Source organism: Zingiber officinale, chromosome 6A, assembly GCF_018446385.1.
Source record: "Zingiber officinale cultivar Zhangliang chromosome 6A, Zo_v1.1, whole genome shotgun sequence".
Lineage (NCBI taxonomy): Eukaryota > Viridiplantae > Streptophyta > Magnoliopsida > Zingiberales > Zingiberaceae > Zingiber > Zingiber officinale.
In genome coordinates this window covers 70,443,283-70,515,371 of record NC_055997.1, presented here as the reverse complement: position 1 = coordinate 70,515,371, position 72,089 = coordinate 70,443,283, and the positions used below count along the sequence as shown (strand labels likewise).

Here is a 72,089-nt window from a genome sequence, read left to right as displayed (position 1 = left end):
AAGTATTATGGATCATTATATGAGTGTCATATACTTTCTCATGTGGCTATTAGTATGACTACTAGTCCTTGGACCTGAAGTCACCATGGATCCCTACATAAGGAGTTATGTACTTTGGTTTCATCAAACGTCACCCGTAACTGGGTGGACTATAAAGGCGATTACTGGGTATGTAACGAATTATGCAGAGGAATGTGAATGATGTAGATGGAATCTATCCCTCCTATATGACGGGAGCGACATCGATATTCTTGATAGAGTGAGACCACGAAGTGCATGACCATGCCCAAATGAGTCAATATGAGATATTGAGCTCATTTATTTTAGTGAGTCTACTTGGAGTTCAAGATTTAGATTGATCAGAGGATGACACGGTCTATGCCTCACATTGATCAATCTAGATGTCTAGGATAGAAGGACACTTGTCATATATTGTGAGGAGTCATAATTAGTAGTCACAAGGTGATGTTGGATCTCACATTGATCAATCTAGATGTCTAGGATTGAAGGACACTTGTCATATATTGTGAGGAGTCACAATTAGTAATCACAAGGTGATGTTGGATCTCAACATTCTTGTAACTTAGATAGCAATGATATATTGCTAGATGCCGCTGTTGGATCGAGACTACGCTAGAGGGGGGGTGAATAGCGCTCGCGGCTATTTCGTTCGATTCGTAAAACACTCGAGTAAAGACGTGGTAGAATAAAAACAAACAACACAAAGACACAGGTCAATTTTACTTCGTTCGGAGCCTATGGCGACTCCTACTCGAAGGCCCGCGATCCTTGATCGCTTCCAGTGGGCAACAACTATAAATTCGAAAGTATACAAAAGATGATTTACAAGTAATGCAGTAAGTAATCTTATACCGACAATGGAAAATACTAAATTGAAGCTTCGGGTTGTCGGTGTCGAGTTGCAGCACTTCGGGACGAGTTCGTTAGCAGCTAAATGCAGAGGGAAGACTTGAGTCTTGTTGTTATGAGCTACTGGTCGAACCCCCTTTATAAACAGTGTTCAAGGTGCCTTAAACAAGCTCCAAGGCGCCTTAAATGAGAGTTTTATCCCGATCTGCTCGCTGTGATAACCCTTTGACTGCCGCGACCTGAAGGCGCCTTCAACCTCTTCAAGGCGCCTCCAATCAGTCTAAGGTGCCTTCAACCCATCCAAGGCGCCTTAAGCCTGCTCCTTGCGCCAGCTCAGGATTTTGAACCCGAGGCGCCTCCAAGCCCCATGGAGGCGCCTCAGACACTGTTCATCCGAGGCAAATCTTCATTATTTTGTACCTGCAAGACATGTTAGTCCCAAACAACATCCTGCAACACAAAGTCAGCACAAAATAACAGTATGGATAATAAAGAATGTTTAAGACAGTCTCCGGACTGTTCGGGTCTGACTTCGGATTTCCTACCGGAAACCCTAGGTTGACCCGACGCCTACTGTTCCCTCTACGGGGAACGCGTTCTCACCTACTCCACTCAGGAGATTTACCTGCTGCCAGTGCAATCCTCCAGATTGACTGGACTTTTGCTCAGCACTTGACGCTTCCGGACTTTCTGCTGGATATCCGCTTCCCGGCCAGTCCAGTCTTTCACCTGGTTAGCGACACCAAGACTTTCCACCTAGGGTTCCCACCCCCTAAAACTTTTACCTGAAGTCATCGACCTGCCAAGACTTTCCGCATAGGGTTACCACCCCCTATGACCTAGGGTTACCACCCATTAGGGTTTATCCCTTTGCCTAACCGCAGCTAGGACTTACTTGAAATCCTCAAGTAGACTTGTTAGAATACAAAACATCTTAACTTTGAATTCTTTGCCATTATCAAAACACGAGTTCGATCGTCGGATGCTTCCTGCACCAACAATCTCCCCCTTTTTGATTATGGCAACTCAAATTCAAAGTTAAGTAAACAAACGAATAGATAACTATTTAACACAGGCAAATTTGCCAATTATAGGTGAACACATTAACCAAAGCAAATTTGCTAAACTATATGCTCCCCCTTAACTATTGCTCCCCCTTAACTGATGCTCCCCTTTTATTATTGAATTTTGCTACTCTCCCCCTTTTCCATATATCAAAAATAATAGACTTTTGAATAACTTAGATACTTAACATTCATTCCTTTTTTATAGTTAAGTGAAAAGATACATCTTTTTGATAGATTTTAAAGGCTAGGAGAAAAGTAATCTTTGAGGGTAATAAAAAGAACTCTGCAGGTATTTACAATGTTAGATTTCAAAGTTAGTTAGGTTCAGCAAGGATTTGATCATTAAGATTGTAACTTAGCTTAGATCTTTAGAAGTAGTAAACTTAAGTTGGTTTAGGTTATTCTTTAAAATTCAGTTGGTCCTTAAGTCCAAGCATGAGTTATAATCAGTAGATCAATTTACTAGGTATCAGAGCCCTAAAGATCAAAACATGCTTAAGCAGAAAAACTGAGTGTCCTTTTACCAACTATCTAACCTTTAGCTACTTGCTGACTGCCTATAGGGCAACAGCTTTCACATGGTTAGTCAAGTCAAGTTGATTTGGTCCAGTTAGATTTGACTAGAGCTGGAAGAATCAACTTGATTAATGTATATTGCGTATTTAACGCCCAGACTCATATTGATGCACAGATATAAGCATTCTTGAGTCCAGGCTGTACCCTATGCATCTCACGCCGTTCTATGTCTTTCAAACACAATCAAGGTAAACCTAGGTGTTTGTGAGATGCTCTAGCTTAATTCTAGGGGAACATGATTTCTAGGGGAAAACTTAAGCTAATTCCAGAATTTTGAAAAATCTAGGAAATTAGGAATTTTGAAAATTATATTTCCTAGAATTTAAAACAAGACAACAAAATGAGACACCTACTCTACCCAACACATTCCTATTTGCCTTCTAAGTGCACTGAACTCAAGTTCAGGTAAGGGTTTTGTAAAGATGTCAGCTAGGTTTGATTTGGACTCAACGTGGTTGAGTGCAATTTCACCTTTAGCTACATGATCCCTTACAAAGTGGTGTTTTATCTCTATGTGTTTAGTTCTGGAGTGGTGAATAGGATTCTTGGTGAGATTAATTGAGCTAATATTATCAATAAAGATTTGTGTATTTTTATACTCTAGTTGATAGTCCTTTAACGTATGCATCATCCACAACAGTTGAGATGCACATTCTCCTAGAGCTATGTATTCAGCTTCTGTGGTGGATAGAGCAACACAATGTTGCTTTCTGCTTGACCAACTTACTAGGCACTGACCTAGTATCTGGCAGCTACCACTTGTACTTTTTTTGTCTAACTTGCACCCGGCATAGTCTGAATCAGAATAGCCATAAAGGTCAAAGGTGCAAGTTCTTGGATACCGAAGACCTACATTTAGAGTTCTTTTAATATACCTAAGTATTCTTTTAACGTATGATAGGTGTGACTCTTTTGCACAGGATTGGTATCTTGCGCACATACCTACTGCAAACAATATGTCGGGTCGACTTGCAGTTAGGTAAAGTAAGCTACCTATGGCACTCCTATAGTATTTTGGGTCAACTGGTTTTCCTTCAGGGTCAGAGTCAATGTTTATGTTGGTTGCCATTGGAGTATTTATAATTTTTGAATTATCCATACAGAATTTTTTAATTAACTCCTTAGCATATTTAGTTTGATAAATGTAGATTCCATCTTTAGTTTGTTTAATTTGTAAGCCTAAGAAGAAATTAAGTTCTCCAACCATACTCATTTCAAATTCACTTTCCATTAATTTGACAAATTCTTTTAAGAATTTTGAATTAGTTGAGCCAAAGATTATGTCGTCAACATAGATTTGGGCTATAAAGATGTCTTTTCCATAGTTTTCACGAACAAAGTCAGATCGATTTATCCTTGGTTAAAGTCTTTGGATATTAAGTAATTAGATAATCTTTCATACCTTGCTCTAGGGGCTTGTTTTAGTCCATATAGTGCCTTTTTTAATCTAAATACGTGATTAGGGTAGTCTATGTCTTCAAACCCTGGAGGTTGGCTTACGTAGACCTCTTCCTTGATAAAACCATTTAAAAAGGCTGACTTAACGTCCATTTGGTACAATTTGAACCCTTTATTTGCTGCATAGGCTAATAACATCCTAATGGACTCGAGTCTAGCTACCGGAGCATAGGTTTCATCATAGTCTAAGCCTTCGACTTGACTAAACCCTTTGGCTACTAGCCTAGCTTTGTTTCTTATTATATCACCGTGATCATCCAACTTGTTCCTAAAAATCCATTTGGTGTCTATTATTGATTTATCTATGAGTTTAGGTACAAGGTCCCAGACTTTGTTTCTCTCAAATTGTGCTAATTCTTCCTGCATTGCAATGATCCAGTCTGGATCAGGCAGGGCTTCTTCTATAGTCTTAGGTTCAATTTTACAAATAAGGGCAATTTGATTAAGGTTTCTATAGGATGATCTAGTTCTGACTCCTAGGTTTGGGTCACCCAAAATTTGGTCAGGTGGGTGAGAGGTACTTACTCTAGTTGGTCTTATCTGTGGGTCAGAAACTGGTTCTTCTGACTCATTAAGATTAGGTTGGATTTCATCATCGTCTATAGCTCTTGGATTAATGTCAATATTTTCATTTATATAAGGTAAGCTGTTTTCTTCATCAAATATTACATTAGTTGTTTCTTCAACTTTCAAGGTATTTTGATTATATACTCTAAAGGCCCTACTGGTAGAGGAGTATCCTAAGAATATTCCTTGGTTAGACTTGGGTGTAAATTTTCCTAAGTAATCTTTAGTATTTAAAATGTGAACTTTACACCCAAATACTTTTAGATAGTTTAGATTGGGAATTTTATGATAGTAGAGTTCATATGGTGTTTTATTGTGAAATTTGTTAATTAAAATTCTGTTTTGAATATAATTTGCAGTATTTATTACTTCAGCCCAAAATTGATGATTTAAGTGATATTCATTTAACATAGTCCTAGCGGCTTCTTGTAATGTTCTATTTTTATGTTCTACTAGACCATTTTGTTGGGGGGTTCTAGGACATGAAAATTCATGTTGGTATCCATTTATTTTACAAAATTGGGTAAACCTATGATTTTCAAATTCCCCTCCGTGATCACTTCTTATTCTTTTAATTTTAGTATCTTTTTCATTTTCCGTTAAGTTGAAAAAATTACTAAATATTTCATAGGTTTCATCTTTTGTTTTTAGAAATTTTACCCAAGTGTACCTAGAGTAGTCATCAATTATTACTAAGCAATATTGGTTCTTGCTTAGTGATTTGGCTCCATGTGAATCAAATAGATCAAGGTGAAGGAGCTCAAGTATGGTGTTGGATTTTTCTAGGTTGGTTGACTTGTGGGTTGACTTGGTTTGTTTTCCTTTTTGACATGCATCACAGACTGAGTTTTCAATAAATTTTAATTTGGGCAAACCTCTAACTAGACCATTTTGACTCATTTTTGAAATTAGTCTAGTGTGAGTGTGACTCAGCCTTCTGTGCCACAGTTGGGTTTCCTCTTGTTGTGTCAGGAGACACTTTATTGAGGATATGGATAAGTCAATTGTGTAGATGTTATTTTTTCTAAGTCCTTTAAGTTTAAGTTCCGGGTTTTCAATATTTTTAACTAGACATCCAGATTTATTAAAATTGACTAGGTATCCGCTGTCACACAATTGACTTATACTTAGTAAATTAAAGTTAAAATTTTCAACCAATAAAACATTTCGAATAATGAAATCGGAACTAAGTTCAATATTACCTTTTCCGATTACTTTAAGTTTACCGTCGTTGCCGAATGCAACTGATCCTAGACTCTTGTACTTGAGTTTGGTAAACTTCAACTTATCTCCAGTCATATGTCTGGAGCATTCACTATTCAACATCCATTGATCCAATTCCTACACATGAAGTAGTTGAATTGGTTTCTTTTTAATGGATTTAAAGATAGCGTGATTGAAGTAGACTCCTAGGATTTTCTATTTTATTCTATTGTATTCAAGGTAATTTATCAAACACTTAAACCTATGGTTATTAACGTTTTGAAATTCAATTTTTTGAAATTTAAGTTTTTAAAACAATTTTGAAATTTAAGTTTTTAAAACAATTTTGAAATTTAAGTTTTTAAAATAATTTTGAAATTTAAGTTTTTAAAACAATTTTGAAATTTAAATTTTTTTTAAAAAATTAGAAATTTAAGTTTTTAAAACAATTTTGAAATTTAGTTTTTAAATGTTGAAATTTAGTTTTTTTTTAAAAAATAATTTTGAAATTTAAGTTTTTAAAACAATTTTGAAATTTAAGTTTTTAGAACAATTTTGAAATTTAAATTTTTAAAACAATTTTGAAATTTAAGTTTTTAAAACAATTTTGAATTTCAAACAATTTTGAAATTTAGTTTTTAAAATAATTTTAAAATTTAGTTTTTTTTAAAAATAATTTTGAAATTTAGTTTTTAGAATAATTTTGAAATTTAGTTTTTAAAATAATTTTGAAATTTAGTTTTTAAAATAATTTTGAAATTTAGTTTTTTAAAATAATTTTGAAATTTAGTTTTTTAAAATAATTTTGAAATTTAGTTTTTAAATTTTGAAATTTAGTTTTTAAAATATTTTTGAAATTTAATTAACTCAATTTTAATTTCTTAGTCATTTCACCCGATCTAGATTGTCAATCAGGAAATCCTATAATTGTTGTGAGATGAATTATTGTTGAATTTAAGGGTCTGGTTTAACTTTGTGTTAGATTCAGGTTTAGCTTTGGTTTCAACAAGTAAGCATTCTTTGGATAAACTTCTAGGCTATGGTGAGTCACACGGAGCTCATTAAAGTAACCATGCCTTCGAGGTTTTCGAAATAGTCCTACCCATTGAACTTAAGACTAATCCTTGGTCTAACTAGTTAGGATCCATTTAAGGGTAGCTTCGGTCAGTTCCACTTGGCCAAATGCACCAGGTTGAAGCCATATCTTCCTAGACATGCGATGCCCAAGTTTCCCTAATGTACTATCATCCAAAAATTTCACCGGTATTGTGGTTCAAGTTAAACTTAGCCCGTTTTTAAACTAGCCTTAATTACCTTGTCGGGTAATCTACCCTTGTTTTACCCATTTCGGGTAAATTAGGTTCAGTTACCCTGTCGGGTAGTTCAGTTGGAGGTGTCAGCTAGTTTGGATCCACCATCTATTTTTGAATTTTGAATTTATAATTTAATTTCGAATTTTTAATTTAATTTTGAATTTTGAATTTTTAATTTTTAATTTTTAATTTAATTTTGAATTTTTAATTTAATTTTGAATTTTTAATTTTGAATTTTGAATTTATAATTTAATTTCGATTTTTTTATTTTGATTTTGAATTTTGAATTTAGAATTTATAATTTAATTTCAAATATTTAATTTTGAATTTAGAATTTATAATTTAATTTCAAATTTTTAATTTTGATTTTTAATTTTGAATTTATAATTTATAATTTAATTTCAACTTTTTAATTTTGATTTTGAATTTTTAATTTTTAAGATCGTTTTCCTTTTAGCTTTCCCTGGATCATAGCCTCGATCTGGTCTATCGAGGTAGTGTATTTGATCCTTTGGAACCCAGTATTGGCCAAGTCCATCTTGATTGATCAATTTGGACTTGGGGACCCATGCTTGGACTTGGGGGCCCATGCTTGGACTTATTTACTACTTTGTTTGTTTATTAAGGATAAATAAGATCTATATTTCTTTTTTACTTTTATATCCCAACCCAGTTTTGTTGTAGACGGCTCTTTGTGTCCCAAGAATTAGGTCCAAGTTCTTGGATCCCAGAGAAAACCGTTCTAAAGTATTTTTTAAATCTTTTACCTGATTTTTCAAACTGGAATTTTCTTCCTCAAGTTTTTGAACTTGAGTAGAATTTCCAGTTTGAACTTGATCAGGTAAAGAATTAATGTTTGTCACTTCTTTAAGGACGACTACTTCCTTTAGAAGTGATTTAATCCTAAGATTTGACTTAGCTAGTTTGCAAAGTAAGTAATTAACTAAATTATTAAGCCTTGGAATACTTACAGTGGAGTCTGGCCCTTCTGAAACGGATGCGGATCCGTGGCTTTGCTCGGACTCGGCTTCTGACTCGCTCTCGCTCTCGATGATCTGATCCCGGGCCATCAGTGCGAGTAGACTTGTTTGATCAAGTTCATCGTCGTCGTCCTCCGAAGAAGATTCGTCCCAGGTTGCCTTCAGGGCCTTCTTTCTTCTTTGCTTTTTGGCCTCCTTTTGGTTGGGACAGTTGGCTTTGATATGCCCCTTCTGGTTACACCCGTAACAAGTGACTTCGAACTTTACCTTTGAGTTCGGTTGGGCCTCCCTGGACTGAACTGCCTTCTTCAGATCTTTCTTGTTGAAGCACTTCTTCTTCTTGTAGAGTTTCTTCACAAGATTCACGAGTTCGCTGGTCAGTTCATCCTATGAATCTTCTGAGTCGGGTTCGTCTTCTGATTTCGATTCAATTTTTCACCGTACTCTTGATTCCCGTGTTCAACTCGTACCTGCAACCAAAGCAATACTCTTCTCGGATGGCTGTGCATGAGTTTGTTCATGAAGTTCAAATTCAGAAAATAACTCGTCTAACTTTAAAGAAGATAAGTCTTTGGAGACCTTGTAGGCATCTACCATTGATGCCCACAATGTACTCCTTGGAAACGAATTTAATGCGTACCTTATGACGTCCCGGTTTTCGACTATCTGTCCAATTGCATGAAGAGAGTTAAGAATGTCCTAGATGCGTGCGTGAAGCTGGCTCGCCGTCTCACCTTCCTGCATTTTTAAATTATACAATTTATTAAATAATAAATCTCTTTTACTTACTTTTGTGTCCGTGGTGCCCTCGTGGAGTTCGATCAGCTTTTCCCAGAGTTCCTTAGCGGTTGAAAAGGGACCGACTCTGTTGAGCTCCTCCTTGGTAAGACCGCACTGGATGGTGCAGGTAGCTTTGGCGTCGGCTTCCACCTTTTTGATGAAGGCTGGCTCCCAGTTCTCACAGGATGTAGGCTTACCGTCCGTATCAGTTGGTAGTTGAAGTCCTGTCTTGACTATCATCCAGGTGTCGAACTGGATCTTCAGATATATCTCCATTCACCCCTTCCAATATCCGAAGTCTTCTCCGGAAAATGGTGGGAGACGAACAGTGCTATATCCTTCTTGTTGAGTCATTTTAGACCTAAATAAGCAAAAACAAAAAGATCTATTCCAAGACTGTGTCTTGGATTAGTAGTGCGGGAGGAAGTAGGAAAATAACGAGCTCAAGTGGTATTGACCAACTTTGAGCAACACTAAGAAAAAAAATTAGAACTTTAGCTAATTAGCTAATTTCTAATTAACTCCGAAACAAAATACCACGAAAAGAAAACTGTTTTGAATGGTGGTTGCACCAATTTAAAACAACCCCGCTCTGATACCAATTGTTGGATCAAGACTGCGCTAGAGGGGGGGGGGGGGGAAATAGCGCTCACGGCTATTTCGTTCGATTCGTAAAACACTCGAGTAAAGACGCAGCGGAATAAAAACAAACAACACAAAGACACAGGTCAATTTTACTTCGTTCGGAGCCTAAGGCGACTCCTACTCAAAGGCCCGTGATCCTTGATCGCTTCTGGTGGGCAACAACTATAAGTTCGAAAATATACAAAAGATGATTTACAAGTAATGCAGTAAGTAATCTTATACCGACAATGGAAAATACTAAATTGAAGCTTCGGGTTGTCGGTGTCGAGTTGCAGCACTTCGGGACGAGTTCGTTAGCAGCTAAATGCAGAGGGAAGACTTGAATCTTGTTGTTATGAGTTGATGGTCGAACCCCCTTTATAAACAGTGTTCAAGGCACCTTAAACAAGCTCCAAGGCGCCTTAAACGAGAGTTTTATCCCGATCTGCTCGCTGTGATAACCCTTTGACTGCCGCGACCTGAAGGCGCCTTCAACCTCTTCAAGGCGCCTTCAACCCATCCAAGGCGCCTTAAGCCTGCTCCTTGCGCCAGCTCAGGATTTTGAACCCGAGGCGCCTCTAAGCCCCATGGAGGCGCCTCGGACACTGTTCGTCCGAGGCAAATCTTCGTTATTTTGTACCTGCAAGACATGTTAGTCCCAAACAACATCCTGCAACACAAAGTTAGTACAAAATAACAGTATGGATAATAAAGAATGTTTAAGACAGTCTCCGGACTGTCCGGGTCTGACTTCGGATTTCCTACCGGAAACCCTAGGTCGACCCGACGCCTACTGTTCCCTCTACGGGGAACGCGTCCTCACCTACTCCACTCAGGAGATTTACCTGCTACCAGTGCAATCCTCCAGATCGACTGGAATTTTGCTCAGTACTGGACGCTTCCGGACTTTCTGCTGGACATCCGCTTCCCGGCCAGTCCAGTCTTTCACCTGGTTCGCGACACCAGGACTTTCCACCTAGGGTTCCCACCCCCTAGGACTTTTGCCTGAAGCCATCGACCTGCCAAGACTTTCTGCATAGGGTTACCACCCCCTATGACCTAGGGTTACCACCCCCTAGGATTTATCCCTTTGCCTAACCGCAGGTAGAACTTACCTGAAATCCTCAAGTAGACTTGTTAGAATACAAAACATCTTAACTTTGAATTCTTTGCCATTATCAAAACATGAGTTCTATCGTCGGATGCTTCCTGCACCAACAGCCGCTCATTGCTTATGTTTCTAAAGGAGTTTAGAAACATTGTCAACGTTACAAGAACCTATTGGGTCACACACAAAGAACAAGTGGATGGAGATTAGGTTCATATGATGAACCAATTGAATTAGGTTCATATGATGCACCAAAGATTGGATTAATTGAAATTAGACTTATTGAGTTAGACTCAATTAGATTCAATTATTGAATGAGTCTAATTTAAAGTTGATTCATTGGGTCAATTTATATTAATGAATTGAGATTCATTAAATTAAAATTGACTTAAATCAAATGTTGGATTTAACTCAACAAGGAAGAGAATTGGTCAATTTTGACTTGACCAAATGGAAGTTGAAACATCAAGTTTGACTTGATGTATTGCCACATCATGATGGTTGACTCATCCTACATGGCATGACTAACCTTGCCACATCATCTCCACATCATCAAGGGAGATCAAGAGGTTACAAGCCTCCTTTCTATTTAATGTAGCGGGCCACATTAAATGGGGAGTTACCCATGTGTGGTCGGCCACATAAAGAAAAGGAGTTTCATTTTTGTGGCATTGATTTGGTGGTGTTGAATGCTTCTTCCTCCTTAGCTCTCTTCCTCCTCCTTCCTCTCTTCTTGGCCATGAGTTTCAAGCAATGGAGAAAAAGGTGAATGAGTTTAATTCAAGAAGAAAGGTTAGTGAAAGTCACATAGAGATTTTAGAGGAGTGTATTCTCTTCTTTTTCCTTTCTTCTTCTTCAAATCCCATCCGAGAGCACCAAGAAGTGCTAGCACACTTGTGGTGTTCTCTTCTCCATCCTTGAGTGTTAGAGAACATTTATTGTTCGTGTGGATACGCATAGAGAGTTGTCTACCTTGACAACTTTGAGATCCGGCGGCACCTTGGATGAGCGGGATTTGCGTAGGGCGCGCATCAAGGGTAACCTTCTAAACATGTAGATCTAAGTGTACATCTAGTTAGTAAACTCGTACATGTAAATTTTGTTTTATACTCTTCGCACGGATCCGTTAGCTAGGGACTTTCGGGATTTCCGTGATGCGAAAAAGCGGTTTTCGCGGCCCGAAAAATCAAACACCCTCGATGTACCAATGGTTTTAGATACGACTGGGATATATGAGATGAAGGGACTGGACTATACGTTAATCATAATTGACTAGTTCTTGTGAGCACTATTCAATGATACCTAGAGAATCATGGGGTGATGCTGCTAGGTGCTCTTACTATGATTTGTTGGTACTAATCAGAATTACTTATGATATCCTATAATCAAGCAGTTAATCATAGGATGGGGATATTAACAGTATGCCCATATAAAGGACAAGTATAGTCCTAAATCATAAAAAATTCTGAACCCACGACTACTTGTATCCTTGAACTATTGAGGGTGACACAAGTATTGGTTTCCTTATTTCCCGTTGTGAAAGTCAAATTCAAGTAGTTGAATTTGGCAAATAAAGTTTGATATAATCAAATACTGAATTTACATCTAAAGTTTGATATGATCAAATATTATCATTAATAAAATTATGATGGACTCACATTATTATATTTTAGAAAAGTTTTAATATCTTGGGGGCTAATATGGCAGAAAGAAAATGACTAGGTTTAATTTGAGTGACGCTCATCTCTTCATATAGATGAAGAAACAGTCATATCTTCATATTCCTTGGAGAGGTGAAGAGACATATATCTCTTTATATTCCTTGGATAGATGAAAAGACACTCATCTCTTCATATACCTTGGAGAGGTGAAGAGACACATGTCATGTCTCTTCATTTTCCTTGGATAAATGAAGAGACACTCATCTCTTTATATTCCTTGGAGAGGTGAAGAGACATATGTCTCTTCATCTTCCTTAGATAGATGAAGAGATGTTCATCTCTTCATCTTCCTTGGAGAGTTGATGGGCTATATAAAGAGAGTAGTCATCCATGAATCAAGAGTGAGAAGTATTTTTTTTTGTCGTCCCTCTCAAGAAGATAGAGATCTTCTCATTTTTTCCATCAAGAGAAATTCATCTCTTTGTCAATTGTTTGTTACGATCGTCTCGACGATAAATGACAATTGATCTCTAATGCGATCAAGCATTGGAAAGGGGACTCTGATCGTGAACCAGATTAGATGGAGGAGGCACACATTCAAGACAAACAAAGAAGAGCTATTTTGCTAAATCCGAAATAGTTGGAGTCATCCCCAAACAAAGGTTGTTTGAAAGGTTTGTTTTCATTTATGTTTTGATTCATTTGTATAATGATGCATCTGTTAATAATTTTATTTAAATTTTACTTAAATAATCTAGTATGTTTAAATTAAATAGTTTTGCATGTCTAAATAAAGGAATTAAATTAATATTAGATGAATCATTCAAATGATAGTTTTATCTTTGTTATATTTTAAGAATCTTACTTGAATGGTTAGATTGTAATGCATATTTAAATTAAAGATCATACTCATGTTTGTTTTAGAAAATCCATATGAGCATTCCTTTGATTAAATTGATAAATCATAAAATAAATTTTAAACTTCTGCTGCTCATAGGTGTGTACAAACATAATACACTAATTTTGAATTTCGTTCCAACAATACATGCATGCTGGAGGAGGAGAGTATGCTGAACGAGTATGATTCCAAATCGCTGGAGGGGAGATTGCAGTCGTCCGAGAGAAGATCGTCAGTTGTCGTGGGATTGAGTGTGCAAGGTGAAGATCAGGTTGCGAACCCTAATTTCTTTTTAAATTTAGCAATAGACATTGTTTAGTCCGTTGCTATTAGTAACAGCTAATATATACTCTAATGTTATAATCAACTGATTTTTTAAATTTTATTATATAATTAGTGACAGAGTACTTACTCCATCACTAATAGCAATGGTGAATAAGTTATTCGTGACTAATAGCGATGGAATAAATAATCCATCGTTAAAACCGTCACTAATACATGATTTTCATGTAGTATCCTACATAGCTAGATCACTTCCTTTTATTCTCTCTCAAACCTTGGATGTTCATGTTAAAGTCTTGAGATTGAGTTCTTCCTTCTTAACCCCTAGCTTTACAATTGAATCTTTTATATCAAAGGAGACCAGACTAGTTATATGTTCACATATAGGATTTTTTTTTTAAAGCTAAGTCAAGTGGATTGTAAAAAATCTACTTGAGTTCAAAACTCTTAGAGCACTATGTATCCCGAGTATCCTATCCACTTAGTGACTTGATCTCTTGAATCACTCTTGGAGCGAGACAACCCAACACTTTGTACTACATACATTAGCCACATCCCAAGCTACTTGAATCAGATTTAATTTGACTCGGCTCCTCGATCCCACACGAGGGGAGAAGTGTTGATATTAGAATCGTATTCCTTCTCAGTACAACAGACTCAGCCTATATGGTGTCTCTAATTCCACAAACTCAACCAATATGGCCCAACTCTAGATCAGACTCGAGTATGGTCCACATACAACCCACGACCAACAACTCTAGGTTTAATGACCCCTTAGATTTTAGAATAATAATCTTTTATAATTATTAAAGTCAGTGGATGTTGAATTATAAAGTGATGTTTTATTTTTTGGTTCGTAATTTTTTAGTTAAGATTTAAATATTTTATTTTATAATTTGAAAGGTTAATCATTGTCCGAGTCTTTAATTAGGATAATCTTATCCGAGTCTTTAGGTGATTAGAATTTATCTTTGTGATCCTAATTTATAGGATCTGGTCTTACGTGATCCTATTTTATAGGATCTAGCGATAGTTTGTAAAGCCTATTTATAGGCTCCTTCGTTTCTGATTTTGAATGCAAGAGAGTTTTTATTATTCCATCGTCCAGTTTTTTATCTCTTAAAAAATTCTTCATATCAAGAGCTTCTTCACGGCAAGTCACTTCGATATTCTTGGAGTGACAGAAGTTTCGTCGATTCTGGTTTTCTCTACATGGTATCAGAGCTTTGGTTATTTTCGTGAAGAAGGTTATTGCTCTCTCGATATGGAAGGCACTGGTCATGTAGCGGGACTTGGTTTGGAATTGTTGAATCTGTTAATTAGAGCCCTAGAGCCAATCATTTGATGATTGTATGGACTCATGTATATCATATTCTTGTATATTAATAAAGGCATTTGTTTGGTTATTATACTTATTTATATTAGTGCCAAATAGACTAAGTATAATAGCGTCCTTGAGTAGAAGGTTCATACCTATATCAATCGATTAGTTGAATCGATAGTGAGATGATATAGGGAACACTACTCTAAATCATTCCTAGTCGAGTATTAGCATTCAGGGACAATGTTAATACAATAAGACTAGCATGTAGGTCAGCTCGATGACTTGATCTCACAAGTCATGGATATAGAGATATCAAGCTGACACATGGGTATGCATTAGAAAATGTATATTGAATGACCCGCCATGAGAAAGTATCATGGATCGTTATATGAGTGTCATATACTTTCTCATGTGGCTATTAGTATGACTATTAGTCTTTAGACCTGAAGTCACCATGGATCCCTACATAAGGAGTTATGTACTTTGGTTTCGTCACCCGTAACTGGGTGGACTATAAAGGCGATTACTGGGTATATAATGAATTATGTAGAGGGATGTGAGTGATGTAGATGGAATCTATCCCTCCCATATGACGGGAGCGACATCGGTATTCTTGATAGAGTGAGACCACTAAGTGCATGGCCATGCCCAAATGAGTCAACATTAGATGTTGAGCTCATTTGATCGAGTGAGTCTAACTTGGAGTTCAAGATTTAGATTGATTAGAGGATGACACGGTCTATGCCTCATATTGATCAATCTAGATGTCTAGGATAGAAGGACACTTGTCATTATTTTGTGAGTAGTCACAATTGGTAGTCACAAGGTGATGTCGGATCTCGACATTCTTGTAACTTGGGTAGTAATGATGTGTTGCTAGATACCGCACATTACTTATGCTCCTAAATGGGTTTAGGGCATTGCCGACATTACAAGAACCTATAGGGTCACACACTTAGGACAATTAGGTGGAGATTAGGTTCATATGATGAACCAAGAGGATTAGATTCATTTGATGAATCAAATTGGATTAAGAGTAATCCTAATTGGGCTAACTTGAGTTCGACTCAAGTTGATTCATGTGTTAAATGAGTCTAATTTAGATTTTGACTCATTGAATCAATTTAATTTAATGAATTAGATTCATTATATTAAGTTGGCTCGAATCAAATGGTTGGATTAGATCCACCATGGTAGAGATGGAGTCAAGTTTGACTTGACTTGAGAAGGAAGACCAAAGGTCAATTTTGACTTGACCTTTTTGCCACCTCATTGGTGAGTTGGCATTAGGTGGACCAATAATGATGTTCCACATCATCATGGGTGCCACTTCATGAAAGTAACAAAGCCACTCTCTTAATGGTTTCATATTAATTGCAATTAATGCAATTAATGTGATTTTATGGTTTCATATTAATTGCAATTAATGTAATTAATGTGAATTTTGAAATGTGGCCGGCCACTTGGTTTTTGGGTGGAAAAATTCATTTTTCATTTACTTGTGTGCATCTTCCTCCTTCTCCCTCTCAAGCTCTCCCTCTCCCTCTCCTCCCTTGGCCGAACCACATAGGTGCTAGCACACCTTGGTTTTTTTTGGTCATCTCCATCTAGTGTGTCCGTGTGGATACTTCTAGAGGACCGGCGCTTGACGGTCTTGAGATCCGGCATCATTTGGACGAGCGGGAACGCGAAGGGCATCGCATCAAGGGTAAACATTTTTTCCTCATAGATCTAAGTAGTAGATCAGTTTTTGAACTCGTACAAGAAATAGTTTTTCGAATTTTTTATACAAATCTTTGCACGGATCTACGGCTTTGGGTCCTTCGGGGTTTCCGCGACGTGAAAAAGCGATTTTCGCGGCTCGAACAACCCAACATTGGTATCAGAGCCACGTGCAAAGACTTGTACGAGTTAGTTTTTGGTTTTTGGAAAACAAAAAACTTCTGTGATTTTCTGTAAAAATTCAATTTTTATGTTTTTATGGGTAATTTTTCCTTATAGGCGAAGCACAAGTGTCTCGGCACTTGTAGGCTTCGGCTATCGGGAAGAATTTTCCCAAACGGCTTCGTTTCGACCCAAAATCTTTTGGGACAGCGGACTCGGGTGCCTTTAGATCGCAACGGAGCAACTCACGATGGTTAGATCGTGGGTAGGGGCGCTGCCCCTAACCCCGCAAGGGGATTTGCTCCGCGATCGCACCCGAAATCGCTAAAAACGAACCCGTCGGGAAGATTTTTCCGAAACGGTAATGTCTCGGCCCAAATCGTTTTGGGACAGCGGGTTTAGGCGCTGTTGGATCGCAAAGGAACCCTCGCGATGGTTAGATCGCGGGTAGGGGCGCTGCCCCTGGGCCCCGCAAGGGGATCCGTTCCGCGATTGCGCCCGAAACCGCTAAACGGGACCGCCGGGAAATTTTACTTGTAAAAATTGTAAAAATTAATTTTAAAATTATAGAAAATTATGAAAATATATAATTTTGAATTATATATATTAATTTGTGATAGTCATGGCCCAAAGCCCAATATGATTGGTTGTGTTGTAATTCATAATACGGCCTGCGTGCCGTGATGTGTTTTCGCGTGTTGTATTTATTTTATTATTCGCGACCTGCGCGTCGTGCCTCGTCTTTTATTCTTGTTGTAAATTAGATTTAGACTCGAATGTAACTCGAGTTTCAAATTGTAATGTACAAATTGGAGCGGTGGAGGGTCCACACGAGACGGAGTTCCGAGGCGGGCACGAGCAACACAAGGTGGTCAAAGGGAGGCGCTTGGAGAAGCTGTTGACCCTAGGTTGACCAATCGATCTTCTCATTGGCTTGAGAAGATCGTAGTAGGGTCATGACTAAATCACAAATAGATTAATTAATTAATTATTATGTATTTGATGCATGTTTAATAATTAATTAATTAATTAGTGCCTTAACGATTAGATTAGATCTAAGTCGTGCACATGATGCACCCTTGCGATTAGATTAGATCTAAGTCGTGCACAAGATGCATTCTTCTCGATTAGATTAGATCTCGATCGAACCAACTCTAAAATGCCTAACCGTGCCGTGATACCTATCACTACCTCGATCACATGTATTGTTGAATCTGCCAAAGCAGAGCAATACATATTATCTTGGTAGGGTACGGAGGGACAATCTTGGTCCCGCCTATCAACGCATGAGTGAATACAAACTCAATTAGATTGAGTATTCCTAGTTACTCGGTTGGATCGAGTCAACTATAGGCATTATTCCAACGGTTGGAAAAGATAGATCAAAATCACATCTATATTAACTCTCGGGCGTATTAGCCAAAGCTAACTCGAGTTTTAATATAAATGCGGATATTGATTTTATAAACAAAAGTTGCATAGAGATGTAATTGGTAATCGTTACCTACCGATCATACTAAGCCTTGGGCGTATTAGCCAAAGCTAACTCAAGGGTTAGTATGATGTGGATCTTGTCCCACAAGAATTATAGAATTTCGTGGGAGCATCATTTAATTAAAAGGCCTAATTAAATGATTTTTAACGAATATGATATTTATTTCGCAAAGTTTTGTTGTAGATAACCATGACGTCAATACGAACATTTTCTCTCTGCGATCCGCCTTAAGAAGGACAAGCTCAACGAGCAAATTTCCTGGACTACAGGAACACGAGAATAGTTCTCACCCAAGAACGTAAGCTGTCTGGAGCAGCCCATTCGGAGGCTCCTCCTGCCACTGCGACCGAGAAGCTTACAAGAAGCATCAAGATGACGCATTAGATGTGTCTTGTCTTATGCTCGCAACCATGAACTCTGAGCTTCAGAAGCAACATGAGTTGATGAGCGCTTACGATATGGTTGAACATCTTTGTCACCTATATCAAGGACAAGCAAGGCACTGGAAGAGGAACTCCAAAGAATACCTGGAAGATCTTAAGAAGAAGAGAAATAAGATTTCTACTTCAGGTATAAATGTTATAGAAGTCAACCTCTCTATTTCTTCATCGTGGGTATTAGATACCGGATGTGCTTCGCACATTTGTACTAATGTACAAGCGCTGAGGAATAGCAGGGCATTGACGAAGGGTGAGATAGACCTACGAGTAGGCAATGGAGCACGGGTTGCTGCTGTTGCTGTAGGAACTTATCAGCTATCTCTGCCCTCTGGGCTTGTACTAGATTTAGATGATTGTTGTTATGTGCCTGCTCTTACTAAGAACATAGTTTCAGTTTCTTGTTTAGACAAGAAAGGATACTCTTTTATAATAAAAGACAAATGTTGTTCTGTTTATTTGAAAGATATGTTCTATTGTAGTGCACCACTAATAAACGGACTCTATATTCTAGACCTTGAGAGCCCTATCTATAACATTAGTACCAAGAGGTTCAAGTCAAATGACATGAACCAAACATACCTCATCGTTGAGGTCATATAAATGACAAGCGCTTATCGACTCCATAAGGATGGTTTCTTGGACTCATTTGATTTAGAATCATATGAGATATGCGAGTCATGCCTTGAGGCAAGATGACCAAGACCCCTTTAGTGGGCATAGCGAGAGAGCAATCGATTTGTTAGGACTCATACATAGTGATGTATGTGGCCCTTTCAATGTTCTTGCTAGAGGCGGTTATAGATACTTCATCACATTTCTTGATGATTTTAGTAGATACGGTTATGTGTACTTGATGACATAAGTCTGAATCCTTTGAAAGTTCAAAGAATTCAAGAATGAAGTCCGAACCAACTTGGCAAGAGTATTAAGGTACTTGATCAGATCGAGGTGGTTAATACTTAAGCCATGAGTTTCGTGACTACTTAGGCGAGTGTGGGATTTTATCTCAACTCACTCCTCCCGGAACACCACGGTGGAATGGTGTATCCGAAAGGAGGAATCGTACCTTATTAGATATGGTACGATCTATGATGAGTCACACAGATCTTCCGACATATCTATGGGGATATGCTCTAGACACGGCAGCTTTCATACTCAACCGAGTTCCATCAAAGGTCGTGATAAAGACACCATATAGGATATGGACTGGGAGAGATGCCCAGGTGTCTTTCATGAGGATTTGGGGTTGTGAGGCTTACGTTCGACGTCAAGTCTCAGACAAGTTAGGACCCAAATCCGACAAGTGCTATTTCATCGGATATCCCAAGGAAACTAAGGGATATTACTTCTACATTCCCAGTCAGCACAAGGTAGTTGTGGCAAAGACTGGGGTCTTTCTAGAAAGGGATTTTGTTTCTAGAAAGACTAGTGGGAGCTGCGTTCGATCTTGAAGAAGTTCAAGATGCGAACAATAGCACTGATGCCTCGATGGAAATTGAACTGGAACCACAAAGTGTTGTGGATGATGTTGTTCCACAAGGAGTTGAGGAACAACAACCAGTTCAAGTAGACATACCTCTTCGCAGGTCTGATAGGGTACGTCGTCAGCCTGAGAGATACTCATTTCTCTTGTCTGGCCATGATGACATTGTGCTCATAGAGGATGAGCCTACCACCTATCAAGAAGCTGTGATGAGACCAGATTCTGAGAAATGGCTAGAAGTCATGAGATCCGAGATAGAATCCATGTACACCAACCAAGTATGGACTTTGGTTGATCCACCTGAAGGGGTAAAACCCATTGGATGCAAGTGGGTCTTTAAGAGAAAGACTGACATGGATGGACTTATCTATAAGGGTCGCTTGGTAGCTAAAGGTTTCAAGCAGATTCATGGTATTGACTATGAAGAAACCTTTTCTCCAGTGGCGATGTTTAAGTCCATTCGGATCATGCTTGCTATTGCAGCCTACCATGACTATGAGATATGGCAGATGGATGTCAAAACCGCGTTTCTGAATGGAAACCTACTCGAGGATGTGTACATGACACAACCTGAGGGTTTTGTAGATCCACAGCATACTAGTAGAGTATGCAAGCTGCATAGGTCCATTTATGGACTAAAGCAAGCTTCTCGAAGCTGGAATCTTCGATTCGATGATGCGATCAAACAGTTTGGTTTCATCAAGAATGAAGATGAGCCTTGTGTCTACAAGAAGGTTGTAGAAGACATAGTTGTCTTCCTCATACTGTATGTGGATGACATACTACTCATTGGGAAGGACATCCCTATGCTTCAGTCTGTCAAGACATGGCTAGGGAGTTGCTTCTCAATGAAGGACTTAGGTGAGGCATCTCGTATTCTTGGGATACAGATCTATAGAGATAGATCTAAGAGATTGCTTGGCCTAAGTCAGAGTACATATATTGACAAGGTACTCCTTCGGTTTGCCATGCAGAATTCCAAGAAGGGATTTCTGCCGATGTCACATGGCGTGAGTCTTTCGAAGACTCAAGGTCCCTCTTCTAGAGAGGAGAGAGACCGCATGGATCAGATCCCTTATGCCTCAGCCATAGGATCGATCATGTACGCCATGCTGTGTACTCGACCTGATGTCTCGTATGCTTTGAGCATGACGAGCAGATACCAGTCAGATCCAGGTGAAAGTCACTGGATAGCGGTCAAGAATATTCTTAAGTACTTACGAAGGACTAAAGAATATTTCTTGATATATGGAGGCAATGATGAGCTAACTGTAAAGGGTTACAGTGATGCCAGCTTTCAGACCGATCAGGATGATTACCGATCGCAGTCAGGGTTCGTATTTTGCATTAATGGTGGTGCTGTCAGCTGGAAGAGTTCGAAGCAGGATACAGTAGCTGATTCTACAACAGAAGCCGAGTATATTGCTGCATCAGAGGCAGCAAAGGAGGCTGTTTGGATCCGCAAGTTCATCACTGAACTTGGGGTGGTTCCTAGCATCGCTGACCCAGTTGAGCTCTATTGTGACAACAATGGAGCTATAGCACAGGCGAAGGAACCTCGCTCACACCAGCGGACCAAGCACATACTACGGCGCTTCCATCTCATTCGAGAGATTATCGATAGAGGAGATGTGAAGATTTGCAGAGTACCTACAGAGGCTAACATCGCAGATCCCTTGACCAAGGCTTTGGCACAAAGGAAGCATGATGGTCACACTAGGTCTTTAGGCCTTAGAGCCTATACTGATTAGCACTAGTGCTAGTGGGAGATTGTTAGTTAGAGCCCTAGAACCAATCATTTGATGATTGTATGGACTGATGTATATCATATTCTTGTATATTAATAAAGGCATTTGTTTGGTTATTATACTTATTTATATTAGTGCCAAATAGACTAAGTATAATAGCGTCCTTGAGTAGAAGGTTCATACCTATATCAATCGATTAGTTGAATCGATAGTGAGATGATATAGGGAACACTACTCTAAATCATTCCTAGTCGAGTATTAGCATTCAGGGACAATGTTAATACAATAAGACTAGCATGTAGGTCAGCTCGATGACTTGATCTCACAAGTCATGGATATAGAGATATCAAGCTGACACATGGGTATGCATTAGAAAATGTATATTGAATGACCCGCCATGAGAAAGTATCATGGATCGTTATATGAGTGTCATATACTTTCTCATGTGGCTATTAGTATGACTATTAGTCCTTAGACCTGAAGTCACCATGGATCCCTACATAAGGAGTTATGTACTTTGGTTTCGTCAAACGTCACCCGTAACTGGGTGGACTATAAAGGCGATTACTGGGTATATAATGAATTATGTAGAGGGATGTGAGTGATGTAGATGGAATCTATCCCTCCCATATGACGGGAGCGACATCGGTATTCTTGATAGAGTGAGACCACTAAGTGCATGGTCATGCCCAAATGAGTCAACATTAGATGTTGAGCTCATTTGATCGAGTGAGTCTACTTGGAGTTCAAGATTTAGATTGATTAGAGGATGACACGGTCTATGCCTCATATTGATCAATCTAGATGTCTAGGATAGAAGGACACTTGTCATTATTTTGTGAGTAGTCACAATTGGTAGTCACAAGGTGATGTCGGATCTCGACATTCTTGTAACTTGTGTAGTAATGATGTGTTGCTAGATACCGCTCATTACTTATGCTCCTAAATGGGTTTAGGGCATTGCCAACATTACAAGAACCTATAGGGTCACACACTTAGGACAATTAGGTGGAGATTAGGTTCATATGATGAACCAAGAGGATTAGATTCATTTGATGAATCAAATTGGATTAAGAGTAATCCTAATTGGGCTAACTTGAGTTCGACTCAAGTTGATTCATGTGTTAAATGAGTCTAATTTAGATTTTGACTCATTGAATCAATTTAATTTAATGAATTAGATTCATTATATTAAGTTGGCTCGAATCAAATGGTTGGATTAGATCCACCATGGTAGAGATGGAGTCAAGTTTGACTTGACTTGAGAAGGAAGACCAAAGGTCAATTTTGACTTGACCTTTTTGCCACCTCATTGGTGAGTTGGCATTAGGTGGACCAATAATGATGTTCCACATCATCATGGGTGCCACCTCATGGAAGTAACAAAGCCACTCTCTTAATGGTTTCATATTAATTGCAATTAATGCAATTAATGTGATTTTATGATTTCATATTAATTGCAATTAATGTAATTAATGTGAATTTTGAAATGTGGCCGGCCACTTGGTTTTTGGGTGGAAAAATTCATTTTTCATTTACTTGTGTGCATCTTCCTCCTTCTCCCTCTCAAGCTCTCCCTCTCCCTCTCCTCCCTTGGCCGAACCACATAGGTGATAGCACACCTTGGTTTTTTTTGGTCATCTCCATCTAGTGTGTCCGTGTGGATACTTCTAGAGGACCGGCGCTTGACGGTCTTGAGATCCGGCATCATTTGGACGAGCGGGAACGCGAAGGGCATCGCATCAAGGGTAAACATTTTTTCCTCATAGATCTAAGTAGTAGATCAGTTTTTGAACTCGTATAAGAAATAGTTTTTCGAATTTTTTATACGAATCTTTGCACGGATCTATGGCTTTGGGTCCTTCGGGGTTTCCGTGACGCGAAAAAGCGGTTTTCGCGGCTCGAAGAACCCAACAGAATCAGTCCATCTACCGGATCTGGAAGACGTGTATGGAGTCGTATCTAGTCGGTGAAGATTTGTGGGATGTCGTTTCCACTAATGGAGTTGTCGCTCCGGCAAATATCATCGAAAATGTAGAAGCGTTTAAGAAATGGAAGCAACAAAATGCTAGGGCAGAATTTGTTTTGAAGAGATCCATTTCTCATGGAATATTTGAGCATATAATCGGATGTGAGTCTGCTCGTGAAATTTGGCAAACTCTCGATCGATTGTTCAATAAAAAGAATGAGGCTCGATTGCAAATGCTCGAAAATGAGTTGGCAGTTACGAAGCAAGAAGGTATCTCTATTTCTGAATATTTTCTCAAAGTAAAAAATTTATGTTCAGAAATCTCTCTTATAAATCCTGAAGAACGAATCTCGGAAGCAAGAAAGAAGCGATATATTATTCGTGGTCTTCAACCTGAGTATACCCCGTTTATCACTTCAATTCAAGGATGGGCTCAACAACCATCACTAGAAGAACTTGAAAATCTTCTCTCATCGCAGGAATCATTGGCCAAGCAAATGGCTACAACGAGTATTAAGGAGGAGCCAAAGAGTGCCTTGTTTGTTAAAAAAGGCAATTTTTATAAAGGAAAGGGTAAGATAGAAGAAAGTACTCCAGATCATTCAAATGCACCTAAGAAGACGTTCAAATGTTATAGGTGCGGCAAACTCGGTCATATTAGAAAAAATTGTCGAGTTAAATTAAAGTCAGAAAATTATGCAAATTTAGCCGATGTGGACAAAAAGCTTGAAAAAGAAGATGATTAGAAGAATTGCTTTCTTACTGATATTGTTGATACTCAACGAGGAACATGCTTAGTAGCAAAAGAAACTTCTCACACAAAGCATCCAACCAATAATGAATGGATTGTAGATTCCGGTTGTGGTCATCATCTTACAGGAGACGAATCAACTTTTTCATGCTCTCAGGTACATGATAGCGGCAAGGGTATTATCACCGTTGATAATACAATTCATAAAATTCAAAAAGAAGGCACCGTTGTTATTGACAATAATCGTGGAGAATCAATAACACTAAATAGTGTATATCACGTGTCTGGGATACAAAAGAACCTTTTCTCTGTTGCAAATGCGGTGGATGCTGGAAATTTCGTGCTCTTTGGACCGCGAGATGTGAAGTTTCTTCGGAACGTCAAAGAAATTAAAGCCGACGTTGTTCATACTGGTACGCGTGTGAATGATTTATTTGTTCTATCTGCATCAAATTCATACATTGAAAAGATGAGTAGCAATGATAATTCCTCTTTGTGGCATGCAAGACTTGGTCATTTAAACATGACTAAGTTGAAGGTTATGATTCAAAGAAAATTAGTTGATGGTTTGCCCGATCTATCAAAAGTTGAGGATGGAAAAATTTGTGAAGGTTGTCAGTTTGGAAAGGCACATAGACTTCCTTTCAAAAGTTCAAATTCACGATGCACAACTCCTTTGGAACGAATACATAGTGATTTGATGGGTCCCACTCTAACTGCTTCTTATTCCGGATGTCACTATATGTTGCTGTTTGTGGATGATTATACGCGGTTCACATGGGTTTATTTTGTGAAACACAAATCAGAGGTATTTTCAAAATTTCTAAAATTCAAGGAAACTGTGGAAGGATAATTGTGTAGAAAAATCAAGATTTTATGGACAGATAACGGAGGGGAATTCTGTTCAAATGAATTTTTCTCATTTTGTCGAAATAATGGCATTAAAAGAGAATTATCTTGTCCGGAGACACCACAACAAAATGGCGTGGCTGAGCGAAAAATTAGACACCTTGTGGAGACCTGCAAGTGTTGGTTGCATGCGAAGAATTTATCCAAGGCATTATGGGCAGAAGGCATAAAATGTGCAGCTTATGTTATTAATCGGGTGCCACACAGATCAAGCAATAATAAGGCACCTTATGAATTGCTTTTCGATGCTAAACCAAACGTGAAGTATCTTCGAGTCTTTGGTTCAATCTGCTACGTTCATGTGTCTGATTCTCAAAGAAGTAAGTTGGATGCTAAAGCAATCAAATGCATTTTCGTCGGTTATGACGAACAAAGAAAGGGCTGGCGGTGTATGGATCCTACGACTAATAAATGTGTTGTTTCTCGCGATGTTATCTTTGATGAGATTTCTTCCCATGATTCTGCAGATATCAACAAGGAAGAAAATAATATGATAACTTTGCCATTATCTCATTTCTCAGAAGACATATCTAAAGAAAATCAAGGAGAAAAGGAGAGCTTGTGTCCAAACCAAGATGATGGCTCTCAGGAGGAAATAACCAACCAACACCCGAGACGAAATATTGTGCGACCATCTCGTTATAGAGATGATAATTTTGTTACAAATTTTTCTTGCTTATTTGCTAATCCTATTGATGATGATGAACCTTCCTCTTATGATGATGCTAAAGGAGTAAAAGAATGGGAAAATGCTATGAAAGAAGAAATGGATGCCTTGCAGAAAAATCAGACATCGGACTTGGTTCCTAAACCTCCTGAATTGCAACCAGTTTCGTGCAAATGGGTCTTTCGAATAAAGAGGAAGGCTGATGGGAGCATAGACCGATTCAAAGCAAGGCTAGTAGCTCGAGGTTTCTCTCAAAAGTACGGGGAAGATTATGAAGAAACATTTAGTCCCGTGGCAAAAATGACTTCGGTACATACTGTTCTAGCACTAGCGGCTAGCCTGGATTGGAAATTGTGGCAGTTGGACGTCAAAAATGTCTTCTTATATGGAGAGCTTGATAGACATATTTATATGGATCAACCGCTTGGATTTGTGTCCGAGTACCATCCGGATTTTGTGTGTAAATTAAAGAAGGCCCTCTACGGATTAAAGCAAGCTCCACGTGCGTGGTACAGAAAAATTGCAGAATATTTAAGATTCTGTGGCTACGCAACTTCTGAAGCAGATTCAAGTCTCTTTATCAAGAAACGTCAAGGACTCTTGGTGATCGTTCTGTTGTATGTGGACGACATAATTCTAACAGGCAGCAATTATGCAGAGGTCACTCGTCTTCAGGAAGAACTTTCGTTGCGATTTGATATGAAGAAACTTGGGGAGCTTAGTAATTTTCTTGGGTTGCAAATTGAAAATCTGGATAAAGGAATTTATGTGTCTCAGTTCAGTTATGCTAAACGACTCATTGAGAAATTTGGTTTGATTGATGGAAAGAAGCGATCTACACCACTTGATGTAAATACAAGACTTCATCGTGACGAAGGAACATGTTTGTCGGACCCTCGTCCCTTTCGTACACTTGTGGGAAGTCTTATTTATTTGACAATAACAAGGCCGGATATTGCCTTCTCTGTTGGCATGGTCAGTCGATACATGCAAGAGCCAAGGAAGCCACACTTCGAAGAGGCTAAAAAGATCTTAAAATATGTTAATTCTACTCTTAACTTGGGTCTACTCTATGAGAAGGGTGTAGAGTTTTCTTTACAAGGATTTGCAAATGCTGATTTTGGTGGAGACTTGGATGATCGGAGATCAACTTCTGGTTTTGTATTTCTGCGAGGAGCAACAAGTATATCATGGTGTAGCAAAAAGCAAAGTTCAGTATCTCTATCCACGACTGAAGCAGAGTACAAAGCATCTGCTCAGGCTGCTCAAGAGTGTATGTGGCTTCGTAGACTCTTTGAAGATCTGCACGTACCCATTGATCAACCCATTCCTATTCATGGAGATAATCTGAGTGCAATCAAACTTACGTCTAATCCTGTCTTCCACGCGAGGACAAAACATATTGAACTTGAGCATCATTTCATTCGTGAGAAAGTGCTCGACGGAATTATTGATATGGTCGCAGTTAAGAGTGAAGACCACATTGCTGACATTTTTACAAAAACACTTCCAAAGGGTGCATTCGAAGATCTGCGATCAAAGCTCGGATTAGTTCTGAGAACATCACTTTAAGGGGGAGTGTTGAATTATAAAGTGATGTTTTATTTTTTTGGTTCGTAATTTTTTAGTTAAGATTTAAATATTTTATTTTATAATTTGAAAGGTTAATCATTGTCCGAGTCTTTAATTAGGATAATCTTGTCCGAGTCTTTAGGTGATTAGAATTTATTTTTGTGATCCTAATTTATAGGATCTGGTCTTACGTGATCCTATTTTATAGGATCTAGCGATAGTTTGTAAAGCCTATTTATAGGCTCCTTCGTTTCTGATTTTGAATGCAAGAGAGTTTTTATTATTCCATCGTCCAGTTTTTTATCTCTTAAAAAATTCTTCTTATCAAGAGCTTCTTCACGGTAAGTCACTTCGATATTCTTGGAGTGACAGAAGTTTCGTCGATTCTGATTTTCTCTACAGTGGAATGAGCAAGAGGAACTTGGTAATCCTCTATTTTTTTCATTACTATTTTAATTTTATTTTTCAAAATCTCATGATAACTTAAATATCAAAGGGACTTCATCGGGATGACTCCCATTGCCCTGTGAAATGTTTAATCCATTTAAGTTGATATGGCCAAAATGTGAAAGGAAACTTCATCAGTAATTTTCAATGAGTGAGAGATTTCTGTCCAAGGGCAGAGCCACGCTCAAGCCTATTCGAGCGATAGCCCGAGGGCCCGATGGTGTTCAGAAAGGGAAAAACTAGGATTTGTCATTGGAAAAAGGAAAAAACATAAGCAAAAGAGGAAGTAGCACCGGGTGATGGCGTAGCTTGTAGCCCACAACCCGAGAAATATACTGTGAAATATATTTCTTTTATTTGTTACAATTCAAATTCAATAATAAAAATTATTCTAACGATGAGAAATTGAACCCGGAGGATCCTGTGGCTTCCATCCTCCTGGGCCACCATAGAACAAGCCAGAATCGACATTGTATATGGCATCATAGAAGGGTTTGCCAATATCAAGGAACGTTTCTGCATGCTGGACATATGGCGGGTATGGATTAAGCTCCCCATTCCAAACGGTGATGTTCTTAAAAGATGCTCCTCTAAGTTCTCCATTGCCCGTCGGAGGACTAGGCTGATCCGTAGGAGAGCTAGCTGTCGCACTCAGTTGAATCTGAGAAGAATCAGCCATGTTGTTGAAGATCTCCTTCGGCCAATAGCCAATCGGTTCTTGGTTATTGATCAGAATCCAATTAGACATTTTTGGATCCTAGAAAAAATAAGCAGATCTTTATTTTCAAACCGTCAAAATTTAAAAAAAAAAAAAAAACTGAGAGTTGAGCTTCTGTTACCCTAAATATACTGAGTACCATGTTGCTTAGGGTGTAAACTTGGCCTGGTGTCGTCCTTTCACTTAATTGGATGAAACCTGCACAATGGATGTTGAAGCAACCAGTCTTTTGATACCCATCTGTCTAAAAAGAAAATCAAGTTATGATCATGAACTATAGTTAATCGATGAAGACTAAAACATTCCAAAACTCACTGTCCAATAAGTGAAGAAGTGAGTCAAGTTGTCTCCCTCAGCTTCATGATGAACCTACACAAGAGATAGAAGAAGCAGTGATTAGTTGAATGCAACAACAAGCCATGAGCATTGACTATTTACGATTAATACTGACATGAAATCCAGCTTGTACGACGTTGCGGTATGCCAGAGGGCCTGTTTCTCCTTTATTGACAATGATTTGTGTTGCACTTGTTTGAGTATCCAATACACCGAAGAGTTGATAAACATCCAAAACAGCTGATATTCCATAGAACTTCACTGGCTCATTCAAATCCGAAAATGACACTCCAGCAGTCTGCAGATTCATATGTATAAATTCAGAATAGAATATTTAAACCCTTGCAAATGTATACTTGCATATATATACTTACATAAGCTTCAACAGTGACAGTATCCTCTTGCAGATCTATGCGTTTGGTTCGTTGGATTTGCTTTTCTCTGATCAAATCTTCTCTTGTAGTTCTTCTGATAAGGACAGTGCCCCGAGGACAACGTCTAGGCAGCTTTACGGTTTCCGAGGATGGATTCTTGTTCATGCTCTTTGGAAACGATATAGATTTAATCTGTGTGATTAAGTGTGCATAGTCAAATGCATATTATGAGCACTGATGAAGGTATAATATATAATTGAGATTGTTTTACTTACCTGAAGAGTGTGGTTCTTAAGCAAAGGATGATCGAAAGCTGGTTGTCTGTAAATATCCACACAGTCAAATGTGATCCCATGCTCATCCTGTATCATTAATTTTTAAAAATAATTAAAAAGTATTTATAGGAAAAATTAAAAATATTTAAATATGAGAAGATGGTGCGGCTTGCCTTGAAAGATTTGACATAAGGCTTGTTAAGGGATTTGAGCTGTGTCTGCAATTCTTTCTCTTCTGCTTCAGACAAATACCTTGCAGTATGATCTGCAGCTACTGAGTGATACAGAAGAGCACACAGAATGAATAAAACTAGAGCTTGTGATCCTTCCATGTGACTCATCTTCTCTTGAAGTAATCAAATCCACAGACGCTTATAAAGCGGAATAAAATCTCCTAAAAAGGAATGTTAGAGATGGTAACAACCATGAATGAGATTTTATTCATGATTAGCGGGTTTATGCGATGTGTAATTAGTTTTCAAGATATAATTGTAAGATATTTGTGAATAATTTGAGCCAATTTAATTGTCTGCTTAAAGAAATACCTGCAAAAAAGTAGAACAATGTTATTTTGAAGGCTATTGGAAAATTTTAATTAGCTGAAACAAGTACTGATTTGAGAATTTTGGAGAGACTTGTTGTTAAATATAATATGTATTTGAATTTTGGAGAGACTTGATGTTAAATATAATATGTTAAATGCATAAATAGTGGTGATTACTGGAATCTAAATAATTATCAATTACAAGAATTTATTTATTCTTGGTAATTTTTTTATTAAAAAAACTGTATTTATTTAACAAACTCTAATGATTACTAAATTGATGGACTTTTTTTTGCATATCATCTAAAAGAAATATTTTCAAAAATTAAGAATTCAAAGTGTAAAATCCTTTTATGTAAAGTTACGTTTTTAAACAAAGAAAATCATTATTAGCAGCTGCTTGTGTATATACGTATAGTTAAGTAATGAAAGAAATTATAATTACTTTTTTAATCAAATTTTTTATCATTTATTAAAAATGCATGAGTTGTAAATTTAAGAATATTCCCTCTATCCAATTAATTTTGCTTTAATTATTTCTAAATTTATTTTATCTTATAAAGATATGGATGGAAACATGATTATCTTTCTTAATCTTATTTTAATTTTTTATGTATACCTTTATTCAATCAAATTATTAATTTTTTTAAAAATGTACTTTGTTGACTCTAAACACCACCGCAACTCTTACGAATGATCATCTTCGATATGACCAAACGGATAGTCAAATCATTCTTTTGAAAAATGCCATCGGACCACACAAGGGTTATCTAAGCTAAAAAGGCTCAATCCACACCACAACTTTCTTTGAAATTCACTTACAGCCTTTGACACACCAAAAGAATCTCAAACTACATACTAAGTTTAGGATAGCAAGTGTGTGCAATATTTTCACAAGTAAGCAAGATTAAACCCTCAACAAAATAAACCCCTAAGGCCTACAACCTTTGGTGTACTAAAAGAATCTCAAAGCACTAGATTTGCAATTATAGAAGTGAGTACTTGCCCTTATTGTGGCAATACGCTCATCCTCAGCGCCCCCGTCAACCCGTCCCAAGGTCAACACGGAGGAGGTAAATCACGGGCGGCTACTAACCTTTGGAATAGTGACTAGCACATAAGGGAGACATTTACCTCGGTTTTATCGAGATTTGAACCCCAGATCTCATTGTGGCAACACCTCATGTGCTAGTCACTAGACCCATCCGAGGGGATGAGTACTTGCCCTTATGGTTCTAGAGAAAATATAGTAAATTATAGTTATTTTATTAACTACCAAAACATATAGAATTGAGAGACATATTATATGATAGGAAACAATAATGAAGTATACTTTTTTTTAGGAGCCAAGTTCGTTGTGGTAATCCTATGGCTTTATATCATATATCACGTTAACCTATGGCTTTATATCATATATCTCAGTCACATCTAAAAATTTTTTGGTACTTATATGACCTATAGGCTCATGATCTTGGGCAAGGTTCAAAATTTTTAAAGTATGTTAATTTTTATATTCAATTGGAATCATACTATTTTATTATCGTGTGATATTGATTTTCGATGGAGCATGTCGATAACGAATTGAAAAGGAAATGAAGCATTGGAAGGATATGTTATTTATGTAAAGCATGATTTTAAACATATCATTTTGAAAAATTATTAAAACTTGCTAGCACTTAGCATTGACAATATCTTCTTCCATTACTTAATCTTCTTAAGGCTTTAAACTTCAATTTTTCATCAACACCGTGCATCAAAGCGTCAATATAATACTGAAATAAGATATTCCCCCCATTCATCTCTCTTTCACCCCGTTCTTATTTCATATTGTGTGGAGGAGGGACTGCCAACATCACCCTTGGCTCCATCCTTGGGTACAAGATTTCAAATTAAGCTCTCGAGGTGATCACGATGTTTGCACTCTCATACTAATGGTCTTAGAATCGAAATGAAATTTGCTCTCTTAAACCCATGGTTTCGTGATCGAGGTTCTTTCCCCCTTACAAGAGCAACATGGCCTTAACACTCTTGGACTTAACCAAGTTTTAGGTCGAGTTTCTTTCCCCTTGATCGGGTCAAATTGTCTTTACGTCTCCCAGTTTTAGGCAAGTCAAGGATTAAGTAATCTTTCTCCCTTTTCATTAAGAGGTCGACTCAATTTTTTCTCTCTTGGACTTAGATAGATCTTTAGATCAGCAAGTCTCACGATTGAACTTATTTATCAATTGATTGAACTTCTTTGCCGATTATGGGGTTGACTAAACCATCCTCTCTAAAACTTAGACAGGTCTCAGGATTGAGCATTCTTTCCTCCTTTTCTTTAAAGGGTTGACTTAGCCATCCTCTCCCAGACTTCGGTGAGTTTTGGGATTGAACATTCTTTCCCCCATACATAAGGAGTCAACTCAACCTTCTTCACTCCCAAGCAATTGTGGGTTGTGCCATAGTCTCAAAATTGACTCGTTATTTCCTCTCCTAGACAGTCACCAACTACTCTAGTTCGGGATCTACATAATTATTCTCTCCCCAACTATGTCAATCTATCTAAGTTGTCAGATTGAGCATGATGTTCTACTATTATTTCTCCAACTCCATCGATCTATCTAGGTCAAAAGATTGAGTTTGGCATCTATCATTCTCTTCATGACTTCATCGGTTAATCTGAATCATAGGATCAAGTTTAGTCTTCTATTATTCTCTATCCAACTTTGCCCGCTAAGTATTGAATTTTAAAAATAAAATATATATTAATAATAAATAGACAAATTAAATCGTTGAACATTAGGTGAGAGAGCTAAATTAAAATTAGATTGGGCTCTGACTAACTCTAACGGGTAGGCAAATAGTTAAAGATCATATTTATTCAAACCGAGATTGATTCAGAATTGATTTGATTAAGCAATGGTTGAACCAAATTTAAATTTTAAATTGATTCGGCCAGGTTAAAATGAATTAGAGTATTTTTGAAAAAAAAAACATTCACTTTCTTCTCTTTTTCTCTCCTCTTTTCTCTTTATGCACTCAACAGCCTCATCGTACGCCATTGCCATGCCTCTGTCCATCCCTCCTCTCTTTTATTTTTCTCTTCTTCTTCGATCTCCCCCATTCCTCTTCTTTTCTTCTCTTTTTCTTCTCCAATGGCAACAAACTATTGCTTCCCCTTTCTTCTTCTCAAGAACAAGAGCCCTCTCTTTTTCTCCATTCTCCTCTCTAGCAAGCAACAACAACTATTGTCCACTCCCAACAACAAGAGAAGCAACCCTCTATGGTTCTTTCATTGTTTTTCCAACCAACCACATTCATCGATCGTCATCAGAGCCATTCAGGGTCAACACTAGAGCAAACCTAGGCCACTGTCTAAGAGGAAAATGTTCTCCTCCCTCTTCATAATTTTCAAAGCCACCTACTCCCCCAGGCAACTAATAACATGTTTACCTTGTTTCCCTCTTTTTAGTTAGCCAACATGAGCTTCTTGATAAAAGAGCAACAACAATTGTTTAGTCAATTGGAGGAAGTTGTAAGGTATATATTTATGTTAGTAGGTTAGGATTATATCGAGTTAGTTGTTGGGGGGGATTTGAGTGTGCATTTTATATGTATGTGATTTGATCTTAAACTCAATTAATAAAGTCTACAATATAATGCATAACATGAGTGAAATTGTGATTTGATCATAATGAATGGGTATCTCATTATGTATAATTATGTATGTATTGAAATATTCTCAAGTTGATAAGTTGATGAGATTATACATCATCAATTCTGTGAGATTAACACATGTTATACTCCTTAGTTTAACCAAGTAATTAATCCCCACTAGCTGAAAATATTGGGATATTGAGAATTAACATATGGATGCTAGTTAAGGATAATTAGTTCATTGGATGTGACTTACTATAAGATGGATGAATAATGTTAAGTTCTGTTTGCGATCCAAGTTGAACTTTAGTACAGCACAAGGGTAGCATGGAAAGTTCTATGCTTGTACCAAACTTTTGTACAAGGGAACTAGAGCGGTCTCCAGATATAGCAACCAACAGGTATACCCATCGGAGATCCTATATCTGATGGGTATGGAGACGGAGGATATAGAATCTAACTTGAACCTGAGCCATTGCCATCCCTAGCGCCTGGACTCAATTCAGGCACCCGGACCAAAGTTAATCTTATGTTAACTTGTTTGGTCCGGGTTCTTGCTTTGGCTCCACTCGCTTGGGTTCGGGTCTTCTGCTCCGGCTCCGGCTCCGGCTCTGCTTGCTTGGGTGATTTTGGCCATCCGGAATAGGGCTCACCCGAACCCAACTTCCATCCTTCTCGAGCATCCTTCTGCTCCAGCTTCTCGTCCCTCAGAATCGTCGTGTGCCTCCTTTTCGTCCGTCGGTGTACTCTTCGATAGCATTGTCCCTCGGACGCATCGAGCCTGTCGGCTCTCTCTCGTGTCATCCTTCTCAATAACTGAATCTTTTACGTGTCTCCTCAAGTAATCTTTCACTCCGGATTCTCATCACTCAAAAACACTGCATGCTCCCGTCTCGTCCGCTCGCGTACTCTTCCGTAACATCTCGTCCCTCGGATGCACCAAGTGTTGGAACCCCAAGGTTTGTTTGTTGTGATCAACAAGTTAAGTTAGGTCTTGTGTGTTTTTAACCTTGTGTCTAAGTGTGCAGGAGCATATGAGCACAGGTAGTTGAGCAGAAGATGCAGCTAGTGAGAAGGACGGCGCGCGGTGTGTCCGAGGGACAAGGCGCTGCGGAAGAGTACACTAGTGGACGAGAAGGAAGTGTGCGATGGTTCCGAGGGATGAGAAGCCGGAGCGGAAGACTGCTCCAGGAGCAAGCGATGCAACTAGTGAGAAGGTCGACACAGGGTGCGACCGAGGGACGAAGACTGCGGATGAGTACGTTGGCGGACGCATAAGAAGCATGTGGCGATTCCGAGGGACGAAAAGCTGTAGTGGAAGCCTGCTCAAGAAGACCGGAAGCTGGGTTTGGGTGAGCCCTATTCCGGATGGTAGAGATCACCCAAGTGAGCAGAAGACTCAGACTGAGGCAAACAGAGCCGGAGCAGAAGACTCGGGCTGAAAAAAGTCAACAGGGTTGACTTTCCCAGCCGGGGCTCCCGGAACAGTCCAGGGCGCCTAAAATTGTTCGGGGCGCCCGGACCAATTTGAGGCGCCCGGAACCCTTCCGAGCGTCCGTAGTTGACTTTTTGACCAGATCACGTCAATTGCGATCTGAACGTTGGGGGATAAAGTTTTATCCCCCCAGGGCGCCCGGAACCCCTTCGGAGCACCCCGACCAAAGCTATAAATACAGCCTTGGTCCAGAAGCTTTTAATGAACTCAGAAATTGTAATTCCAACACTTGTGCGCTTCTTTTAGAGTCTAGCTTCTTTCTTTTTGCGCTTTCATTGCTGTAAGAGGCTTCTCTGCCTGAAGGAGATATTCTAGTGCAACATCTTCCTTGGATTAACAACCTCCCCGGTTGTAACCAAGTAAATCTCTGTGTGCCTCATCTTTTCAGTTATAATTTATTGTTTTCTTAATTTATGCAAGTGTTAGTTTAAGAAAGTTCAAGAAAGGTTTTTCCTTTTTGTCTACAGGCTATTCAACCCCCCTTCTAGCTATCCACCATGATCCAACAAGTGGTATCAGAGACAAGGCGCTTCAGGGGGACTAACCACCAAATGAAGCAACGATATAATGGTCGGACCAAGCATCTACCCGCCGAAGTTCGAAGGGGAATTCGCTAGCTAGAAAAAGTGAATGCAGGTATTCTTTAAAACTAATTTTGATTTAATGTTAATCATGGAATTCGATTTTACAGCACCAGAAGGTAAGGAGAAATACCACTGTACGAAAAAGGAGCAGGCCGACTACGTGACAAATGACAAAGCTGAGTACCATCTACTAATCGTTCTTCCACCACAAGAAGTCAACCGGATTAGCAACTATGACTCCGCGAATGAGTTGGGGTTTAATTAAAGTACCATATTGGAAAGATTTGGTAAAGATAATGGGGTTAAAAGGATTTAGGATATCTCCATTGGTATGAGGCCATTTGGGTAAAGCTCAAGAGCAAAGTCATGAGGGTCTAGGCCTAAAGTGGACAATATCATGTCATTGTAGAGATATGTAGACATCCTTTGGACACAAAAATTGGTATCAGAGCTAAAGTTTACCTCTGTGTGTTTAGTTTTCAATTTAATTATTCACATGTCATACATATTTTAAGCAGGATAATAGTAGGATATGCTAACTCTATGGTTGCAGGCTCCAACTATTATGGCTTAATGTGATTGTGTGTGATTGGACCCTTGGACATGTCAAGGGCATTATATGTGTGTGCATGATTGTATTTATTAAATACAGCAGGAGTTGTATTAGCTCTAGGATTTTACTTTTTTGTTTGATCTAGACTTTGTGCGCATTCCCTTGTGGAATATAGGATCGATATATGTAAAATTCTATTTTTATCGCGGATCGTATCCTTGTGAGGCGTGGGACTATCGTAGGACCAGAGGCGCAGTAGATAAGGAAGTAAGATGGACCCTACGACACGAACCCTAGGGCTGGCAGCACATAGAGGACAGTAATGGAAGAAGACATAATAGTTGGAAAAATTAATTTCCATATGTATTGCTTTTATTTACTATGATGTATGTGTGCTTGTGATGTGTGCTTGCATAGTTTAAAATTCCTCACCTTAAATAACTAAGTGAGAGAGGGATTAGTAAATAAATTCCACGGACTCCATTATTGGTTTGTAAGTGATGCAACAAACTTGCGTGTTGGCTCTGAGTGCCTCCCTCCCCATCGGATGAGTTTGTTTGCAGATCACTAGATCAAACTTTCTTTATGGATGGTTATAGGAAATTATTTAGGAGCGTGTGATCTTCTCCATCTGAAGGGGCACAAACCTATTTAATGGACTAAGTATCAAGTAATGGTATACACTTAGGCACATTTAATAGTATCCTCCCCATCGGAGTCACTGCTATTATTTGTGCGACTGAAGGAAAAACCAACTATTAATTTTATTTATCATAAAGTTAGGATGACAAGAATAAAATTAATGGGTAAAACCTCCTCTTACAAATGTTTGATTTTGTATACGTCTACACTATCGTGGCATGCAAAATTCACGGTGTTTGAGGTGTTGGTGAATTTAAATGATATTATTTTAAGGAATCAATATTATTTTAAATTCTAAATTTTTTGACCAAATATTTGATCGAAGACAGACCAACTATTAATTTTATTTGTCATAAAAATAGGATGACGAGATAATAAAATTAATAGATAAAATCTCTTCTTTTTGAATTTGTATACGTCCACACTAACGTGCCATACAAAATTCACAAGGATTTTGAGGTGTTGGTCTTGACCAAATATTTTTGTAATTCTTAGGATTTCAAATGTTTTAATCCCCTATCTGTTATACTATAGAATAGACTTAGTAGGCTCAATTATAATGATTGAAAATAAAACTTGGACACTAAGGTGTACTGTCCTCTCAGAACTTAGAACAATAAATGTTTATTTTATTCATTAGTTGTTGAAACTTATTTAGTTGTGTTATCTACCTGTACCTGGTGTGTAGATACGGGAGCCACTGATCATGTCTGTAATTCATTGCAGTGGTTCCAAGAAACCCAACAACTATATAAATCACCATCTACATGGGCACTGCTGCAAAAGTAGCAGCTGTTGCAGTGGGAGATGTTTATCCTATGATAGGAATAAAACATGGATTTTAAGAACTTATCTTTACGTACCGAGTTTAGAAAGAACTTGATTTCAGTTTCTAAACTATTCAAAGAACTTGATATTCTGTCTATTTTGATAACAAAGTTATTATCAAGAAAAATAGGGAAGTTATTTGTTCTGGTACGTTGGTTGGAAATTTATATATTCTAAATCCACCCACGATGCAACAAATGGAAATTAATAACACATCTTCTAACTCTAATAAGAGAAAGCAACCTTCGGAAATGAACTAATCATATCTTTGGCATCTAAGGCTAGGACATATTAACTTGAGTAGGATTCAAAGGATAATAGCCGATGAACTTTTGGATTCATTAGTGGTGGAAAACTTTCCAACCTGCGAGTCTTACTTGGAAGGAAAAATGATCAAGAGGCCTTTTAAGTCTAAGGGGTGTATAAAGCCAAAGATGTGTTGGAATTGGTTCATTCTGATTTGTGTGGACCTATGACTATCCAGGCAAGAGGTGGTTTCGAATATTTCGTCTCTTTTATAGATGACTATTCGAGATACGGGTACATTTACTTGATGCACCGCAAGTCTAAGTGCTTTGATGAGTTCAAAGAGTACAAGGCTGATGTGGAGAAACGTCAAGGTAAAAGCATCAAGACACTACGGTGAGATTGTAGTGGCGAGTACCTCTTAGGAAAGTTTAGGAGTCACTTATCAAAAGTCGGGATTCAATCCCAACCGACTGCACCTAGTACACCCCAACAGAATGGTGTAACGAAACGAAGGAATATGACTCTTATGGAAATGATTAGATCGATAATGAGTTATTTAGAAATTCATTTTGAGGATATGCTCTGGAAATATTAGTGTATATTCTGAACTTGGTACCTTCTAGGTCAGTACCCTCTAACCCGATAGAATTGTGGAATAGGCGTAAGCCCATTCAGAAACATATTCGGATATGGGAGAGTCCAGCACATGTGCTGAAGGGAGACACTGATAAGTTGGAATCATAAACGGAAGTTCGTTTGAGATATCCTAAAGGAACAAAAGGTGGTTTATAGTTCTAAAAATCAGAAGGTCATTGTTGGTATCATTGCCCGATTTTTAGAAGAAAACTATGAACGACAAGACCATGAGTAAAATTGTTCTTAAGGAAATAATAAAGGACACGTCTAATCTAGTACCAACAGTACAAGATGAGATACCACAAGAAAATGATGCACAATTACAGACGGTGCCTCGTCGTAGTGGGAGGGTTGTTAGGCAGCCTGAAAGATTCATGTTTTGGGAGAGTCTTTGGACTTGATCCCTGATGAACATGAAGCTGATCCCCGGACATATGACGAAGCACTCGAAGATAAAGATGCAACATCTTGGCAAAGAGCAATGAATACAGAATTAGAATTTATGTATTATAATTAAATCTGGGATCTTGTAGAACCACCAAATGGTGTAAAAGCCATTGGGTGTAAATAGGTCTACAATAGGAAAAGAGGGACAGATGGGAATGTGGAATCTTTCAAAGCAAGACTTGTTGAAAAAGGAAATTGTTTTCACCGGTAGCCATGCTTAAGTCTATCCAGATTCTTTTATCTATTGTTGCTCATATAGGTTATGAGATTTGGCAAATGGATGTCAAGACAGTTTTCCTTAATGGAAGTCTAGAAAAAAATATTCATATAAAGTAACCAAAAGGGTTTATTGCAAAGGGCTAAAAGCATCTAGTATGTAATCTCAATTGGTCTATTTATGGACTGAAGCAAAGCTTTAAGGTCTTGGAACATCCGATTTGATAAAGAAATCCATTCAGATGAGTCTTGTATATACAAGAAGTGTGATAGAAACGTGGTGGTATTTCTTGTACTATATGTAGATGACATTTTTTGATAGTTGGAAATAATATCAAAGTGTTGTCGGAAGTAAGGGTATGGTTGCCCAAGCAATTCGATATGAAGGACTTGGGAGAATACGCACATATTCTCGGGATCAAAGTAATAAGGGATCACAAGGAAAGAATGTTGTGCTAAGCTTTATAAATCGATACAATCCTAGCTCGTTTTAGCATGCAAGATTCTAAGAAAGGTTTTCTACCTTTTCGGTGTGGAGTATCTTTATCTAAAGAGATGTCTATGATGACATCAAAAGAGATAGAAGAAATGAAGGCAGTTCCTTATGCTTCAGCTGTAGGAAGCCTATTGTATGCACAAGACCGGATATCTATTTTGCCGTGGGCATGGTTATCAGATATCAAAGTAACCCTAGACAGGGACATTGGACTGCTGTAAAGCATATATTGAAGTACCTGAGAAGGACAAAAGATTAGATGCTAAGTTTACCAGTCAAATGATTTACTCCCAGTGGGTTACACGGAACCGGATTTCCAATGAGATAGGGATAATAGTAAGTCAACATTGGGGTTTTGTGTTTACTTAAGGAGATAAAGTCATAACTATGGAGGAGTGTTAAGCATAGGTGCTTTTTCGGACTCCATTATGGAAGCTGAGAATATGGCAGCCTCTGAGGCAGCCATAGAAGCTATATGACTCAGGAACTTCATGATGGACTTAGATATGATTTCTGGTTTGTCCAAAAATTATTACAATTTATTGTGATAATAGTGGTGCAGTAGTAAACTCGAAGAAACCATAAGTACATAAGACAAGTAATGTAACGCTCGCCCCTCTGCTAAGGCGGGGTTACGGGAAAATATACATGCATATTAATATATTTCTAAAGCAGCGGAAGTATTTATTAATATGTTCTCTTAAGTTTTTAAATAATTTTTCTTTTTAACACCAATAACTAATTATCTAACCATTTATGATCATATAAGCATGTTAAGCATAATTTGAATTTTTTTTAAAAAAAAGTCATGATATCAATTCCCAACGTAAGCATGAATAAGTATTATGTAATCATGCAAAACATTAACATAAGATAGGCATAGTTCATATCAAGAATAAATTAACATAAGCAGATCTTTTTCCTTAGCCGAGCCACTACCACACACATCTCTTGCCCCTCCTGCTGCTCTCTTAGTTTATCCATCCTTTACCTTTATCTGCGATACAAGGAAAGTAACTATAAGCACACAGGCTTAGTAAGATCCTTTCCTACTCACAAAAACCATGTATCATAGCATAATCACATAAGCATATAGCATGGAGACATAAACATCTAAAACATCATATCATGTAAAAGAGCATCATAACATATCATATCATTCTACAAACAAAACATCATGTCATATCATATCATATCGTAAAAGAGCATCATGTCATATCATATCATATCATATCATAATGAGCATCATGTCATATCATATCATAAAAGAGTATCATGTCATATCATATCATATCATATCATAAAAGAGCATCATGTCATATCATAAAAGTATATGCAAGATGTCTTTCAAAAACATGCGTCATGTCATGTGCAAGATGTCTTTAAAACAATATCATATAATACTTAAATATAATCTCAACATGAGGGTCCGGCTATATACCACATAACATAAATGCACGCAATCCCTAGGACGGGGTAGCTAATCCCGAACCTACTAGGGAACTAGGTCTGTACTACGTCCATCGACCTAGGGGCGAACTAAGGAGCCCATCCCTTGCACACTAAGGTCCAGTACAAGCCACATAAAAAGTAAAGTAGCATGTCATATTTACTTATCATATCATGAATAGTGCTCTTAGTCCCAACTAATAGGGAAGCAACTCTTAGGCCTTTACTTGTCATATCATAAAGAGTGCTCTTAGTCCCAACTAATAGGGAAGCATCTCCTAGGCCTTTACTTATCATATCATAAAGCATGCATACTTGAGCATATAGCCCATCATAAGAGTCATTATCATGCATGATTCATAAGTATACATAAATGAGCATATGACATATCATAGGGAAACATAATCATGCATGGGAAAAAAAACATTTAACTAGCATCTCCTAATTCATATCATAGCATGTGAGACACATAGTAAATCATAATTAGGTTTCTAACCCTAATTCCTTGAAGTGGCCGAAACATGCAAGGTATTGTCCTAGGTTACAAGTAACATAAAAGCATATGAACCCTAAACCAATTTCATAATACTTATCATAAAGAATATCATGAGCATGTTTAGTTTAGGTTCTAAGCTTCCTAGGTCTTTAAATCCTATTATGGCCGAAACTTGCCAAGCCTAACCCTAGGTTACAAGTAACATAAAAGCATATGAACCCTACACCAATTTCATAATACTTATCATAAAGAACATCATGAACATGTTTAGTTTAGGTTCTAAGCTTCCTAGGTCTTTTAATCTTGTTATGGCCGAAACGTGTCAAGCATGAATCTAGGTTACAAACAACATAAAAACATGTGAACCCTAAACCAACTTCATAACACTTATCATAAAGAACATCATGAACATGTTTAGTTTAGGTTCTAAGCTTCCTAGGTCTTTTAATCTTGTTATGGCCAAAACTTGACAAGCATGAATCTAGGTTACAAACAACATAAAAACATGTGAACCCTAAACCAATTTCATATCATATATCATAAGGAACATGATGAGCATGTTTAGTTTAGGTTCTATGCTTCCTAGGTATTTTAATCATGTTATGGCCGAATATTTAGGGAGCATGAAACTAAGTCTAAGCAACATACAAGCATAAGAATATCAAGCTAACTTCATATCATATCATAAGGAAAAACATGAGCATATTAGATTTGATTTTAAGCTTTCTTAGACCCTTAATAACATCATGGTCGAAACCCTAAGTGGGATGCATCTAGGTTCCAAGCAACATGCAAGCATGAAAACACTAAGAAATCTTCATACCATATCATAAGGAAAGTCATGAGCATGATAGATTAAATTTTACACTCTCCTAGGCCTTCATTCCTATCATGGCCGAAACCCTAAAACCCTAAAGTGGCGTGGATTTAGGTTCCAAGCAACATACAAGTATGAAAAACACTAAGAAATCTTCATACCATATCATAAGGAAAGTCATGAGCATGATAGATTAAATTTTAAACTTTCCTAGGCCTTCATTTCTATCATGGCCGAAATCTACTAGGCATAGTCTAGGTTACAAGTAACATAAAAACATTAGAATTCTAAACATAACTCATAACCTAAGTTACATATCATAAGGGACATATTGTGTGTGTTTAGTTAGGTCTTAAGCTTTTCTAGGTCTTCTTTTCATGCCTTGGCCGAAAGTTTAAAGAACATGAATCTAAGTTCTAAGCAACGTACAAGTATAAGAACACTAAACTAATCTCCTATCATAGGGTACATATATCATAAGAAACATAGTGAGCATGTTTAGTTTAGGTCTTAAGCTTCCTTAAGTTTTTTGTACTTTGGTGGCCGAAAGTTTCAAGAAGCAACCCTACGTTTTTTAAGCAATCTAAACTCATGGAAAAACACATGAACAACTTGTACCATAGGTGAGGGGATACTTACATCCTCTTGCTTGGTTTTTCTTAAAAAGAAGGTACCCTTGTGAAGAGGAAGAAGAAAGCTTCTCCTCCTAGTTCTCCTTTTTGCTTCTCTTGCTTGTAAGGAGTAGATCTTGAGGACTTCTTCTTGTGAATTAGTTTTCTTAGGGAGAAAACCTTAGCTTGGATTCAGAAATGGAAGAGGGAAGAGTTCTAGGTCTCAGTGGAGGAGGAAGAAGGAGAAAGAAGGAGGAGGAAGAAGAAGGAGGAAGAAGTAGCCAAACTTTCTTTCCCTTCTCTTCTCTCATTCCTATTTATTCTCAATGAGGATGAAAAATGTCCCAATTCATCCCCTTGATTCCTCTATTCCCTCACCCTCATTCATTCCCACGAAATTAGAAAGAGGAAAGGAGAAAAAAAACAACTTGTCTTTGTCTTTTGCTTGCTTCTTCTCTTAACCAAGAGGAAGAGGAGGAAAGCTACATAACTTTCTCTTGCTCCCTTACTTAATCATACTCTTTACTTTTAACTACAATTTCCATTCTTTGCTATTCATATATCATTCATGACTCTAGTGGTTATCATACACCAATTTAGCTTTATCTATTATGAGGGGTTCATGGTTCAAGCCTTAACTTCTCTTTCTTTTTATTTCTTTTTTTTTTTTGGTTCTATTTCCATTTCCCTTTTATTCTAAAAGAGAATACTCATATGTATAGATTAAATATTTTGTGGGTGTTACAGTACCCCATATCTCATAGAAAGTTCATCCTGGAACTTAAAATAGCGACATCAGGTGGCACAGGACTTCCTGCTGAGTGCATCGGCCACTTTGTTCGCTTTTCCTGGATGGTAAAAGATCTCGCAGTCATAGTCTTTGACTAGCTCGAGTCATCTGCGTTGTCTCATATTCAGGTCTTTCTGTGTGAAGAAATATTTCAGACTCTGGTGGTCGGTATAAATCTTACACTGGGCTCCATATAAATAATGTCTCCATGTTTTGAGAGCAAAGACCACGGCTGCTAGTTCTAGGTCATAAGTGGGGTAATTCCTTTCATGCTCTTTGAGTTGTCTAGAGGCGTAGGCAATGACTTTGCCATCTTGCATGAGTACAGCTCCAAGTCCTAATAGGGAAGCATCGCTGTACATATCGAAGCCTTTGTTACTTTCCGGAAGAGTAAGGATCGGAGCACTGGTCAGTCTCCTTTTCAATTCTGTGAAACTCTTCTTGCAGTCATCCGTCCATTCATACTTTTTTTTCTTCTTGGTGAGAACGGTCATAGGGGCTGCAATTTTGGAGAAGTCCTCTACAAACTTCCTGTGGTAACCTCCTAGCCTGAGAAATCTTCTGATTTCACTGGCATTCTTCGGCCTGCTCTAGTTACTTACAGCTTCGATCTTGTTCGGATCTACCATTACTCCGTCCTTGGAGATAATATGACCCAAGAATGATACTCGATCGAGCCAGAACTCGCATTTGGAGAACTTTGCATATAGTTGTTCCTTTCAAAGAATCTGTAGTACGGTATTCAGGTGTTCAGCATGCTCTTCTTGGGTTCTTGAATAGATGAGAATATCATCAATGAAGACGATCACAAATTTTTTGAGATATGCCGTAAACACCCGATTCATCAGATCCATAAATATAGTAGGAGCATTTGTCACTCCGAAGGGCAAAACTACGAACTCATAGTGTCTGTATCTTGTTCGAAATGTCGTCTTCGGTATATCATCCTGTTTCACTTTCACTTGATGATAGTCGGACCTTAGGTCAATCTTAGAGAAGATGGTTGCACCCTTTAACTGGTCAAACAGGTCGTCGATCCGTGGAAGAGGGTACCTATTCTTGATTGTCACATTATTCAGTGCTCGGTAGTCTATACACATTCGCATAAACCCATCCTTCTTTTTCACAAATAGTACTGGAGCTCCCCATAGAGAGTGACTAGGGCGAATAAGTCCCTTGTCGAGTAACTCTAGTAGCTGTCCCTGAAGTTCCTTTAACTTAGACGGCGCCATATGGTAAGGTGCTTTAGAGATTGGTTTAGTACCAGGAATCAATTCGATCTCAAATTCTATTTCTCTATCGGGGGCTAACCCTGGTAGCTCATCAGGAAACACCTCCGGATAGTTGCATACCACCCTGACATCTTCTAACTTCTGGTCCTCGGTTTGACTTGTTACGACCACGTGTGCTAGAAATCCAGTACATCCCTTATCTAACATCTTTTGTGCCTTTATGGCTGATAAGAATCTCTCAGTTTCTTTCCTTGGTTCCCCAACAAATTCAAACATCGGTTCAGCTTCAGGTCGGAAAACTACTTTTCTTTTATGGCAATCGATTGAAGCACCGTACTTGCTCAGGAAATCCATGCCCAATATACTATCATAATCCTGCATGTCGAGCACTATCAGATCACAGTAGAGTTCTCTGCCTGCGATTCTGATGGGCGCGGCTCGCAACATATGAGTAGATGGCATTACTTCTCCCGAAGGCAGGGTCGTTAAGAATTTACCATTTAAGGCTTGTGGTGGCATATCTAACTTCTCCATGAAGGGTGTAGAGACAAACGAATGTGTCACCCCAGTATCAAATAACACAGTAGCATACTGACTAAAAATAGGTAGCTGACCTGTGACAACTGTAGAAGCACTCGCCACATCCTCTTTGGTGAGAGAGAAAACCCTGGCATTCATCGTAATTGGCGGGACTTCCAATCTCCCTTGTCTAATCGGAGTCCCTTCTATGGCAGCTTGCATCTGGTGTAGTTGTGAGGGGGCACTCCTGTTCTGGTTATACTACTGGGATGGTGCCTGGAACTGGATAGAGCAGTCTCTGGCCATATGTCCTTCCCGTCCACAACTGTAACACTTTTTCGTACCCTTGTGGCATATCCCGGAATGCTGCTTCGCACAAGTGGTACACTAAGGGTACTTAGGTTGCTTATTCGCTGGACCTCCTTTAGTGTTGTTCCATTGCTTTCTTTTCCCATTAGGGTTTCCCTTCCAGCTTGCTCTGGTACCTTGAGGTTTCTGTCCTTCTGTCTGTGCTTGATTCTTAATCTCGTTCATCGCCTTCTGATAGTGTTCGGTGATCAGGGCACTACTGACCAGCTCTTCTATAGTCTGCGGTCTATTAATTCCGCCGGCCACATTCAAAGCTATCTCGGGTCAAAGCATCTTCAGCATCAGTCTGACCCTTTCTCTTTCCGTGCTGACCAACTCTAGGCAGAGGCGGGCGAGATGGTTGAAGCGCTTCATTGCTTTGTTAACTGATAAGTCACCTTGCCGGAACTCGGTGAACTCATCGTAATGCCGGTTTGTTACCCGCATATGGAAAAACTCCTCGAAGAACTCTGCTTTGAAGTCCACCCAGTTCATCTGATTAACTTGTCTCTTGATCTTAACCCTCTCCCACCACATTCTTGCGTCTCCAGAAAAGCAAAATGACAAGCACTTGATCTTTTCTGGTACGGGCCAGTCCAGCAGTTCCACTATACTTTCCACCGTCTTGAACCAGGCTTGGGCGTCCTATGGCTCACAAGTACCCGAGAAGTTCTCCGGCTTCTGTTAGTTAGAGCCCTAGAGCCAATCATTTGATGATTGTATTATGGACTTATTGTATCATATTCTTATATAAATAAAGGCATTTGTTTTAGTTATTATACTTACTTGTATTGGTCCCAAATAAACTAAGTATAATAGCGTCCTTGAGTAGAAGGTTCTCACCTATATCAATCGGTTAGTTGAACTGATAGTGAGATGATATAGGGAACACTACTCTTAATCATTCCTAGTCGAGTATTAACATTCAGGGACAATGTTAATACAATAAGACTAGCATGTAGGTCAACTCGATGACTTGATCTCACAAGTCATGGATATAGAGATATCAAGTTGACACATGGGTATGCATTGGAGAATGTATACTGAATGACCCGCCATGAGAAAATATCATGGATCGTTATATAAGTATCATATACTTTCTCATGTGGCTATTAGTATGACTACTAGTCCTTAGACCTGAAGTCACCATGGTTCCCTACATAAGGAGTTATGTACTTTGGTTTCGTCAAACGTCACCCGTAACTGGGTGGACTATACAGGCGATTACTGGGTATGTAACAAATTATGCGGAGGGATGTGAGTGACGTAGATGAGATCTATCCCTCCTATATGACGAGAGTGACATCGATATTCTTGATAGAGTGAGATCACGAAGTGCATGACCATGCCCAAATGAATCAATATGAGATATTGAGCTCATTTGATTTAGTGAGTCTACTTGGAGTTCAAGATTTAGATTGATCAGAGGATGACACGGTCTATGCCTCACATTGATCAAACTAGATGTCTAGGATAGAAGGACACTTGTCATATATTGTGAGGAGTTACAATTAGTAGTCACAAGGTGATGTTGGATCTCAACATTCTTGTAACTTGGGTAGTAATGATGTGTTGCTAGATACCGCTCATTACTTATGCTCCCAAAAGGGTTTAGGGGCATTGCCAACGTTACAAGAACCTATAGGGTCACACACTAAGGATAATTAGATGGAGATTAGGTTCATATGATGAACCAAGAAGATTAGATTCATGTGATGAATCAAATTGGATTAAGAGTAATCCTAATTGGGATAATTGAGTTAGACTCAAGTTGATTCATGTGTTCAATGAGTCTAATTTAGATTATGACTCATTGAATCAATTTAATTAAATGAATTAGATTCATTATATTAAATTGGCTTGAATTAAATGGTTGGATTAGATCAACCATGAGAGAGATTAAGTCAAGTTTGACTTGAGTTGAGAGGAAGAGGAAGAGTCAAGTTTGACTTGACTTTATGCCACATTATTTGTGACTTGGCATTAAGTGGCCAATGATGATGTGCCACATCATCATGTTTAGCACATGAGTGTGCTACCTCATGGAGGTTACAAATCTCTTTAATGGCCACATTAAATGAGAATGGGGGTTACACTTCCCATTGTGGCCGGCCACTTTTCATTGTGAATGAAATTGATTTTTTCATTCAAGTGAATTCAACTCATCTTCTTCCTCCTAGAGCTCTCTCTTCTTGCTCTCCCTCTTCTCCTTGGCCGAACCACCTAGGTGCTAGCACACCTATTGTTTGGTCTTCTCCAACTAATTAGTTCATGTGGATACGCATAGAGAGTTGTCTACTTTGACAACTTGAGATCCGGCATCTCCTTGGACAAGCGGGACTCGCGAAGGGCACTCATCAAGGGTAAAAGGTTTTCTCCTTGTAAATCTAGTTTAGAACTAAGTCTAAGAAACTCATACTCGTAGTTTTCAAAAGTTTTATTCTTCGCACGGATCCGGTGGCGGGGTTTCGGGGTTTTCGCGGCCCGAAAAACCCAATAGTGGTATCAGAGCCACGTGCGAAGACTTGTACGAGTTTAGTTTGTATTTTTATGAAAAATATAAATTCTGTAACATTCTGTAATTTTATGATTTTTAGAGTTTTTATGGGTATTTTTCTCGTAGAAGCGAAGCACAAGTGTTTCGACATTTGTAGGCTTCGACTACCGAGAAGTTTTTTCCGAAACGGCAAGGTTTCACCCCAAAACATTTTGGGACAGCGGACTAAGGCACTGTAGGATCACTTAGGGACACTCACGATGGTTAGATCACGGGTAGGGGCGCTGCCCTTGGCCCCACAAGGGGATTCGTTCCGCGATTGCGCCTGAAAACTGCCAAATGGGGCCGCCTGGAATTTTTACTCGTAAAAATTGGTATTAAAATTACAGAAAATTATGGAAATTACATAATTTAGAATTATGTATAATTTGTGATAGTCATGGCTCAAAAGACCCAATTGGATTGGTATATTTGTGTTGTAATTCATATTACGGCTTGCGCGCTGTCATTTGTATTGTGTGTGATGTATATTTGATACGCGACCTGCGCGTCATGCCTTTCTCCATTTATTCTTGTTGTAAATTAGTTTAGACTCGAATGTAACTCGAGTTTCAAAATTGTAATGTACAAAATTGGAGCCGTGGAAGGTCCACTCGAGACGGAATTACGAGGAAGGCGCGAGCAACACAAGGTGGTCAAAGGGAGGAGCTTGAGAAGCTGTTGACCTTAGGTTGATCATCTGATCTTCTCATTGGCTTGAGAAGATCATAGTAAGGCCATAACTAATCACAAATAAATTTAATTAATTGCTTGTGTGTATGTGATGCATGATTAGTAATTAATTAGTGCCTAACGATTAGATTAGATCTAAATCGTGTACAAGATGCACCCTTTCGATTAGATTAGATCTATTGCGTATTTGATACACATTGACGATTAGATTAGATCTAAATCATGTCAACTCTAATGCCTACTGTGCCGTGATACCTATCACTACCTCGATCACATGTGTTGTTGAATCTGTCAAAGCAGAGCAACACATATTATCTTGGTAGGGTACGGAGGGACAATCTTGGTCCCGCTTATCAACGCATGGGCGAATACAAACTCAATTAGATTGAGTATTCCTAGTTAACTCGGTTGGATCGAGTACAACTATAGGCATTCTTCCAATGGTTGGAAAGATAAGACATAAATCACATTTATATTAATTCTTTGGTGTATTAGCCAAAGCTAACTCAAGTTTTAATATAACTGCGAATAATGATCCTATACATAAGAGTTGCATTGAAATGTAATTGGCAAATTGTTACCTACCGATCATACTAAGTCTTGGACATATTAGCCAAAGCTAACTCAAGGGTTAGTATGATGTGGATCTTGTCCCACATGAATTATAGAATTCAATGGGAGCATCATTTAGTTAAAGGCCTAATTAAATGATTTAAAAGAATATGATATTTATTTTCTGCATTTTCTGTTGTAGATAACCATGACGTCGAATACGAACACTTTCTCCCTGTGTTCTGTCCTTGAGAAGGACAAGCTCAACGGAGCAATTTTCCTGGACTGGTACAGGAACTTGAGAATAGTTCTCACCCAAGAACGTAAACTGTATGTTCTGGAGCAGCCCATTCCGGAGGCTCCTCCTGCCAATGCCACGCGAGCAGACAAAGATGCTTACAAGAAGCATCAAGATGACACATTAGATGTGTCCTGTCTAATGCTCGCAACCATGAACTCTGAGCTTCAGAAGCAACACGAGTTGATGGGCGCTTACGATATGGTTGAACATCTTCGTCAACTATATTAAGGACAAGCGCGGCATGAGAGATTTGAGATCTCAAGGGCACTATTCAGTGCAAGATGTCAGATGGGGCTCCCATAGGCCCATATGTACTCAAAATGATTGGCTACATAGAAAACCTACAGAGGTTGGGATTCCCGCTTGGCCAAGAGCTAGCCACTGACCTGATCTTGCAATCCTTGCCAGATAGTTATAGTCAGTTCGTTCTAAACTACAATATGAACGAAATTGACAAGCCACTGCCTGAGCTGCTTAGAATGATAAGAACTGCTGAGCTGAACCTTAAGAAGGCTAAGCCCCACTCTGTTCTGATGGTTTAGAAACACAAGGACAAGGGCAAGCCCAAAGGCAAGGGAAAGTCCCATGCCAAGGGCAAAGGCAAGGCACTGAAGCCTAAAGGAGGGGTCGCCAAGGATGCTACCTTCTTCCACTGCGGTCAGACTGGGCACTGGAAGAGGAACTACAAGGTGTACCTGGAAGATCTTAAGAAGAAGCGAAGTGAGACTTCCACTTCAGGTATATATGTTATAGAGGTCAATCTATCTATTTCTTCATCATGTGTATTAGATACTGGATGTGCTTCTCACATTTGTACTAATGTGCAGGTGCTGAGAAATAGCAGGACATTGGCAAAGGGCGAGGTGGACCTACGTGTAGGCAATGGAGCACGGGTTGCTGCTGTTGCTGTAGGGACTTATTTTCTATCTCTGCCCTCTGGCCTTGTATTAGAGTTGGATGATTGTTGTTATGTGCCTGCATTAATTAAGAACATAATTTCAGTTTCTTGTTTGGACAAGAAAGGTTTCACTTTTATAATAAAGGACAAATGTTGTTCACTTTATTTAAAAGATATGTTCTATTGTAGTGCACCTCTGATAAACGGACTCTACATTCTAGACCTTGAAAGCCCTATCTATAACATAAATACCAAGAGGTTCAATTCAAATGACATGAACCAAACCTATCTCTGGCACTGTCGCTTAGGTCATATAAATGACAAGCGCTTATCCCAGCTCCATAAGGATGGTTTGCTGGACTCATTTGATTTTGAATCTTATGAGACGTGCGAGTCATGCCTACTAGGCAAGATGACCAAGACTCCGTTTAGTGGGTACAGTGAGAGAGCGACTGACTTGTTAGGTCTTATACATAGTGTTGTATGTGGCCCTTTCAATGTCGCAGCTAGAGGCGGTTATAGGTACTTCATCACATTTACTGATGACTTCAGTAGATATGGTTATGTGTACTTGATGACACATAAGTCTGAATCCTTTGAAAAGTTCAAAGAATTCAAGAATGAAGTACAGAACCAGCTTGGCAAGAGTATTAAGATACTTCGATCAGATCAAGGTGGTGAATACCTTAGCCATGAGTTTCGTGACTATCTAGCTGAGTGTGGGATCCTATCCCAACTCACTCCCCCTGGAACACCACAGTGGAATGGTGTATCCGAAAGGAGGAATCGTACCCTATTATATATGGTACGGTCTATGATGAGTCACACAGATCTTCCTACATTCCTTTGGGGCAATGCTCTAGACACGGTAGCTTTTATACTCAACCGAGTTCCATCTAAGGCCGTGATAAAGACACCATATAGGATATGGACTGGGAGAGATGCCCAGGTGTCTTTCATGAGGATTTGGGGTTGTGAGGCTTACGTTCGACGTCAAGTCTCAGACAAGTTAGGACCCAAATCTGACAAGTGCTACTTTATTGGATATTCTAAGGAAACTAAGGGATATTACTTCTACATTCCCAGTCAGCACAAGGTAGTTGTGGCAAAGACTGGGGTCTTTCTAGAAAGAGACTTTGTTTCTAGAAAGACTAGTGGGAGCACGTTCGATCTTGAAGAAGTTCAAGATGTGAACAATAGCACTGAAGCCTCAATGGAAGTTGAACTAGAACCACAAAGTGTTGTGGATGATGTTGTTCCACAAGGAGTTGAGGAACAACAACCAGTTCAAGTAGACATACCTCTTCGCAGGTCTGATAGGGTACGTCGTCAGCCTGAGAGATATTCATTTCTCTTGTCTGACCATGATGACGTTGTGCTCATAGAGGATGAGCCTACCACCTATCAGGAAGCTGCATAGGTCCATTTATGTACTAAAGCAAGCTTCTCGGAGCTGGAATCTTCGATTCGATGATGCAATCAAACATTTTGGTTTCATCAAGAACGAAGATGAACCTTGTGTCTACAAGAAGGTTGTAGGGGATATAGTTGTCTTTCTCATATTATATGTGGATGACATACTACTCATTGGGAAGGACATCCCTTTGCTTCAGTCTATCAAGACCTGGCTAGGGAGTTGCTTCTCAATGAAGGACTTAGGTGAGGCATCCTGCATTCTAGGGATACATATCTATAGAGATAGATCTATGAGATTGCTTGGCCTAAGTCAGAGTACATATATTGACAAGGTACTCCTTTGGTTTGCCATGCAGAATTCCAAGAAGGGATTTCTGCCGATGTCACATAGCGTGAGTCTTTCGAAGACTCAAGGTCCCTCTACTAGAGAGGAGAGAGACTGCATGGATCAGATCCCTTATGCCTCAGCTATAGGATCTATCATGTACGCCATGCTATGTACTTGACCTGATGTCTCGTATGCTTTGAGCATAACGAGCAGATACCAGTCAGATCCAGGTTAAATTCACTGGATAGCGGTCAAGAATAATCTTAAGTACTTGAGAAGGACTAAAGAATATTTCTTGATATATAGAGGCAATGATGAGCTAGCTGTAAAGGGTTACAGTGATGCCAGCTTCCAAACCGATCAGGATGATTATCGATCACAGTCAGGGTTCGTATTTTGCATAAATGGTGGTGCTATGAGCTGGAAGAGTTCGAAGCAGGACACAGTAGCTGATTCTACAACAGAGGCCGAGTACATTGCTGCATCAGAGGCAGCAAAGGAGGCAGTTTGGATCTGCAAGTTCATCACTGATCTTGGGGTGGTTCCCAGTATCGCTGACCCTATTGAGCTCTATTGTGACAACAATGGAGCTATAGTACAGGCGAAGGAACCTCGCTCACACCAGCGGACCAAACACATATTACGGCGCTTCCATCTCATTCGAGAGATTATCGAGAAAGGAGATGTGAAGATTTGCAGAGTACCTACAGAGGCTAACATCGCAGATCCCTTGACCAAGGCTTTGGCACAGAGGAAGCATGATGGTCACACTAGGTCATTGGGGCTTAGAGCCTACACTAATTGGCACTAGTGCTAGTGGGAGATTGTTAGTTAGAGCCTTAGAGCCAATCATTTGATGATTGTATTATGGCCTTGTTGTATCATATTCTTATATAAATAAAGACATTTGTTCTGGTTATTATACTTACTTGTATTGGTACCAAATAAACTAAGTATAATAGCGTCCTTGAGTAGAAGGTTCTCACCTATATCAATCGGTTAGTTGAACCGATAGTGAGATGATATAGGGAACACTACTCTTAATAATTCCTAGTCGAGTATTAACATTCAGGGACAATGTTAATGCAATAAGACTAGCATGTAGGTCAACTCGATGACTTGATCTCACAAGTCATGGATATAGAGATATCAAGTTGACACATGAGTATGCATTGGAGAATGTATACTGAATGACCCGCCATGAGAAAGTATCATGGATCGTTATATGAGTGTCATATACTTTCTCATGTGGCTATTAGTATGACTACTAGTCCTTAGACCTGAAGTCACCATGGTTCCCTACATAAGGAGTTATGTACTTTGGTTTCATCAAACGTCACCCGTAACTGGGTGGACTATAAAAGCGATTACTGGATATGTAACAAATTATGCGGAGGGATGTGAGTGACGTAGATGAGATCTATCCCTCCTATATGACGGGAGTGACATCGATATTCTTGATAGAGTGAGACCACGAAGTGCATGGCCATGCCCAAATGAATCAATATGAGATATTGAGCTCATTTGATTTAGTGAGTCTACTTGGAGTTCAAGATTTAGATTGATCAGAGGATGACACGGTCTATGCCTCACATTGATCAAACTAGATGTCTAGGATAGAAGGACACTTGTTATATATTGTGAGGAGTCACAATTAGTAGTCACAAGGTGATGTTGGATCTCAACATTCTTGTAACTTGGGTAGTAATGATGTGTTGCTAGATACCGCTCATTACTTATGCTCCCAAATGGGTTTAGGGGCATTGCCAACGTTACAAGAACCTATAGGGTCACACACTAAGGATAATTAGATGGTGATTAGGTTCATATGATGAACCAAGAAGATTAGATTCATGTGATGAATCAAATTGGATTAAGAGTAATCCTAATTGGGATAATTGAGTTAGACTCAAGTTGATTCATGTGTTCAATGAGTCTAATTTAGATTATGACTCATTGAATCAATTTAATTAAATGAATTAGATTCATTATATTAAATTGGCTTGAATTAAATGGTTGGATTAGATCAACCATGAGAGAGATTAAGTCAAGTTTGACTTGACTTGAGAGGAAGAGGAAGAGTCAAGTATGACTTGACTTTATGCCACATCATTTGTGACTTGGCATTAAGTGGCCAATGATGATGTGCCACATCATCATGTTTAGCACATGGGTGTGCCACCTGATGGAGGTTACAAATCTCGTTAATGACCACATTAAATGAGAATGGGGGTTACACTTCCCATTGTGGTCGGCCACTTTTCATTGTGAATGAAATTGATTTTTTCATTCAAGTGAATTCAACTCATCTTCTTCCTCCTAGAGCTCTCTCTTCTTGCTCTCCCTTTTCTCCTTGGCTGAACCACCTAGGTGCTAGCACACCTATTGTTTGGTCTTCTCCACCTAATTAGTTCGTGTGGATATGCGTAGAGAGTTGTCTACTTTGACAACTTGAGATCCGGCATCTCCTTGGACAAGTGGGACTCACGAAGGGCATGCATCAAGGGTAAAAGGTTTTCTCCTTGTAAATCTAGTTTAGAACTAAGTCTAAGAAACTCGTACTCGTAGTTTTCAAAAATTTTATTCTTCACACGGATCCGGTGGCGGGGTTTCAGGGTTTCCACGACGCGAAAAAGCAGTTTTCGCGGCTCGAAAAACCCAACAACGTCAGCCTTAGCCACTGTATTAAGTACGTCTCCTGTCGGACCACTGGGGCAGGGGCTACCGGTGGTACTGGTGCAGTTGTAGGTATGGCGGGCAACGTATTCTGATTTGTTGGTGGGGTGACAGGGTTTCCTTGCTGATTCATCAAAGTAGTGATTACTTGTTATTGTTCTGTGATCTAACGCTGGAGGTCTGTGACTACATGTGTTAGATCTGGTGGAGTCACTGTCTCATCGGTCCTGTTACCACATCTTCTAGCCATATCTATCTTCATAATGACAATAAGGCTAGCATAAGTCCATGGTCATCCCTACTTATTCGTGCATATTAAAACATCGCTTATCATACATAAGGGAAATTCGTATCAATTATACTTATATTCATGCATACTAAAAGCATTTCTTATCATGCACAAAGAAATAGAGTAAGCACAAAGATTCTCACTTGGAGCGGCAGGATGGAGCTTGACGTGTGTGTAGTGGGAAGGCTAACCTGGCTCTGATACCAACTTGTAACGCCCGCCCCTCTGCTAAGGCGGGGTTACGGGAAAACATACATGCATATTAATCTATTTCTAAAGCAGCGGAAGTATTTATTAATATGTTCTCTTAAGTTTTTAAATAATTTTTCTTTTTAACACCAATAACTAATTATCTAACCATTTATGATCATATGAGCATGTTAAGCATAATTTGAAATTAAAAAAAAGTCATGATATCAATTCCCAACGTAAGCATGAATAAGTATTATGTAATCATGCAAAACATTAACATAAGATAGGCATAGTTCATATCAAGCATAAATTAACATAAGCAGATCTTTTTCCTTAGCCGAGCCACTGCCACACACATCTCTTGCCCCTCCTGCTGCTCCCTTAGTTTATCCATCCTTTACCTTTATCTGCGGTACAAGGAAAGTAACTATAAGCACACAAGCTTAGTAAGATCCTTTCCTACTCACAAAAATCATGTATCATAGCATAATCACATAAGCATATAGCATGGAGACATAAACATCTAAAACATCATATCATGTAAAAGAGCATCATAACATATCATATCATTCTACAAACAAAACATCATGTCATATCATATCATATCGTAAAAGAGCATCATGTCATATCATATCATATTATAATGAGCATCATGTCATATCATAAAAGAGCATCATGTCATATCATATCATATCATAAAAGAGCATCATGCCATATCATATCATATCATAGAAGTATATGCAAGATGTCTTTCAAAAACATGCGTCATGTCATGTGCAAGATGTCTTTAAAACAATATCATATAATACTTAAATATAATCTCAACATGAGGGCCCGGCTATGTACCACATAACATAAATGCGCGTAATCCCTAGGACGGGGTAGCTAATCCCGAACCTACTAGGGAACTAGGTCCGTACTACGTCCATCGACCTAGGGGCGAACTAAGGAACCCATCCCTTGGATACTAAGGTCCGGTACAAGCCACATAAAAAGTAAAGTAGCATGTCATATTTACCTATCATATCATAAAGAGTGCTCTTAGTCCCAACTAATAGGGAAGCAACTCTTAGGCCTTTACTTGTCATATCATAAAGAGTTCTCTTAGTCCCAACTAATAGGGAAGCATCTCTTAGGCCTTTACTTATCATATCATAAAGCATGCATACTTGAGCATATATCCCATCATAAGAGTCATTATCATGCATGATTCATAAGCATACATAAATGAGCATATGACATATCATAGGGAAACATAATCATGCATGGGAAAACAAACATTTAACTAGCATCTCCTAATTCATATCATAGCATGTGAGACACATAGTAAATCATAATTAGGTTTCTAACCCTAATTCCATGAAGTGGCCGAAATATGCAAGGTATTGTCCTAGGTTACAAGTAACATAAAAGCAAATTTCATAATACTTATCATAAAGAACATCTTGAGCATGTTTAGTTTAGGTTCTAAGCTTCCTAGGTCTTTAAATCCTATTATGGCCGAAACTTTCCAAGCCTAACCCTAGGTTACAAGTAACATAAAAGCATATGAATCCTACACCAATTTCATAATACTTATCATAAAGAACATCATGAACATGTTTAGTTTAGATTCTAAGCTTCCTAGGTTTTTTAATCTTGTTATGGCCGAAACTTGTCAAGCATGAATCTAGGTTACAAACAACATAAAAACATGTGAACCCTAAACCAACTTCATAACACTTATCATAAAGAACATCATGAACATGTTTAGTTTAGGTTCTGAGCTTCCTAGGTCTTTTAATCTTGTTATGGCCGAAACTTGTCAAACATGAATCTAGGTTACAAACAACATAAAAACATGTGAACCCTAAACCAATTTCATATCATATATCATAAGGAACATGATGAGCATGTTTAGTTTAGGTTCTATGCTTCCTAGGTATTTTAATCATGTTATGGCCGAATATTTAGGGAGCATGAAACTAAGTCTAAGCAACATACAATCATAAGAATATCAAGCTAACTTCATATCATATCATAAGGAAAATCATGAGCATATTAGATTTGATTTTAAGCTTTCTTAGACCCTTAATATCATCATGGCCGAAACCCTAAGTGGGATGCATCTAGGTTCCAAGCAACATGCAAGCATGAAACCACTAAGAAATCTTCATACCATATCATAAGGAAAGTCATGAGCATGATAGATTAAATTTTACACTCTCCTAGGCCTTCATTCCTATCATGGCCAAAACTCTAAAACCCTAAAGTGGCATGGATTTAGGTTCCAAGCAACATACAAGTACGAAAAACACTAAGAAATCTTCATACCATATCATAAAGAAAGTCATGAGCATGATAGATTAAATTTTAAACTTTCCTAGGCCTTCATTTCTATCATGGCCGAAATCTACTAGGCATAGATCTAGGTTACAAGAAACATAAAAACATTAGAATTCTAAAAATAACTCATAACCTAAGTTACATATCATAAGGGACATCGTGTGCATGTTTAGTTAGGTCTTAAGCTTTTCTAGGTCTTCTCTTCATGCCTTGGCCGAAAGTTTAAAGAATATGAATCTAAGTTCTAAGCAACATACAAGAATAAGAACACTAAACTAATCTCCTATCATAGGGTATATATATCATAAGAAATATAGTGAGCATGTTTAGTTTAGGTCTTAAGCTTCCTTAAGTTTATTGTACTTTGGTGGCCGAAAGTTTTAAGAAGCAACCCTAGGTTTTTTAAGCAATCTAAACTCATGGAAAAACACATGAACAACTTGTACCACAGGTGAGGGGATACTTACATCCTCTTGCTTGGTTTTTCTTAAAAAGAAGGTACCCTTGTGAAGAGGAAGAAGAAAGCTTCTCCTCCTAGTTCTCCTTTTTGCTTCTCTTGCTTGTAAGGAGTAGATCTTGAGGACTTCTTCTTGTGAATTAGTTTTCTTAGGGAGAAAACCTCAGCTTGGATTTGGAAATGGAAGAGGGAAGGGTTCTAGGTCTCGGTGGAGGAGGAAGAAGGAGAAAGAAGGAGGAGGAAGAAGGAGGAGGAAGAAGTAGCCAAACTTTCTTTCCCTTCTCTTCTCTCATTCCTATTTATTCTCAATGAGGATGAAAAATGTCCCAATTCATCCCCTTGATTCCTCTATTCCCTCACCCTCATTCATTCCCACAAAATTAGAAAGAGGAAAGGAGAAAAAAACAACTTGTCTTTGTCTTTTGCTTGCTTCTTCTCTTAACCAAGAGGAAGAGGAGGAAAGCTACTTGACTTTCTCTTGCTCCCTTACTTAATCATACTCTTACTTTTAACTACAATTTCCATTCTTTGCTATTCATATATCATTCATGACTCTAGTGGTTATCATACACCAATTTAGCTTTATCTATTATGAGGGGTTCATGGTTCAAGCCTTAACTTCTCTTTCTTTTTATTATTTTTTTTTTGGTTCTATTTTCATTTCCCTTTTATTCTAAATGAGAATACCCATATGTATAGCTTAAATATTTCGTGGGTGTTACAAGTAAACATAATTGAGCGCAAGTACCACCTAATACGTGACATCGTATAAACGAGGAGAAGTTATTGTCGCCTAGATTGCATCATATGATAACCTGGAAGATCCTTTCACTAAGGCCCTTAAGGGAAGAGCTTTTGATGGGCATGTTGAAAGGTTGGGAATCAGATGTATGGCAAGGTATATGGCAGCATAGTCTTTTAGTATAAGTGGGAGATTGTTAGAAAAGCCTAATTTTTTGTATACACATTTATTTAGAAATAAAAATCACATTGAAATTATGTTGTTCATTTAATTTATATTGTAGATAACATGGTGTGTAGTGTCACACATAGAAGATTATGTTATCAGTTCCTTATAAATTATAAACAGTAGCTCACGACTAAGATGGATAGGAACAAACCATTGGAATAGTCGTAGTGTAATTTGGTATTAGTTTATCTTGACTATAATATTACACTAGTACACTCTGAGTGTATTGAGTAGGACCATTTGAGGTAGTTTCTTTTATACTGACTAAATAAAAGAATAAAAACCTCTGTTATTATGGAATTGTATGCTCTTAATCCTAATATAATAACAAGCACATATACTTAATATTTATTTCTTTGATTTATCAAAGGGTGTGATTTAGTTCGATAAATTAATAGCCCCGATAAGTTGGAAAATGATATTATTAATAGTGTGTGTTGTTGATTATAGAAGGAAACTGTGTCCTAGTAATCTAGGTTGATAATGTCTCGAAGAGGAGCTCATTAGGATTGTCATGTAAACCTTACAGGTGGACTTAGTCCGACATGACGATAAGGTTGAGTGGTACTATTCTTGGAGCTAGATATTAATTGAGTTGTCAGTAACTCATTTAATTAGTGGACATTCTATATCTTAAACACAGGGAGATTAACACACTCATGATAAGAAAGAGCCCATATAGTAATATGGGATTGGTGCGGTAGTTCAATAATTACTCTTAAGTGGAATGAGTTATTCTTGATGAACTCGAGTTGGGTGTTCGGGGCGAACATGTGAAGCTCAAGTTCATCGGGAGACCAAAACCAATTCTTTCTCTCGGTCCCTGTCATAGCAACTTATTTATAAAGTCTTATACCCACTCATACCCACCTTCTTACCCATCCTATAGTGGCCGTCCAAGCTTAGATTGGAGCCCAAGCAAGGGTCGGCCACATCAAGCATTAGATGGTTCAAGTGGTGGCCGACCCTAGCTTGGAGCCCAAGCTTAGGTGGTCGGCCACAACACAATAAAAGTATTTTAATTTTTTTAAATCTTTTCTTATGTGAAAGCCATGGTTTTAATAGAAAGTTTAAAATGTAAATCTTTCCTTTTATAGTTTTCTACAAAAGATTAAAAGAAAGATTTGATATCTTTCCTTATTTGTAGTTAAAAGGATGATTTTAATTTTTGATAAAAATTTCCTTTTTTGTAACCATGTTCATGATTTAAAAGAGAGTTTTAAAATTATTAATCTTTCCTTTTATAGCTTTCTACAAAGGATTAAGAGAATGATTTGATATCTTTCCTTATTTGTAGTTAAAAGGAAGATTTTAATTTTGGAGAAAACTTTCCTTTTTTGTAACCATGTTCATGATTTAAAAGAGAGTTTTAAAATTATAAATCTTTCCTTTTATAGATTTCTACAAAGGATTAAGAGAAAGGTTTGATATCTTTCCTTATTTGTAGTTAAAAGGAAGATTTTAATTTTTGATAAAACTTTCATTTTTTGTAACCATGTTCATGATTTAAAAGAGAGTTTTAAAATTAGAAATCTTTCCTTTTATAGCTTTCTACAAAAGATTAAAAGAAAGATTTAATATCTTTCCTTATTTGTAAATGAAAAGGAAGATTTTAATTTTGGAGAAAACTTTTCTTTTTGTAATCATCCACATGTTTTAAAAGAGATATTTTAATTTATAAAAGTTTCCTTTTATAGTCAACCATGAAGGGAATTTTTTAAGAGAAATTTTTATTTTAAAAATTTCCAGAAATAAATTAGGAAGTTTTAATTTTGTGTTTAAAACTTTCCTTGATTGGAGGGATTAAGGTGGCTGGTCATATATAGTTTAAAAGGGAAATTTTTATTAAACTTTCCTTTCATTGGCAAAGAGAATAAGGAAGTTTTTAATAAAACTTTCCTTATTTGCCAAGACCAAGGAATATAAAAGAGAGGGTAGAGGTGCCTCATCTCATAACAATACTTCTATTATTCCTCTCTTCTCTTCCTTGGTTGTGGTCGGCCCTCATCCCTCTTCTTCCTCCTATTCTTCTTCCTTGTGTGGCTGGCAGCATCTTCATCTCAAGGAGCTTGGTGGTGGCCGGATCTTGTCAGAGGAAGAAGGAGAGATAGGAGGCTTTTTTTCTTTGCATCCCTTGGAGCTTGGTTGGTGGCCAAAAGTTCTTCATCTCTTGAAGATTGTTGGTGGCCGAAACTTGCTTGGAGAAGAAGGAAGCTTGGGTGGATTCTCGTCTCGGTAGATCGTCACCCACACGACGTTTGAGATAAGAAGAGTAATACGACAGAAGATCGTGAGGTCTATAAGCTACAAAAGGTATAACTAGTTATTGGTTTCCACATCATAACTAGTTCATCTTTTGTTTAGATCTTGAAATACCAAACATAAGAGGCTAGTGATTCTAGGTTTCAGATTTATGATTCGATTTATATTTCTTTTGTTTTATTTCGATTTTGTGATTTGATTGTTCTTAGTGGTTAAATCTAGGGTTACTATAAGGAGATTATATATTGAATTTCTTTATAAGGCTTTGTCTAGGCAGTGGTGGATGATCTCATACCAAGAAGGCCTAGTGCCTCGCCACGTTTGGCCTGGAAGCCGAACTTTGAAATAAATATTTAATCAAATTTGTAACATAGGTGGATTTGGATCAATAATGTTAAGCATCGTTTGTGATCCAAGTCTAAACCTCTAAGAACAAATAAATTGAATTTGGAATCAATAATGTTAAGTTACATTTGCGATTCCAAATTTAATTTCTAAATAACACAATAGGTTGTTAGGAAAGGTTCAGGACTTGTACAAAATTTTTATACAGGGGAACTGGTACGTTACTTCGAGTAGCATCCAACAGAAGGAACTTTGGGAGTAGTTCCTTGAACTACACAAAGGAACATCCGAAGCAAAGCTCGCAAAATGGGATTTACTCCGCAACCAGCTCACCAGCCTATGACTTGGGGAAGACGAGACAGTTGCGCATCTGCACTCAAGGATAAAGGAAATCATCACCGGACTTTCGAATCTCAGAGAGATGGTAAGTAACTGAGATTCGCTAAGGTACGCACTAAACTCCTTTCTTAGAAATTCAAAATGGGCGTCACTAGTGGATGCATTTTATATTTCAAAAGAATTAGAAAAAATTACATTAGAAGAATTCTTTTCTACATTTGAAGTGCACGAATCAAGATGTGCAGGTACGAAGGAGCCCAAGAACAACATCACCCTCAAAGTATCGAGCGGCGAACCTGAGTCGGAGTCTTCTCTCGACGATGAGGAAATGGTAATGATGGTAAGATGATTCAAGAAATTATGTAAGTCTAGAACTACTAACCATTCGCAGAATAGAAAGAAAAGGACCATCCGCTGCTACCACTGTGACGAAGAAGGGCACATCAAGGACAACTGACCCAAGCTAAAGAACAAGACAAAGATAAAGGTAAGAAGCCTGTTCAAAAATGCAAAGCATTAAAAGCGACGTGGGATGATACATCGTCTGAATCGGAAGTTGAAGCTTTCTCCAAACTTGCACTAATGGCAAGTCATCAAGACGACGACTGCGAGTCAAGCTCTTCCAAAATGAGCATCGAGAGCATCGATAAGGGAGAGCTACGTCGGAAGATAGCAGTAGTTCAGGGGGAGACACAGACAACAAGATCGACAAGGTAAGTCAGGTACGATCTCTACCTCCCGATAAACTCTTTAAATTCGTTAAATTATTAACAAAACATTGCTGCAAATTAGAAAAAGAAAATAAAAATTTAAAAGTAATACTAGCTAAATCTTGCCTTCTAGAAGATTTAGACAAATCAAAATTAGAAAATGAAAAATTAAAATCAGAAAATAATAATTTGAAAATGCAAATAGATAGTCTAAAAAATCATATATGTTCAAATAAAATATATTTTAAAAAATACAATAATTTAAATTGGTATTTTCGATATCATAAGGGATAGATTAGAAATATTTCAAAGAAAAATGTCCCTAAGAAATTCCTAGTTAATCCAGAAGGTCGGAACCTATATTGGGTTCCTAAGTCTTGTTTAACTTAAATTTTTAATCGGATTTAAAGCTTTCAGCGAGAAAATTAGTCAATAAAATTTCTCTATGAGGCTTTGTTTAAGGAAGTGGTTGTTGCTCCAATAACCAAGAAGGCCCAGTGCCTCGCCACGACCTGAAAGTCAAAATATTGAAATGAATTGTTTAATTAACTTTCTAATAAAAGCATTAAGGTGGAAACTTAATAATTCATTAAAAAGTCTTTTAAACATTTAAAAAAAATCAAAATTTTATTTACTTAGATTTTTTTTTGTGTGCGTATAACTTTTACTTAAAAATTAAAAAAATTTCTGAAATTAGAAATTTCTGCTTAAAATATTTACTTAGAAAAAATCTTTTCAAAAATATTTTTGCAAAATTTCTTAAGTCAGATTTTTTTTTAAAATTCTCTTACTTAAAGCTTTACTTAGAATTTTTTTTTTCTTAGAATTTTTCCTTAAAAAATTTTCTTACCTAAAAAGTTTTACTTAGAAATTGTTTAACTTAGAATATTTTCTTTTGCTGAAATTTATTGTAAATTCTCTAACTTAGAATTTATTCAACTTAGAAGTTTTTTGAGAAAGTTAGAAATTTTTTTTAACCCTTAGATTTTTTTCGGAACCCCATTTTTTTATGTGATCAAAGGGGGAGAAGGAAAAGTATAAGTCTAGGGGGAGGTAGACCAAAAATTAAAATTTTCTATCTTTTTGCACTTTATTACAAAATTAGTTAGTTTATTTTTTATGTCTATTTTCCCTAGCTTAACTTGGGTTGCTCACGCATCAAAAAAGGGGAGATTGTGGGAACCCCAAGGTTATTTTGGTGTGATCAATAAGTTAAGTTAGGTCCTGTGTGTTCTTAATCTTGTGTCTAAGTGTGCAGGAGCTTAGGAGCACAGGTAGTCAAGTGGAAGACGTAGCTAGTGAGAAGGATGGCACACGGTGCGTCCGAGGGACAAGGCGCTATGGAAGAGTACACCGACGGACAAGAAGGAAGCGTGCGGTGGTTCCGAGGGACGAGAAGCCAGAGCGAAAGACTGCTCGAGGGGCAAGAGACGTAGCTAACGAGAAGGTCGGCACGGGGTGCGACTGAGGGACAAAGACAGTGGATGAGTACGCTAGCGGACGAGAAGGAATCACGCAACGATTCTGAGGGACGAGAAGCCAGAGCGGAAGCCTGCTCGAGAAGATCGGAAGCTGGGTTCGGGTGAGCCCTATTTCGGATGGCAGAGATCACCCAAGTGAGCGGCACACTTCGACTGTGCCAAACGGAGCCGGAGTAGAAGACCCGGACTGAAAAAAGTCAATGGGGTTGACTTTCCTAGCTGGGGCGCCCGGAACTGTCTGGTGCGCCCGAAACTGTCTGGGGCACCCGGAACAGTCCGGGACAACCGGACTAGTCCGGGGCCCCTGGAACCCTTCCGGGCGCCCGGATTTGACTTTTTTACCATATTGCATCAATTACGATCAGAATGTTGGGGGATAAAGTTTTATCCCCCACCAGGGCACCCGGAAGCGCTTCGAGGTGCCCCGACCAAGACTATAAATACAGACTTGGTCCAAAATTTTTTAATGAACTCAAATATTGTAATTCCAACACTTGTGCGCCTCTTTTAGAGTCTACCTTCTTTCTTTTTGAGCTTTCATTGCTATAAGAGGCTTCTCCGCCTGAAGGAGATATTCTAGTGCGACATCTTCCTTAGATTAACAACCTCCTCGGTTGTAACCAAGTAAATCTCTACGTGCCTCGTCTTTTCAGTTTTAATTTATTACTTTCTTAATTTATGCAAGTGTTAGTTTAAGAAAGTTCGAGAAAGGTTTTTCCTTTTTGTCTACAGGCTATTCAACCCCCCTTCTAGCCAGCCGTCGTGATCCAACACCAAGCCCATCAGCTCTCTCCTGTGACGTCCTTCTCACTAGTTGAGTCTTTTGCTCAACTTCCTATGCTCCTAAGTTCCTGCACACTTAGACACAGGGGTTAAATACTAACATGACCTAACATAACTTAATTGATCACATTAAAGCTATCACGGGGTACTTACACATTAAACCCTAGGTATAAAGGTATTGCTATAGTACTTAACCTTCCGATTTCCTCTCCCCAAATCCTGATTCCCCTCTTTTGCGTGCCCTAACCTCCACCTCTCCCTCTCGCGAATTCCACTATCGCCTCTAGATCATCGACGTCGTTGACCTCTACTCAGTGCTACTATTCCTCCTCTGGCCACAAGCGGCGGTGCAGATCTCTATGTGCATCATCGCCCCTTCAATTGTGCCAAGCACCTGAGCTGGCGATGAGGGTATGATGATGGTTTTCCAAGCTCTTTCCTGATCCATTTCCATACTCGTGTCACTTCCACCACATGTTGACCACCGACGCAACCCTTCATTCAGGACAGCAGCCAATTCTGGGGTCCTTTCTTCTCCTCTCGATTCTCTCATCCATCGTCGATGCCACAGACTTAGCCATCACTGCCCATTCATATGAAGCCAGTTGATGATGCCACAACATTACAATTGTGGGAGGTGACATCGCTGGTTGTTTCAAGAGTTGTAGATCTCTTCTCACCATTGATATGATCTATCGGATGTCGTTGGATGTTGTCGATCCTTTGTTCCAACCACCCTGGTAGTCAACGGTTATGGTTGTGTGCTTTTGCTGACAACAGGAGACTTGATCTTCCAAACTCTTATCCCCTTGCCAGCCGAGAAGATAAACCACAGTAATTCCCTGGCTCAATTGCTTCGCGAAAGCTGTTCTGACCATCTGCAGGAGGTTATCTTACTCTTGTGCATGACCAACACTGCTTCGGTCACAAACCAGGGGTTGTTAGCACTCTAGAGGTGGTCTCCTTATTTATTCTCATGATTTTGGCCATTATAGCTCCAACGACCACTGTTCACCATCGTTCCCTTCTCTAGTTATCTTCTTCGGCTGTGCATCACTTCTAGTCGTAAGCCACCAACAACTACCATTGATTTGATGAGTATTAGGGATGCATTTTGGCTAAAATTAATCTAATTATTAGAATGGATTAATTATAGTTGATTGATGATTCAGATGATCCAATTAGGGTTTCTAATTGGATTTGAAGTTAGGTTAGCTCTTTGGGTGCATGATAGCATTTCTAATCTGTATTGTGTTATAGGACTTTGATTAGAGATGGCATGTTGATGTGGACGTTTTCCAACATGAGCTACATATTAAAGGCAGATGCTTCTTATCTTGATTCTTTAGTACTTTGACCTAGTGCATGAGCAATATTCATATAGTTGTTGTAATTACCTTAACTCCACTTATATTTTTCCTGAGCTTGATACTTATCCACTCAATCTTTGAGTTAATTGTTTTGATGTCTATACAGTTTCTCGTTACCATCTATGATATTTAGCATATACTAGGTACCATGCTTACTTGCTATGAATGTTGTTTATTCACATACCTTATTGAGCTTGTTGGCTTCCTATAGCATACCTAATTTGTGTGTGTGTGTGTATATATATATATATGATGACTGTTGTCTCTTGCACATCATATCATTGCATGCATGTCAATGACAAATTCTCCCATATTGTCGATAGAATCGTTGACCAGCGTCGAAAACTTAAATATATATATATGATTACTGTTGTCTCTTGCGCATCATATCATTGCATGCATGCCAATGACAAATTCTCCTATATTGTCGACAGAATCGTTGACCAGCGTCGAACACTCGGCCACTCATGGGTAGTGGTTATTGGAGTAGATGTCGCTTGTCCTGTCATGCTCCCACTCGGTCACTCATGGGTAGTGATAGTTAGAGATGTGAGCAGTAGGGACCCCATTGCTACGTAGATAGTTAGCTACTCATCACCTGTCCACTCGGCCACTCGAGAGTAGTGGTAGCTGGAGTGAGTGTAATTGTCATCAATCCAGCCTCTTGACCATACAAGGGTCATGGTGCAGAGGGGTGGGTGGGGTGACCATTCGTGCATACGATATTATTATTATACTTACTGATGCTTATGTTTGCTTACTTATGCAGTTGTTTTATAATATCTGATCCTATCTGAAGGCGATGAGATGGCGCGCTGGCTCTAGTGACTGAGGAACAGCAAAATTCTCAAGATCTGAAGGAACTCCTTGATGACCTTGCACACACTCAAATGATCCAATAAAGCGTTAGTGACCTAAGACTAGGGTGGGAATTCCTGGCTAGGCCCACCAACGCTCAAGTCAGCCCCTCCCTCAAATGTGGAAGAAGAAGAAGAGCAGTAATGAAAAATGCCAAGAAGTCTATTTTTAGATGCAAGTGCTTGTGTTTGTGTACCTTACCAGTAGAGAGGATTCCCCTTTTATACCACTTTATATTACCTCCACGATCGTGAGGTGGTCCCCGATTTTTAAGAGTTTTTTAGAAGATGAGAAAAGTATAACTTGGACTACATGCAATAATCATCTTAGGAATCTTTTTTCTATCCTAGATGTAAGATCTTTGTCGTTTATGACTTGAATCCTTGATATGATGACATATGACAAAGTGTATATCACTATAACCACTTAAAGAATGAAGAATCTTCGAGAGAATATTTCCTAACAGGTTTGCTAGGCTATCACAAAGTTCTCGACAACTTGTTTGTTTAGATATATATTAGTCGATCATTAAGCCCATTGTATCTTGAGAATGCCTTCTTCTTTTTGTTGGTGCAGGAAGCATCCGACGATCAAACTCATGTTTTGATAATGGCAAAGAATTCAAAGTTAAGATGTTTTGTATTCTAACAAGTCTACTTGAGGATTTCAGGAAAGTCCTAACTGCTGTTAGGCAAAGGGTAAAACCCTAGGGGGTGGTAACCCTAGGTCATAGGGGGTGGTAACCCTATGCAGAAAGTCTTGGCAGGTCGATGACTTCAGGCAAAAAGTCCTAGGGGGTGGTAACCCTAGGTGGAAAGTCCTCGTGTCGCGAGCCAGGTGAAAGACTGGACTAGCTGGGAAGCGGATGTCCAGCAGAAAGTCTGGAAGTATCGAGTGCTGAGCAAAAGTCCAGTCGATTTGGAGGATCGTACTGGCAACAGGTAAATCTCCTGAGTGGAGTAGGTGAGGACGCGTTCCCCGTAGAGGGAACAGTAGGCGTCGAGTCGACCTAGGGTTTCCGGTAGGAAATCCAAAGTCAGACCCGGACAGTCCAGAGACTGTCTTAAACATTCTTTATTTTCTATACTGTTATTTTGTGCTAACTTTGTGTTGCAGGATGTTGTTTGGGGCTAACATATCTTGCAGGTACAAAATAACGAAGATTTTTTTCGGATGAACAGTGTCCGAGGCGCCTCCATGGGGCTTGGAGGTGCCTCGAGTTCAAAATCCTGAGCTGGCGCGAGGAGCAGGCTTAAGGCGCCTTGGAGGGGTTTAAGGCGCCTTAGACAGCTTGGAGGTGCCTTGAATGGATTTAAGGCGCCTTCAGGTCACGGTAGTCAAAGGATTATCCCAGCGAGCAAAACGGGATAAAATTCAGGCTTAAGGCGCCTTCAAAGGGTTTAAGGCGCCTTGAACACTGTTTATAAAGGGGGTTCCACCAGCAGCTCACACCAACGAGTTCCAAGTCTTCTTTACTCAACGTGCTGCTCCGAAAGACTCCCGGAAGTGCTGCTACAAGTCTACGACGGCCCAGAGCTCCAAGATTCCTCTTTTTCATCGTCGGTATAGATTTCTTTTATCGCATCTCTTGTAATACTTAGTCTGTAATAATCGAGCTTATAGTTGTTGCCCACCGGAAGCGATCAAGGATCTTGGGCCTTCGAGTAGGAGTCGCCTTAGGCTCCGAACGAAGTAAAATCGATCTGTGTTCTTGTGTGCTTGCTTTTATTCCGCTGCTTTATTTACTCTAACGCTGTTTGCAATTCCGATACGTACGAAATAGCCACGAGCGCTATTCACCCCCCCTCTAGCGCGGTCTCAATCCAACAATTGGTATCAGAGCGGGGTCGTTTTGAACTGGTGCAACCACCATTCAAAACAGTTTTTTTTTCTTTCTTTTCGTGGTATTTTTTTAAAGTTAATTAGAAATTAGCTAATTAGCTAAATTCTAATTCTTTTCAAATCGGTGTTGCTCAAAGTTGGTCATACCACTTGGGCTCATTTTTTTTTCTCTCTCTTCCCGCACTACTAATCCAAGACTCAGTCTTGGAATAGAGCTTGTTGTTTCTGTTTCTTTTAGATCTAAATGGCCCAACAAGAAGGATTTAGCACCGTTCGTCCCCCACTATTTTCCGGAGAAGACTTCGGATATTGGAAGGGGTGAATGGAAATATATCTGAAGATCCAGTTCGACACCTGGATGATAGTCAAAACAGGACTGCAACTACCAACTGGTACAGACGGTAAGCCTACATCCTGTGAGAACTGGGAGCCAGCGTTTATCAAAAAAGTGGAAGCCGGCGCCAAAGCCACCTGCACCATCCAGTGCGGTCTTACCAAAGAAGAGCTCAACAGAGTCGGTCCATTCTCCTCCGCAAAGGAGCTATGGGAGAAACTGATCGAACTTCACGAGGGCACCTCGGAAACCAAGGTAAGTGAGCGTGATTTGTTACTTAATAAACTATACAATTTAAAAATGCAGGAAGGCGAAAAGGCAAGTTCGTTACACGCTCGAATTCAAGATATTCTGAATTCCCTTCACGGAATCGGGCAGAAGGTAGAAAACGGAGACATAATAAGGTATGCTCTTAACTCATTTCCTAGGAGTATATTGTGGGCATCAATGGTAGATGCCTACAAAGTCTCTAAGGATTTGTCTTCCTTAAAATTAGATGAATTATTTAGTGAATTCGAACTCCATGAACAAACTAATGCACAGCCATCCGAGAAGGGCATTGCTTTGGTTGCAGGTACGAGTCGAACACGGGAATCAAGAGTACGAAGAAAAATTGAATCGGAATCAGAAGACGAACCCGATTCAGAAGATTCAGAAGATGAACTGACCAGCGAACTAGTGAATCTCATGAAGAAGCTCTACAAGAAGAAGAAGGGCTTCAACAAGAAAGATCTAAAGAAGGCAGTTCAATCCAAGGAGGCCCAACAGAACTCAAAGGTAAAGTTCGAAGTCACTTGCTACGGGTGCAACCAGAAGGGGCATATAAAAGCCAACTGCCCCAACCAAAAGGAAGCCAAGAAGCAAAGAAGAAAGAAGGCCCTGAAGGCAACTTGGGACGAATCTTCTTCGGAGGATGAAGACGAAGAATTCGACCAAACGAGTTTACTCGCATTGATGGCCCGGGATCAGATCATCAAATCCGAGAGCGATTCAGAGGCCGACTCCGAGCAAAGCCACAGATTCGCATCTGTTTCCGAAGGGCTAGACTCCGCTGTAAGTATTCCGAGGCTTAATAATTTAGTCAATTATTTACTTCACAAATTAGCCAAGTCAAATCTTAAAATAAAGTCACTTCTAAAGGAAGTAGCTATCCTTAAAGGAGTAACTAACTCAAAATACTTACCTGATCAAGTTCAAACTGAAGATTCAACTCAAGTTCAAAAACTTGAGGAAGAAAATACTAGTTTGAAAAATCAGTTAAAAAATTTAAAAATTACTTTAGAAAAATTTTCTCTGGGCTCCAAAAATTTGGATCTAATTCTTAGGACACAAAGAGTCATTTACAACAAAACTGGGCTGGGATATAAAAGTAAAAAGAAATATAGATCTTATTTATCCTTAATAAACAAACAAAATAGTAAATCAGTCCAAACATGGGTCCCCAAGTCCAAATTGATCAATCAAGTTGGACTTGGCCAATACTGGGTTCCGAAGGATCAAATACACTACCTCGATAAACCATACCAAGGATATGATCCAGGGAAAGCTAAAAGAAAAACTATCTTAAAAATCTAAATTAAAATTCAAAATCAAATTAAAAATTCGAAATTAAAATCAAATTAAAAATTCGAAATTAAAATTCAAAATAAAATTAAAATTTTGAAATTAAAATCAAATTAAAAATTCAAAATTAAAATTCAAAATCAAATTAAAAATTCCAAATTAAAATCAAATTAAAAATTCGAAATTAAAATCAAATTAA

At 38.5% G+C, this 72,089-nt stretch overlaps 1 protein-coding gene across 1 annotated transcript; it reads right to left on the bottom strand.

Annotated features, from left to right (window-relative positions):
• Positions 1-28,467: 28,467 nt before the first annotated feature.
• Positions 28,468-30,111, bottom strand: LOC121994904. The gene is made up of 7 exons (XM_042548788.1): positions 29,953-30,111; positions 29,780-29,866; positions 29,505-29,696; positions 29,246-29,428; positions 29,110-29,163; positions 28,934-29,038; positions 28,468-28,833 (listed from the first exon to the last, which is right to left on the bottom strand). Exons 1-7 carry the CDS (start codon positions 30,109-30,111, stop codon positions 28,468-28,470), a joined length of 1,146 nt encoding a protein of 381 aa, XP_042404722.1.
• Between the last annotated feature and the right edge of the window lie 41,978 nt (positions 30,112-72,089).

Coding starts and splice junctions, on each gene's coding strand:
- LOC121994904 (XM_042548788.1), bottom strand. CDS start 30,111: ATGGAAGGATCACAAGCTCTAGTTTTATTCATTCTGTGTGCTCTTCTG. Junction 29,429..29,504: donor CTGTCACTGTTGAAGCTTAT/GTAAGTATATAT, acceptor ATGAATCTGCAG/ACTGCTGGAGTGTCATTTTC. Junction 29,164..29,245: donor TCGTACAAGCTGGATTTCAT/GTCAGTATTAAT, acceptor TCTCTTGTGTAG/GTTCATCATGAAGCTGAGGG.